General features: G+C 38.5%; 4 protein-coding genes across 4 annotated transcripts; 2 read left to right on the plus strand and 2 right to left on the minus strand.

Annotated features, from left to right (window-relative positions):
• Window positions 1-12,711: 12,711 nt before the first annotated feature.
• On the minus strand, window positions 12,712-23,230 carry cbx5 (chromobox homolog 5 (HP1 alpha homolog, Drosophila)). Its single transcript, XM_036590635.1, has 6 exons — window positions 23,106-23,230; window positions 21,386-21,454; window positions 20,427-20,643; window positions 18,132-18,357; window positions 17,666-17,766; window positions 12,712-14,756 (listed from the first exon to the last, which is right to left on the minus strand). The coding sequence occupies exons 3-6, from the start codon at window positions 20,564-20,566 to the stop codon at window positions 14,615-14,617; spliced, it is 609 nt and encodes a 202-aa protein (XP_036446528.1). The 5' UTR covers window positions 20,567-20,643; window positions 21,386-21,454; window positions 23,106-23,230; the 3' UTR covers window positions 12,712-14,614.
• Window positions 23,231-23,744: 514 nt separating this feature from the next.
• Window positions 23,745-27,565, plus strand: hnrnpa1b (heterogeneous nuclear ribonucleoprotein A1b). The gene is made up of 11 exons (XM_036590634.1): window positions 23,745-23,832; window positions 25,019-25,138; window positions 25,241-25,387; window positions 25,474-25,684; window positions 25,770-25,865; window positions 25,957-26,046; window positions 26,331-26,393; window positions 26,566-26,730; window positions 26,809-26,937; window positions 27,023-27,096; window positions 27,283-27,565. The coding sequence occupies exons 1-10, from the start codon at window positions 23,821-23,823 to the stop codon at window positions 27,085-27,087; spliced, it is 1,098 nt and encodes a 365-aa protein (XP_036446527.1). The 5' UTR covers window positions 23,745-23,820; the 3' UTR covers window positions 27,088-27,096; window positions 27,283-27,565.
• A 602-nt stretch (window positions 27,566-28,167) lies between these two features.
• nfe2 (nuclear factor, erythroid 2) lies at window positions 28,168-33,334 on the minus strand. Its single transcript, XM_036590633.1, has 4 exons — window positions 33,058-33,334; window positions 30,879-30,957; window positions 30,579-30,731; window positions 28,168-29,917 (listed from the first exon to the last, which is right to left on the minus strand). The coding sequence occupies exons 2-4, from the start codon at window positions 30,924-30,926 to the stop codon at window positions 28,709-28,711; spliced, it is 1,410 nt and encodes a 469-aa protein (XP_036446526.1). The 5' UTR covers window positions 30,927-30,957; window positions 33,058-33,334; the 3' UTR covers window positions 28,168-28,708.
• A 22,904-nt stretch (window positions 33,335-56,238) lies between these two features.
• Window positions 56,239-66,552, plus strand: copz1 (COPI coat complex subunit zeta 1). Its single transcript, XM_036591536.1, has 9 exons — window positions 56,239-56,345; window positions 57,470-57,538; window positions 58,635-58,716; window positions 58,827-58,918; window positions 59,012-59,067; window positions 59,163-59,240; window positions 61,139-61,190; window positions 61,461-61,499; window positions 65,898-66,552. Exons 1-9 carry the CDS (start codon window positions 56,328-56,330, stop codon window positions 65,943-65,945), a joined length of 534 nt encoding a protein of 177 aa, XP_036447429.1. The 5' UTR covers window positions 56,239-56,327; the 3' UTR covers window positions 65,946-66,552.
• The last annotated feature ends 5,537 nt before the right edge of the window (window positions 66,553-72,089 follow it).

The following is a 72,089-nucleotide window of genomic DNA, read 5'->3' on the forward strand; positions in this document are numbered from 1 at the left end:
AAAGTATGCAGACAAAAAGAAGGACTATAGAAGGACAGACTGTAATTGTAGAACTACAAAGTGCACATATGTAGTGAGTGAATCTGATAAAGCGGACAATGAGTGTTGAAGGAAGGATGATATGGCTGATCAGTGTATAGCATGCATATATATAAAATTCTCTTCCTGGGCAACCACGCCACACTATACCAATAAGAGTCAAGATCCCTAGCGCTACACTCACCTACCTCTGTAACATCACTCTGGATACAAAATGCATACATGTAAATGTAACTAAGATAAAGTTAAGGGTTAAAAATTAGCAGCTGTTTGGTAATTAGGTGCATGTGCAATATAATATTGGAGTCCCCAGTGCAGGACCCAGAAATGACAATGATCATGACAGTACACTGCATAACTGATTCCACTAGCATGTGAACATTACTACGGTGTGCCAGAATGCTGTCAAACCAGTTTGATAAATAAGAGAATCTGCCAGGGGAAAGAAACTACTGGCAACTAATAATCTAACTCTCACCTAAAAATGTGAACTATTTCTTTCTTTGCAGCATCCTGGACCTATCAGATTTATGGGCTTATGTTATATTGCATTGCAATGAATTCTCAGTGACAAGAAGGCGTGTGGTCATAAGCCTGACTCCATAGATGGAGTCACATGCTCCAGTCTGTCTCAGTTGCATCTCAATACATTTAGAGCATAGCTGCCTAACTCTGCTCCTGGACCTCTGCTGCCCTGCAGAGTTTAACAGCAGCTCTAACACACCAGATCCAGTTTAGCAAGGCCTTCTGGCGCATCTGAACCTTAGAGACAGTACTAAACTCTGCAGGGTGGAAGATATCTAGGAATAGGGTTTAGCCCCCCCTGGTTTAGAGATTTTAGCTTTGTCTGGGGCAACAGTGTCCTCTAAAATGAAATTTTGTCAAAAAAAAAAAAAGATTATCTGACACCGGTAGCAAAAAATGATAAAATTATCTGTAAAAATGGTCAAAATTACTTTGCAAAACTAAAAACAGCAGCAGCAACGACCACCTTAAAGTCATTTTTTAAGTTTAGTTTAGTTTATTATTTTTATGTTGTTAGGGATCATGCACAAAATACAGTAATCTGAAAAGAGACGAGATGCACTAGTGTTAGCTAATAAGCCAATTTCCATCTGCAAATTCTGGGCAGGTAGCCATATGACTAATGCTGAAACACAAAGTGCAGAACAAAAAATAAGAAAACAAAATACAATAAAACCCACAATATCAATTATATATAGATATATAGCCTCACACACCCAACTTTGTCTCCCTCAACCAACCCAGGGGGATACAAGACCCTCTTAGTGTTTTAATGGGAAATTATTGTAGAGAAACTTGCTGACGTGGATTTCATTTACAGTGGTAGAGATGAAGTTTTCTTGGGGGAAATGACTGCTGGGATTTATCCTGCATTATAACTCACATACATTAAAACTCTTAATACACTATATAGGTGTATGTCTGTTGCCACCGAAACCTTATGCTTACTGTAAAGCTCACATCATTACAATATACAGTTGTATACAAATGTTTGGGCACCCCTGGTCAAATTACATCGAATTTGAAAATAAGTTAACGCGTCCTCTACAGAGAACGCTCTTCTGCATATTTAATGCATAGTTACAGTGGCAGAATTTAACATTTTAGGGAAAAAATAAAACATAAAATGTGCCTGTTCGAAAGTAATAGCATATTTTATATTTTTTGGGTGAAGAATGTCATATATACGTTTCTTCCCTGTACATGATGTATGTTAAATCAACAATACATGTAATTTGCAAACTTGCAGATGACTGTAGATCTTTTTTGGGCTGAAGGAACTGAGCAATGTTTGAATGAAGGTTGTAAATTATGTATAGCGATTATTTACAGTTATAGTATAAATGTTATAGTAAAAGAAACCCACTGATCTATGTATATGTATTTCACGATTTCAGTTGCCAGGCTGAATATAATGGTTTTAATCTCATCCTCACACACACATACTCCCTCACACGCACCTCTCAGCCGCAAATGAATTTATGGTTTAATTATTGTATAGGCCCAGAGTTATGAACGAGCACAAATCAGCCATCATTAACTGATGGTGCAGAATCGCCATACGCTAATTGAACTATAGATCGGAATCGATGTTTAGAATCCCAGCAGGTTACAGAGTGAGTGGCCACTTCATCCTCAACTACTGCATTTCTTTCACAGAAAGTGCACAAAACAAAAGAATACAGTGCCTGAACTGAGAGATGTAGGAACATCTCTGTATTACTTTGGACCTCTTTGAACCGGACACATTAATTACATCAATGTGTTAATGCAGGAAAATGCAGAGCAGACCAGTCTGATGAAAAAACCATGAAGGTGTCTTTGCTAAGGAAAAATTATGGTGTGGATAAATTCATATATTTGGAAATGTAACCTTCTTAACATACCATTATTTTATGTAAATCTCATCTAAACCCTCGGCATGAAGAATTACAATTTATCGCTCAACATTTTGATAATTACATTGACCTGGAGGCAAACACTATTAATATTTCTCCATTGAAACCCCTCATGCAGTATGCTGTAAATAATACATATGAAGTAGTACAATGATTTGCTCTGAGCTCATTTAAAAGATCCCATGAATCAGCGAGCGGGGCATTTACGCCCTGACATTTATTCACACATCATTCCGTTGTCTGTCTGCAGAGGCCGCAACAGAGTGGCCGAAGGATCCTAGGCAGGGCTGCTACTAAAGCAGTGCTGATTTAGTTCCAGTATGTCAGAATTTCCTACCAAACAAACCTCATGGTATCTGCTCCCGGGCCATGCAAGGGCCTCTTCTGCCAGCATTTACCTCCGGCCTGCTCGCTACGCTATCAGCCCACGTTAGCATTTGCATTTTATTGGAGGCATGGAGATTTAGAGTGCTGGATACATCAGCTCCAAGCAGACAGAATTAGTTAACAATGCATTATCTGCCTTTTATGGCCGCCATAACTCTCCCGCTCCCTCGGCCCGAGGAGGAGATGGGGTGGGGGGGTGCTGGGGAGGGGCCGCTGGGAGCCAAGTTGGGGGGGTGCTTTTGTCTCTTGATGCGTAGCCAAGCTTTAAAGAGATAGTTTGGGAAAAAATGTACACAAATTTCTCCAATTATTTACCTCAAAAGTAGTCAGCCAGACATGTTTGGTGTCTCTTACTTATTTAGTTTTGCACTGGAGTTCGAAGCTAATGTAGCTAACAAGTAAAGGAAGCGTAGCATCTTGCAGTCATTGAGATGTAAACATAAAGTCATATATAGTGGTTTGAAGTGAAGTGGCTCATTGTACAGAAACTCACCAGGTCAGATTTCTTTACAGTGGTGGTGATAGGAACCAGGGGTCGCCATGTTTACAGTACAATATAGCCATTTTATTTACTATACAAAACCACCAATGAACCTGTGTTCATGTGAACCTGTGTGGCTAATCAATCAGTGTACTTTCTGTGATGGAGCTTCTAGAGGCGTTACATTTTTCAGATGTCTGGTTCCTGTCACCAAAACTGTAAACGATTCTGACTCCAGAATGTGACATTTCACATCAAACCACTTTGAATGACTTTTACATCTTAACCATTTAATCATGAAGACATTTTGGAATTCCCTCAAATATAATTCATATAATAATTCAGGCTTCAAAATGTACTTTTGTCCATTAAAGAGTCTATTTTGTTGCAGTTTGAGGCCAGTGTGTGATGGTTTAGGCATACATGGTGGCTATAAGCTTCCATTACTTATAATGGAATATATAAGTAGCCTCATAGCACCAGTGCAAAACTAAAGAAGCAAACTCCAGACACCAAACATGTCTCTGTTGATTGACTACATTTGCCATTTGCAGTAAAGAGATAACTATGTAAATACGACTTTTCGCAGAACTATTGCTCTAAATGCAGTTGGCACCTAAATTGCAGTAGCTCTGCCTTTTTACCCTCCTGTAGATCAGCAGATAAGGGGGACTGTTTCACAGAGTCAATTCCTCATTCCCTGGGGGCGTCCTGGGACACTGCGGGAAGAGCAGACGCACGGCAGGACGCCAGGATGCAGGTTGTGTGTGCTGGAGCGCAGCCCTCAGTCCGGTAACACAACAGGACATGCAAACTCTCTTCATGCACAACCCGCATTCACAGTCCAGTTTAATAAACGGTTGAAGAAGCAGGTAATGGTATGCAGCTTCCAAATGAGGCTCAGGGGCCACGGGAGGACACAGAGCTGCTCTACTCTGCTGCACCAGGAAGGGAATGACTTTGTAAGTGGGGGGGATTGGGGGTGGATATCATACATTTGCAGGACAAAAACGAAATGCCTGGAAAACAGGACTAACCTCGAGTGTCAGGACTAACAACACGGTCTGGAACTTTGTTATTTAAAGAGCAGCATGTTTCATTTTTAAAAACTGACAGGACAAAAGCATTTGTTTTTGGTTACTAAGGGTTTAGGTTCAGGTTTAGGCTTAGAAATTTCTTATTACATACAGGCAGTACCATACAGTGTACCCTTCAAAGGTCATAGGCCACCTTTTCATTTCTGTCATTTCCACTCAAAACAGCAATTCAGTAGTTCATTTTTCAACATCTGGAAAAAAGCTGAAAACATATATTTATATATTTAAAGGTCTCTTGACAGCTGCACATCCTTTCAGACTCATAGTGTTGAGTTGTCTTCTCACATTGGAAGGATGGACAGAAACACCTTTTTTCAGATCTGAACTAAGAGTGGTGCTTAATTTCCTCCTCTCTCAAAGATAAAAGCTTAACATGCTGTTTATCTGATGGGGATGGTTTTGGTGGTCTACCAGGTCCTACTCGGTTGTTAGGGGTCCCATTTTTTCTACATCTTTTAATCATTTAATTACCAGTTTTGGATTATCTTAAATTGATCATGGTGTAACTTATCTTCTCCTTCTCCTTATATATATATATATATATATATATATATATATATAATATATGGACACATTTTACTAGTACATAAAGGTACTTACATTTATATATATGGCACATATGAATTACCCCATGCCCTGACATTGTGTAAAAAGGAAACGTGTGTGTGTGTGGAGAAAAAGCTGCAGTGACTATGCAGCCCACTGCAGCAGCCCTTCCCCTGACTCGCGCCCCACTCCACAGCTGCTCGGGGCCCCCTCGACACTCATCCATTTGGGCTAATGTGCAGTAGTGCCGAAACCCCACCACCAGGAAAGCCCACCGGAGCTCATTTGTCCGAAAGGTTACAGAGACAAACTATCTCTTCTCTGACTCCCCAACAAACACGGGCTATGTCCGAAACTGTGCGCTATTCACTATATAGTGCACTTTTTCAGGAGTCTGTCATTTTGTAGCGCCATTAAAAATGGGCCCCTAATCACTGTTCCACACTGGAAGATCACCATGTAGATCACTATTATACGGAACAGAGTTCATAATTAAAGTGAACAACTTCATACACTAACATTGCACAGGTTTGCATACAATCCAGTGCATTTTGGGTATTCCATGTCCTCTAGAGTACTTACTGCAAGAGTGCACTAAATGTTTCCACTAGACACCCCTACAAAATAGTGAACTGTATAGTGAATAGGGCTTAGGTTCAGATACAGCCTCTAGTTCAAAAGAACGATGTTGCACACTAATGTTAAACAAGTTTGCTCATTGATCTGCAACAGTAGTCATATACCATTGCATAAACATGCAAAACATCATGCAGGAAGCTTTAAACCAAGCAACCCAGTGCATTATGAGTATTCCATATTCACTAGAGAAGGGGCAAACAACTCCAGTCTGGAGGGCCAGTGTCCAACACAGTTTGGTGATTAACCTAATCAAACACACTTGATTACCTGTATCACATACATCTGTTATGTAGTGCACTATACATTCTAAGAAGTGTTAGTATGTTAAAGTGAAGTTATAATCAATTAAATTTGTTTCTATTGTTTAACTAAAAAATTGGTATTAAAGAACTTAATTTCTACTTTTGTGCTTAACGTCAGAAATATCTTCATTTTTTTTTAGTTCTGTTCTGATTTAGGCCACGGAATTCAGTTGACTTAACCAAAGGAAACTGGGCTCAAACAGGCCACCATCTTGTGGATCCTTCACATTTTGTTGGGGTTGGTTGGAGGAAGTTATTTTTTACTTCAAAACCACAGCAAGTTCTGGCCTATCCACACCAAGTGCAAGTTTTAACACAGTGGAACCTTCACATCAAGTCTAACATGCTTTTTAAAGTTTGTGGACTAGAATGTACCTAATAAAACAGCTGTAAACACTCTCTGTGTCACTCTCAGCTGATGGTCCGGAATATATTTTCTTTAACTTAACTTTAACTTTCTTTAACCACATTTTTCTATTCACCGTGTTGCTTGGTATATAAGCTTTTGTTCTCTGCCACAAGCAAAATGAGCTTTTCTTGCCTTCATGCTGATGCACATTTGCTTAGACTGCACACATAACAAAAGAGCTCTGATTACTTGGGCTGATTTTCAATGCATCTGTACAACACAGAAAGTCAAGCTGGCTTCGATTTAAAAAGTGTACTCAGCATTGCCGTCCCACAGTTTCAGATTCGGTGTGAAAAACTGCATTAATAATAATGTTCATAATGTTCAATGTGTTTGAGTTCATTTTCAAAACTTGACGTGCGTTTTTTCATCCGTAACATTCAGATTCAGTGTGTATAAGCCTTTATAAGAGCACAAAGAAATCCATGCAAACCATTGCTGTAAATTTTTAAGTAGGATAAATTTCACTGGCCCTCTAGAAAATTGGCCTAAAAATAAAACATAAAATAGAAAATGTGCCATAACCTTTGCACAGGCCACATTTTATGTTTTATTTTCTCCCCATTATATTAAATTCAATAAATAAAAAGTAATTGTGCATTAAAATGTGCAAAAGTGTGTTCTCTGTAGAGAATGAGTTAACCAATTTTCACTTAGAAAATCAACAACACATCATTTTACCAGGGATGCCTAAATACGAATGTAAGTTTGTGCACCCCTGGCCAAATTACATAAATTAAAAAATAGCATTTTTCTGCTAAATGGCACTGCACAGTTATTTCATATTTGATAAACTTAATATGTAAAAAAATACTAACTGCAGCGTGTGCCAAAGTTTGGATACCATATTAAGTCTGTACCTAGTAGCACCACCTTTGGCAGATGTCTTGCAAATGCTTTTTATAACAAGTTAGGAGTCTTTTTATTCTTGTTTTAGGAATTTTCTCCACTTTCTTGCAGTTCTGTGATGTTCTTAAGTCATCTTGCATGCACAGTATGTCTAAGATGTTCCCACAGATTTTTACCGATTTTATGTTGGCCATTCCAAAAGCTTCAGTTGTGGATTCTGAGGTATGTTTTGGATCATTGTCCTGGCATACAAGCCAGCATCTTTTCAGCTTTAGTTTTTCGCTTCCAAAATGCTTTACAGTCAGCACAGTGTTCTTTTCATCAAATACGGCTCCTTTTTTTCCCCAAACATTCCTTTGGTGATTGTGGCCAAAGAGTTCCATTTTTATGTCACTGGTCCACAACAATTTTTCCCAAATGCCTGACTTATCTTATGTTGTTTTGAACACTTCAAATGTTGTTTTTTGTGAAGAGGTCACAGGTAAGGTTGCATTCTGTTGACTCTTCCAAGCAGATCATGTTTATGCAGACAATATTGCACAGTAGAAAGGTGCACCACCACTTCTGTGTCAGCTAAACAAGTTTTTCTCAACCCTGGTCCTGAGGCCCACTGCCCTGCACTTTTTTTGTGTTTTCCCTGCCACTTTAACTTATTAATGGGCTGCTAATGGGTTGATTAGTTGGATCAGGTTTGTTGCAAGCAGAGAAAACTATAAAAAGTGCACAGCAGTGGGCCTCCAGGGCCAGGACTGAGAAACACTGGGCTAAACCTTCCTGGAGAGCTGTCATATGGGGGTTTTGCTTTGTCTTTTCAGGTCAGCACAGGTCAGCAGAGTTTTTTTTGGTCTTGCAGACCAAATTCTACAATTCTCCTTAACTGTCATTTTTAATGACATTTTGGACAGTGAAAAAAGTGAGCTGAAAGTGCTTTAAAATCTTTTTATAGTCTTCCCTTGTTTTGTCGACATCAAGTAGCTTCCTTTTTAGATTTTCTGCCTGCTGCTTGGAGGAGCCTATAGTTGTTGAGGCAGAGACAGGGTGAAGAATGTCTTTGCAGTGAATTTAAAGATAAGCAGTCTGCTTCTTGTGCGAGGAAGCCATTGTGGTATTTAAAACAATACTGCATTTGTCAACATTATGAAAGCACACATGCATCAACATTTTCCATGTATACTGACAGCATGCAAGAACATATTGCTAGCTGTTTAAAAAATCAAATCTTGACATCAGGATCAAATATTGTATTGAAGCTGAAAATATGTGTATCATCACACCCCTAGCAGCCACAACAAAAAGCTTGTGGTTTTAGTTTTTCAAGCGAAATGGGACATATGCATAATATCACTACAGAAGTTTTCTACGGATCTACTCTAGAACACCTTTTAAACCTGGTAACTAGCTGATGAGTTAAATCAAGTTTGTTTGGGCACCAAACTGTGCAAGAATCCAAAGCTCCCAACCCCTGAGCTAAATATTGCGACGTCTAAGCATGCGCCTAATCCAAATGGAATTTCAGTAATACACAAAATGCTTTAAAAAGCTGAAACAACAGTTTATTCATTCACTTCATTCTTTCTGCTGGAGACTTATGTATCCTCTGTCAGAGTTCCTTGGTTTCCTACCAATGTGGGGTCCCTATAGAGCAGAGGTGCCCAAACTTTTTGCTTTGGAATGGCCAAAGGGCACTGTTTATGGTCTTTAAAGTGTTTTTTTATAACATTACATTTTATTTTGTTGGTGTTACTGTGCCTTTTTTTCTTCAATAATGTTGATGGAATATGTTTGTAAGATGGAAATGTATGCTTTACAAAAGCAAAAACTAACTGGATTTTATTACAACTGTTCCTATAAAAATCTTATCCTATACTAGGATTTTACCCTTAGGTACAATCCTCAGCCCCCAAACAAAATTTCTAAAAAAAATTATGTGGCAAATCAATTTTCCCTGAATTTCAAGGCCATTATGGGTTAATTAACATAGTAACGCTAGAGACTCTATTGTCCAGCTGCAAACTTCAAGCAACATATCATCTAACATCGATGTCTGTGGTTTTGTTCTTGGTTTAATGTCTTTCAGTAACATCAGAATGAGTGGAGCGCCGTGGCTCTGATCATGCTGGGAGTCTGAGAGCAGTTTTCTATTTATTATCCTATGTCAGTTTCTGCATCTTTATGGTTCATCTGTGTTTCATATTCTCTTGTGTTTACCTGATAGTCAGTCAAATGTGTCAACCCACCCTAAAAGGTGCCCTGCTTTTTGAAAAGGCTAGGTAGTTAGCCTACACAAGCTAATAAATAAATCGCCGCTGCCCAAAGAAAAACAAGTATCTCCGAAATGGTATCACTGCTACACTTTGCCAGTCATTCAGATTTAGTGGGGTATGGAAAGCTTAATGCCATTGCTCATATAATGGCTTGTTATTTGGCTAACACCAAAATAACAAACAAAACCTCTAGCCAACCCCCATTACTACCTTCCCTAATTCAAAAGAAAAATACAAAACAAAATACAAAATCTTCAATACAGTTCAAAACCATGAAATTGCAGAATAAGATGGAGAATTCAAAGGATAGTTTGCTGGTTGTTTACTGCAGAAAAATGGATCTGACATGACAAACAAGGGGACTGTAGCCCTCTAAATAGGGTCTAGAATCACCCCTCGCAGATGTACATGATTTTCGATATAAAGAAAGCTGCAATTTTGCTGTCTGTCTTATTTGGCACAGTAGTCTTTGTAGAAAGATGTGACTTTTTTTCCTTCACTGAAGGGAGTTCTCACCCCTCGTTGCTCGCTAGCAGCTTAACACAGAGTCACATTTCACACTCAAAGAGTCAGCAGTGTTATCTAGTTCATTTGCTAACAGAGTTATGAGGAAAATATTTTATTACATTAATTTAAAATAGTTTAGTCTATTTCCATTCCACTAAGAGGCCTGTAGAAAGAGGTTAATAAATTGCCAACAGTATAAAATATGTTTGTTCTTTCATTGAGTGTGGGGTGGAGTTAAGGTAACTTTCTAGTATGCCTGAATGGCTGTGTTACTTTTTCTAACCCTTAATTGGTATTCTCTCTTTCTCTCTCTCTCTTTCTCTCTTTGTTTCTCTGCAGATCCAGCCTTCATGCTGAGCTTTTCTCCTCCAGGTGGAGATGGCAGTGCAGCCGGTAGAGGCCCAGCGCTCCATAAAGCACACCACCTTGCACTCCCTCTGCTCCCCACGGCTGCAAATTTACTGGTGACCTTTGCATTCCATTTGGAGCTTGCAGCTTCCCTCTCTCTCTCTCTCTCTCTCTCTCTCTTTCTCTCTCTCTTTCTCTTTCTCTCTCTCTCTCTCTCTCTCTCTCTCTCCTCCCCCCTTCACTTTGGAAAATTCCACTGCCACTGAGGTAGTCAGGAAAGCAGCCATGTATGAGTAAGAGATGGAGGTGGGGGTGAAAGATTGCTTCTGTCTTTAATGCTGAGCTCCACAGAGGTGAGAGGCTGCTGAGGAGCAACAGGGCTAAAGCTTTAAGACTCCGCCGCCACAATTCACCTCATAGACTTACTCTGCATTTTTTAGTAAAGTTATTAATATATGTTGATGAGAAGAATACAGTTAGAAGAACACAGGTTTGGTTCCTCACTTCTCAGTGAACGTCAGTCATTGTATAGATTTGTTCATTTTCATCATGATTTTCCATCATTGGATGGTTACTGTAAAACAGGGCTTCCTCAAGCAGAACTTTGGAAATGGTTAAGCTAATCGATATGCATATTTTATGTGTGTCTTATATGTGTTTATATATCTCCATTTTTGGCGTTTTTGTAGTTTTTGACAGTATTTGAATGGCCAAAAATGACTTGTAAAAAAGTATGGTTCCATTGACTTAGCAAAGAAAGTAAAGAAGGTTTTTTTCCTTCTCCTGTAAAGTTACCATTTTGGAGATTTTTGTTTTATATATATATATATATATATATATATATATATATATATATATATAATGTGTGTGTGTGTGTGTGTAAAATCTATGTGTATACTTTATGTTATGGCACATTTGCACAGTACTGCACATATATATATATATTTCATCATTTCATTTTTTTCACTATTTAGTGTGTCCACCCTTTCCCTTTATTACAGATTCCATTCTTTTCAGGAGACAGGATATTTCTTTTCAAAGAAATCTGCAGGGCTATTTTTCCATAGCTCCAAAGTTCAGTCTTAGAAGTTGGTTATATTTTCTGCTTCTTACAATCCAAGTAATCTCAAACATATGCAGTGATGCTGAGGTCTGGACTCTGGTGTGTCCATTGTTCTCAGTACACCAGCAGTTTGTTTATTTTTTTTATCTGTAAAATGTATTCTTTTTTGTCAATTTCCTTTTCCTAATAATATCCTATCATAGCACCGAATTGTCTTCTGACAGTGGAAGATATACCGGAGTATATATATATATATATATATATATATATATATATATATATATATATATATATATATATATATATACACACACACAAACACACATTTGCTGCCACAAAATAATAATGATCTCATAAACTAACTTACTGTATGAAAGTAACATGTAATGCATGTAATGATGGTGCACAGTGAACAGGGGCTCTAAATAAATAAATATATGTGAATAGACCAAAAATCCATGGTTGTTTTATCAGAGCTAAATAAAGAGGTTGAAAGTCTAGCTTTTTTATTGAATGATCTAAAATTAGACTCTCATTGGGCTTCCATTAGTCATGAGTGCTAAAATTGGAAATGCAATTGTTTAGCCATTGTTTTCTTCTTTCTCCATCTCTGATATCTGGGATAAAAGCAGCAGCAGCCTGCCATGCAGCAGTTCACTCAAACAGTACTCACCTACCGTTCTTCTTTACAGCATTATTCAGTCTTTCTGAGGCTCAAATCCGCTGCCATAAGAATCATACATTTTATTTATTGATTTATTTTGGTGACTTGACAGTTTTGACTACATGTCTGCATGTACAAACCAAGAGAACAAAGATAGTTCACAGATGATATTTCACAAATGAGCAGGATGTGGGTTACTTCATGTACTTGAAATGCTCTATGTGAAGATCAATAGAACAAATGTTACTTTTTTCTTTACTACTAGTAGGCAGTGCAGAACTAGTCAAAATCAAAGATAAACAGCATTCATGGAATTACTGATACAAGACAAAGCCAGTGAACTGTAGTCTTTTTTGGTCCGTATATGTACATAATCCAGAGGCATTTTGTTTCACTCACTGCTTGAGATTAAAATTTACAGTTTACACCAACACAAAGAATCAATTCAACAAATCTTATCAAAAACAGGACTATCCTTTGTGATATTGTGGGCTACGCTAAAATGTCATGTCTATAAATAATAGAGCATAGTAGAATAGCACCATCTGCTGGAAAAGTGAAGCACTGCCTTTGTGTATCTGGGAAAAGAAAAATGCACAATGACCCAAAATTCACCCACTTAGACTTTAGCTGTCTATCCTTAAGAACAGTCCAATCACAATGTCAGCTTATTTGAATGAAACTACAATCAAATGTGTTGAAAACTAGGTTTACTACAATTTGATACAAGACATTTTTTTTAAAAAATGAATCAACTGGTAAAAGACATCAAAAGCATGTTTTTGAAAACACTTGATTGAATGGACATCTTTTTATAAAATGATCAGCCATGGGACGGGTACTTTCGTAACATGATGAAAGTAACAGAACACGAAGAAATATAAAACAAAGGACAAAATGAAGAGTGGAGCAATACAGTTGCAAGAGAGATATATGCACAACCCTGTTACAGTGTCGTTTAGACAGAAAGCCGAAGAATATCTGATCTTTGCCTTGAAATTCTTCTCTCTTTCTGATTTTAACTATGCATATACAGACTCAGTCATTACAATCAGTGGTGCGTAAAATGGTCACAAAACCGTGCGAGTCCGTTTCACTCCACTGTCTAAAAGTAGCCTTTTAGCAAGTTTAAAAGGGCAGACCCCCTTCTAAAAGGTACCACCACTGTGGAGACAGAGAACACAAGAACAGCTAAGAAAATGTTCCAAGAAGCCAGCACAGAGTGGGTGGTAATTAATCTAATACAAACATCATCTGACTACATTTTAATTGAATCAGAATCAGTAGCTCTGTCGTGTCAACGAAAATCAGGGTTTTTCCTTTCTTTTTTTTTCCTTTTTTTTTAATTGGGTATCATTTGTCCAGTGGCTCTACAAACACAGAATTGCACACCTGAGTTCATAACCCCGTTAAAAGACCATTTAATTGGACTATTTAAAACAGAACTAAAATGAGAATCTGACAAATCTGCTAAACCCTTTTAAATATGGCCAGAGAAAGGGTAAACAGTGATATGGTCACAGTCTACATCATCATGAAGTTAAATGCTCGACATTATCAGCAAGTTGACCACAAGGTGGAGCATCTGGGTCTGACCATGATGGACAATAACTCCTGAATGACAAAAGGAACGTCCCTGCATAAACACGAAATTATACTCGTCTGATCTCCTAAGTTGGTCTAGGCACAAGCAGGCCCATTAATAACTATGAAGACAGGCAATCAGACATATGAAGTTCAAATACGATCAGATTTCGCAAGCCAAACATGTTGAAATGCTTATGAAATTAAATAAGAGCTGACATTTTAAAACACCAAGAGGTTGGAAAGAATTGACATTCATGTTTTAAAAAGCCCAAAAAAAAATACAGATATGGCTAAAATACGACATGTGTGAAGGGCCTTAAGGAGAAATTTAAAGTTTAAAAAGCTTCCCCAGGGTCCTACATATTCCAAACATTCCTCAAGATGGAGAGCGATTCTGCAAGAGGAATGCATACAAAAGGGCAACCGTCATTTGGCGTGCTCACCAAAATAAAAAAAGGAAGAAAACCGGTCCTCTAACTAATCCAGCACTGCAGATGGAGAACGACCATCTCGATCCGAAAACTTGCTGTATCGATAAGGACAACGAAAATGGCATCTGTGTAGAAATGTTGCCATTTGCTTTGTTGTATTCAATATCTATGCTATCACACTGTCACACATCGTAAGAACATGAACCATAGGGGGGGCACAAATACTTAAAACATGGAAAAACAGGGTGACGCTCTGCAAGAATTAAGAGAGAAACGCATGATTCCACCAGTCTAACATATCCAGTCCCCAAAAGGCTCTTGCCACAGTCCTCAATCACTTGCCAGTCCCTCAATTCTTGATGGTGAGAGTTGGTAAGAGTTGCTTTTTTACATGAGGGATGAAAGGAGACCGTAACAAAGTGGGTAGCGACCTCCCATTGCTAGGAGGCTGGTGGTGTTTTTAAAATGGTCCATAACAAAGGGCGGATTGTGAGTGCACTCGTGTCTGTCTCCAGGGGGGAGGAGAGGGGGTGTTGGGAGGTCTGGGTGGGATACCCTCACGCCCCCCTCTGGCCCTCTTACACCGCTGCAGCACCCTTCTCTTTCTTCTCTCCATCTTCGTGCCAAGTGAGACGCTCCTCGTAGAAGGCAATGACGATCTGTGGGCACTTGTGATTGGCCTCCTTCGCTAGCACAAGATCCGCCTCGTCAGAGTCCTTCCTGTGGAGACGGAACAGTTTCCAAATCAAATTTGAGTCTTTTTAGCACAGAATATTTTGCTTAAGAATGTATTTCTTACACTGAGGAATAATAGTTCTTGTGTCTCTGTGAGGCTTTTTATGTTCCCTGAGAAACATAAGAAACAAAGACATTTATGTCCATCTCCAATCTGTCCTACCAGACAAGGCGGCAGCCTGTGGTACAGGAGTTTGAACTGGGTATTTACATCATTGTGTAACTGGGTGAAAGGAGACTATTCGGGAACCTCCAAGACCTTGAGTCTGACTGAGAGCGACTCCTGCTGACGTTACTGAGAGGGACGCTATCTTTGTTGACTGAATCTCAGCAATAACGCTGTTCAATTTTATTTCTGAACCAATTCAAGCAAGCATTAAAAACGTTCTGATTTGGAATAATGAATCAGCAGTTGTATATGTAGACTGTCTGATTTACATATAATTTGCATAAAGCTATAACTGCTTTGACAAAGTCTGTGTTAGAGGGGAAACCGGCGGGTGCTCTCACCCCCACCACTTTCAATTTTTTGTTTAAGCTTTTTAAGCTTTTCTCACGTCTTTTCATGTGAGGTTATGTGTGAACGTGACAAACTGTTAAGATTATTTTTCTTTATTTTTATCCATTCTTTTATTTATGTTTTCTTCTTTGTGTCCCTATAATCTTGAATATTTTTTGAAATATATACTTTTGAATCTGACTTTTGAAATTCAATGTGTGGTTCTCATTTCCAGTTTTGGGATATACTGCATCACAGGAGTTAAGAATGAATGTTTTCATACATTTCTGAATTTCAGTCTTAGTTATGCTGTAATAGGTTATTCAATGGTACACAAGAGGATGTGCAATATTGCAGTAAGGGAAGTGACAATAACCACAGTTAAGGACACCCAAGTGTTTTAATAAGTGTTTTCATAAAATAGAGCTACATGTGAATTCCACATAAAGGAATTTGTTCATATTCAAAGTCTCTGACAGCACAACAAACTTCATACAGTTCATTATAAAACAATTCAATATATCATATCAGACATTTCACCACGAATTTGATTTCATTTAATTATTTTGGTAAGAATCCTTATTTTTTTTTCAATTAATAAGTACATACTTTATTAAATACTACTATAATCAAACACTCCAAAATCAATGTAATTCTATTGCCTTCCAAATATAAAAGAGTTTTAGGATTAAGTAAGGCCAACATTTTAATACATCAGCACTGCACAGCATCAGAGCAGCGCAGTATGGAACATTTGAGATGTTGTTCAAAAGCATTATGTGCATTATTACTACACAGGAACCAGAGCTATCCTGTGAGTTTTAATTCTGCAATTTAATTTCTGACTCAAGACTTGGTGTGGTTCAAGTCAGGTGTGGGGTTCAGACAGAATTTTGTCGAGCTCAGGTCAGGTTGAGGCTCAAATCACAATGTTGTGTGTTGGGTCAGGCTTGGACAAAATTGTTGGGCTGTAATCGGGTTTGGACCAAAATCTCAGGCATGATTAAAGCTCTATTCTGCATTATGTTTTCTGTACCTTTAGTTGTTCATATTTATATCTTCATTTATATCTTCATATTCCCCTTCAGGCTTTTGATTTTTTTTTACTTATTTATGCACATTATGAAAAGAAATATGCACATTACCCGTGGAAAAATGAATGCAGTATTCAAATAAACCTCACATATGTGTACAATTGGACCTTAAAGGGCAATGCCACTGACTTTTCAAAATTTCCACATAATTAAAAGGCTAAGATGTAAACAAAGTCATTCAGAGTGGTTTGGTGTGAAATGTTTATTACACAAAATGGTTATGAATGTGGTGTGTGCTGCCTGATTGTTTTATGATAGTTTTGTCATAAAGTCTTAGCCTACAATGTCTTGTTAGTACATTTATTTTATTCCTGTCATGGCTGAGGGGCACATGCAGGGTGTTATAAGGCAAAATAGTCCAAAAAGAAAATGTATTAAGAAAATGTATTGTTTCAGACTTTCCACTATTTTACCATTATCAAGATTACATATAAAAGCACAGAAACACACGTAGGTTCACTGATTGTTTTGAATAGTAAATTAAATGGCTATACTAGTGTTGTAGACATTGTGACACCTGGTTCCTATCAGCGCCACTGTAAAGAAATCACTACAATGAACCGTTTCACATCAAATCACTCTGAATGACTTTGTTAACATCACAACGACCGAATTATGCAAAATATTTGAAAAATTGTTGGAATTCCCCTTTAAGTATCATGTTGTACCTCTGAGGGTTCGTTTACATTGTAAATATACTCAGACAGTAGCCTCTTCTGACACTGTATGCTATAGTTTAAATCCAAGTAAAAGCTGAATTCAGCCATAAACACAAGTAAACTGTTCACTTCAACTAGATTAAAATGAGAATCTTTCCAATCCTTATACTAAAGAAATACATCTGTGATTTATACACGATAACTAGGTTACTATCGGTCAAAACACAAAGACAAGAAAAAGCATTGTTCAGGATCTTAGATGTATAGAAGCTTGTTTTCCTACAAGGTAAGCAGACCAATGGAAACAACAGGCAGGAACTGCCTACTTCATCATTTTATAATAGACAATACACTACATTGCAGTAATAATGTATCCTTCACACTTCCACCAAAGAGTAATTCTCACCCACAGATTACTCTTGCCAAAGGTGGAAAGACTAAACAGTAAAAGCTTCTCCTAAAGTCTTTAAAAACAAGCAGAACTGGAATGAAAACTACACTAAATGCATCACAATAGAAAGTCCATTGGCAATCAAATGATCTCAGCAAAAGCTGACAATGGTCTGACCAACTCTATTGTCTTGTAATGGTTCTGAAGGTGTAAAGTGGACTTTTCAAGGAACTGCCACATCTAGCACTTACCACTTCATTAAAAACATGAGGTCCCCACAAGAGTCTGTCGCACCAATGATCTTCTCTGGCTCCAGGCCTCTTTCAAAGCCTCTTGCAACAAGGATCTCTTCCTGAACAAACCAATAAGGCAAAAATATGTCAATAATAATAATAATAATAATAATAACATAATGATGCATTTTGAGAAATTGGTCTAAATGATGCATTGCACCACCAATGTTCTGTGAAGGTTGTTTATTTCCTGTCCATTCTTTAGACATTTTTCTAGTTACACTTTGAAACAAATTAGCTGATAATGCCACAGAACCCACATATACAATTGCTCTACTCAAATTAACCCAAAATGTTTGAGTTAACACTGACCTCCACATAAATCATTAGGATTCATAGGGATACTCGCTCTGCCACCTCACTGTGACCTCTGAGCAGTGTTGTTTTTTTAAGGGAAATGGGGCAAGACTAGAAGCATCCTCACCTCTTTTTTCCGCTTTGGCTTGCTGCCACCCTCCTCTTCTTCGTCCGAGTTTCTCCTCTTACTGCTGCTGTCTTTGGAGCGGGCCCCAGACGGGCCTGTGCTGGACGTTTTGGCCCCGCTGCTGGGAGTGCTGGTAGCACTGCTGCCCTTTTTATACGTCTTCATGAAATCTGCGATGAGATCCGGGCAGTCCAGGTTCTTCTCTGGCTCCCAAGTGTTGTGTTTACTAGAAAAAACCCATCAATAAACATGGTTATTAGTTGATGATGTAACATCATACATAGGCAAAAGGGCTTCCCAATATTTAGTTGATAATCTTCATCTCAACGTTGGCCTTTCCACTACTGATAGAATTACTGAGCAGAGGCCTGCAACACGCAAAAGAGCCTCTAAACATTCTGTTAATGCTGAAAATGCACTTTAAATAGATTTACAAAACATCAATCAATCTAATAGCCCATGTGCTTTGTGTTTATAGAATTAAGGAACAATAACAGGTGTTAATGTTTTACACAGCAGTTGTTAAAACATTGAAATAACACATTTTGGGTTCTGTAACTAATCCTTTACTTTGTCTGAATTTCAGTTGCTGTGCATGGAGCAAACTATGCTAAACAATATTAATGTTCCTTGGTTACAGTTATTTTAGATGAAAAGGCTTTACAGCCTACTGTTGGTGTCACTCCAAAATCAATAAATCCTGACACTTTCTTAAAGTATAGTTATCAAAATCTCACATTTCTTAACCTAGGTGGCCAGACAATCAAGCTTATGTAATAATATATAGTAAAAACCAAGATTATGGCTCAATTTTCCAAATTTGCTCAGGTCATAAGCAGGGCATAGAAACCAGAATAGGAGCAGAGTGATAACAGACTAAAGTTTAGACGAGGAACAGAAATTTCTGAGCAGAAACATTTTGGCAATGATCATCTTGACCAATCACAGTTCCAGATAAGTGTTGCAATGGATCAGAGTATTCATCCAATCAAGCACAACTAAATTATATTGCTCAAAATAACCATGTCACATTATTGATTCACCAGTGTGTTTTAATGTATTCCAAGACATACTGCAACAACAACATAACAATATAATCACAACCCTAATGTTTTGTTATTACTGTGCATCCCTAATATGCACGTAAGACTAAAGTGTCACAAAAGTGCACCAAAGGCGTTTTTCCACTGGAGAGCACAGTACAGCACGGTATAGCTGTTAATTCAAGTCCAGAACATTTCCAACCCTTCCCATCACACAACTGAAAGGTAAAAGTGGGCAGTGTTCTCTGGTGGTTGTGTGTTGGAGACACCCAAAATGTCAACAGTAAACACAAACGGCAGCAACAATGGAGGAGCTACAAGCGCTGATTTACCCCTTACTCTGCATTTGGCTCCGAGTGTCACAGAGAGCCATTCTATCTAGCTAATTTTTTAATTATTTTCAAGAAGTTGTGGCAGACAAAAATACATACTACAACAAAAACATCTGACCAATCATTGGTCTGTACTATTTCTTACTCAATCTATACAGAAACACCGTTTCAGTACACATTATATACTAATTACTACTCACCAAAGTAGGTAACTAAGCTCAGCACTTACTTAAGTACAGTTCTCTTGGCGGTAAAAATGATGACAAAATGCATGATTATGAATGTGGAAAAGGTTTATGACTTAGATCTGTTTCACACATTCTACTTCTGTGAGACATGAGTAATGCGGCAGCATGACAGCTGCTACACCATACAGTGTTTGTGCTGCGGAGCCATGGAGCACACAAGTCCTACAGACATCCTTTTTCCAAGTGGATGAACAATCAAATCAGTTTTTCCCCATATTAAGATATAATTCATAAAAGAGTACAATATACGTATTGGCCTTTGCAGTTTCTGACTTGTGATTTCATTTCAAGCTTGTAGACCTACTGCAAAATGTGTATGCAAAGGTTTTTTTTTGGGGGGGATTTTTTTTTCTTGTTTCACGTTCATTGGTTTTCATTGCTTGTTTCAGTGTATTTTAATGCATGGTGTGTGCTGCATGCATAAAAAAATGGGCTTAATGGGCCTATTTTCTAAATGCCGCACCACTTCTACGCTGCTTCTGGGATGCAGTGCCTCAGTGAACAATCTAACCTCTTAACATGAGCAGCAAATTGAAAAGCGGTAGTATGTGTGAAACAGAGCTTGCTCCCATTGTGTCTACTGTTAAAGGTGTTTACATACATGAGGTATAAACTGTATATTAATAATTAAAGTCAACTTGGAACAAAAACAAAGCACCTCCAACAACTTACTCTGAAAAACCCTTCCACTTAAGAAAATATTCCACACGGCCTTTCACAACCCTCCTGTCCAAGACTTTCTCTACCACATATTCCTCTTCATCCGAGGACGCAGACTCCTCCTCTTCACGGTTCTGGTTCTTCTTTCCCATGGCTGCTTCGAACCCTTTTTTTCACCCACTAGTAAGAGAGGGATTCTCTCTGGCTAAATGAGGGAAAAATTCTCCCTCTACGAGGAAAGACATGAAAGACAAAGATCATTAAGAAAGGCTGTCTGGTCCAAGCGCCTGTAAACAAGCAAAGAAACGGCAAGCACTTACGCACATGCCCGTCGACATGATTACCGTTTTGTACCAAATGAAATAAGCGACTGACAGGAATTCTGAATATCTACACAACACAGACTACACTGACTCTTGGCATTAGATTGTTCACTATACTTTTTTCTTTTTTATCCGATCTAAATTTCAGGGCCAGGGCATATATTTACGGTTACTTAAAAGACGTAAGGTGGTCCCAGATCAACTCTCTTCTTCTGAGAAGTTTCACAAATATGGGTCCATTTGCCATATTAATCAAACTTTTCAGAGCAGGAGTGCAGATCTAGGATGAGATTCCTCTCTTATTTATAACAACCTCACTGACAGGAGCAGATCCTAGATTACCATGGGAAGCTTTAGGAATAAGACCCAGGTCTTACTCTTAACAGCATTTAATTGGGCCATCTGCATCCACACAACCACTGATACCACCATGTTAAGTGCCACTATTATTTAGAAACTCTTAAATATTCTGACAAGGCAGCCTAATCCATTCCAGCTGTATTCCTTTCTCCATATCACTTCTTCCTAATGAGATAATGATGTTATGCCCGCTCAATCAAATGGAAAATATCTGAAAACTTTGTTTGCATTATGACCATAGTTGCTACTATGCTTTTTGTCATATCCCGACCTACTTCTAGTGCTTACCTATCTTAGGGAACGGAGACCACGCTCAAGTACAGATGTTTAAGTTCAAGTCAGGCAGACTGCCTCCCCCTGAAAATCAAATGGTAAAAGAGCAAGTGAATTAAGCAAAAGCACAAATACACTGCATATATCTGACTGTAGTCTTAAAACTAAATGCACTCTTAGAAATGTAAACCAAATTAATATTTCAGAAATATGCGTGCCCTCTTGAGCTCTTGGCCCTCAAGAGCGGTTGTGACAGGAAAAAAACATACATTGCCCCACAAAAAGCGTAAATCTAGAATTCACTCAATTATTTTTAACCTTAACGTTTACATAGATACTGAGCCCCTATTTAATAGAGTAAAGGTAACGTTAGGAGAGCTAACGTTGGTTGTTTGCTTTAAATATAGCAACAAAACCGCGATTCAAGGGTATATGAGAGAGTCAACGTGTAAATACACGCAAATAATAGCCTCGCTATAGCTAAAAACATGCAATGTACAGTATACGAATTCTCTCCAAAACCAAACCAAAGTCTGTAACTAGGAGCTAGCGTTAACTGGCTAGCACAGCATCACGACTGCTGGCTTTTACTGCACACTGCCGCTGGCTTAATTCAGCCATAACGCTGAGACACTGGAAACGCACCTGTCTAGCACAGAAGATACTTGTAAAACTGCCTTTTATAATGCGTATAACGTTAGCAAAATTAGGTAACGCACCAAACCTGCTAGTTATTTCTCTGAACAGCGCCGGTGTAACGTTACCTGGGCTCACATTCCAGTTGCATTGTTAGCTAACTTAGCTAGCGGTTAGCTAGCCAGCTAGCTTAATTAACACTTACAAATATGAGAAAGCTCTGACTAATGAAATAACAATTGTTATTCAAAGGGCACGGGAAATATGGTGTAATATTGCTTGCACGGTTACCACAATGTACATAATGAGATTTATTTAGAGAAAACCACACTTCGGCTTAGTAAGCTAGCTAGCGTTAGCTAACGTTAGTTCAGCACGAAATGGCTAATTAGGTTAGCTAACTTCCGCACCAAAAACATGGACAGCATCATTAGACTAAACGTAAGAAAGACAGGTTTTGGCCGAAACTAACGATGCAACATAGTTTTTGATTTTGTCAACGGGACAACTCGGGTAACTGTGAGGTTAAGCTACCATTGTGAGGTTGTTGCAGCGCGGCAAGCTTGGCCCGGAGGCTTAACGAGAACGAAGCTAAAACCAGCTTCTAATTCAAATTTTCCCGTTCCACCTTAAATAGTGCAGCAGTTACATGTTACCATTTAAGGTGGAACGGGAAAATTCGAAAAAGAAAGCTGCTGAATAGGAAGCCAACTTCAGTCTCGTATAACGACAGGAGACATGGCGATTTAGGTTAGCTGGCTAGGGTTAGCTAGCAAGCCTGTAGCTACGTTATAAACACATTAACTGTCATTTCAGGTCTCCGGCGAGGAAACAGATACGAGAAATCGTGCGCAATGTAATTCACTACCGAGGATATGTACTGTTAGCTACACAGACACGCAGACCCACTCGCATTCCTGACTCTGGCCATGGCTACCAGCCTAGCTAACCGCTCAGTCGGCTACATTTATAGACTACGAGAAATTAATGATCCTACTTGGTGATTTAACATCCAGCCTACTAAACCGAACACGACGCACGTCTGGCAAAACCAACCACACACACGCTAGTGATTTAAAACTAAAGCAATTAAACTCACAGAGGTCTTCTTCGATGCTTGCTGTTTAGGGCAGCGAACCTCTTCGCAGATTTGAGCGATTCAAGTGAGTCTGAGTGTGAGTGTGAGCTGCAGCGCGCCAAAAACACACAATGGCGCACACACACACAAACACACACATCACATGCACACACCAGACGATGCCTGCTCTGCATTTTCACCTGCAAACCAATACCGATGTTTACTAGATTATGCCCTTATCCGTTCATCTATAAGCATTTATTCACTTGGTTGGTTTTTGAGCAGGGCGCGTCTAATCACACTCAGATTATCATCTTCGTGTATTGTAGCAACATGATTTCAAATAGTACATTTAGACTGTAATGTTTTATATTATTCGCGTGCCAAAGGCATATTGGTGCGGTTTCAAATACGTTCAACATTTAGTAACGTACAAAAACTGCTTTTAATGCTGCCTGCAAACGTATCTCAGTTCGGACATGAGCAAAACGTTTGGTTGCGGAGGATCTGAGCGCTTCGTCTTCAGATTGACATTAATCGTAACCAATCAGATACTAAAATAAGGTTACGTAGCACCGTGGCGGGAATTCCTAACCAATCATGTTCCGCGGTGGGCGGGTCAAGCGTGTGAGGGGTATAAATAGTTGCTGACCGTTTTTTTTTAATCCTCGTCCTCGGCGTTTTCGGTGACCGGTCTGTGTGGCGCAGTTCAGTGAGAGCAGCTGTGCAAAAAAAAATGTCGAAGGAGGTTGGTTGATTTTAAATGAGCGAATGCTTTTCAGAGTGTGTGGCTACACAAAGGTTTGACCTGAATGTTCGTGGAGATCGTTTTTAATGTCTAAAGTTGTGAATGAAGCTGCCCGTTTAACACGAGACTGACGTTGGGCTTCCTATTCGCTGGCTTCTTGTTCGAAGTTTCCCGTTCCACCTTAAGTGGAGCAGAATGTAACGTTAACGGCAGTACCAATTAAGGTGGAACAGGGAAACTCGAACAAGAAACTGACTGCAGCTTATTCTGTCTACTTGAATGCTTTAGTGCCGCCATTTTGATTGTGTTAGGCCGCATGGCGGAGTGTAGCTTAACCGGCCTGAAGCCGGGCGGAGTTCCTGTTTGAGTAGGATTTTTTTTTGAAGCTCACATGGCTGTATTGTTTCCCACAAAACGTCTTGGGCACGAAGTGTGGCGATGTTGTTAGAAAGTAGGCTGTTGCAGGCATATTCCATTGTGTGGTTAGCAGTGTAGCCTGGTGGCCGGTGTTAACATGGCGGATGCGATGCTTCACCTCGCCCTGTTTAGCCTACACTCTTAAAGAGGGGTTTTCGAGGGGTCTTTTTAGAGTGGTTATACATAGAACTCTGAACACTCAAAGAACCATTTGTATGCTTAAATGTTCCTTCAGGTTAGGGAGTGCATTGTACATGGTTTTGTGTATGACCTTTTATAAAATGGTTCTGTATAGCACCAAAGGGGGTTCTTCTATTGTTACAAGCTTGACGGCATAACAACCATTTCCTAAAGGGTGCTGAAGAAAACCGTATACAATACGGTTTCCACCAGTCTTAAGAACTGTTTCACCATGCAAAGAACCATCTTTAAGACTGCACAACCTGCGAAATTTGGCAAAGTACAAAATCAACATTTTGTGGCAAAATGTATGAATGCATGCTTTGAATGACTCAGTGCTGCTTACCATCCTACCCAAGGTCTTACTTTTTGTTTGACCATTATTCAACTGCATAGTTGGAGTTTTTTTAAGGTTAAATTAATACTGAATATTGTCATGTTGCTGTTATTTTTGAACTATCTTTGAGGTACCACATGCTGAATTGTCATAACTTAAGTGCAAACTGTCCAGACATGATTAATGGTTCATGTTTGAGGATTTTGGTGCCAGCTGTTGTAGCTAGATATTCAGAGTTGCCTTGTTTTCCAGAGCCAGCCACGCGGGCCGGAGCAGCTCAGGAAGCTGTTTATTGGAGGCCTCAGCTTTGAGACCACGGACGAGAGCTTGAGGTCATATTATGAACAATGGGGCACACTAACTGACTGTGTGGTGGGTTTGTACTTTAGTTGTATTTATTTTTAAATGTACAATCTACAGGGCAGTTGTCTGTCAGATCTGAATTTGCTTGCTTACAATCCATTTCTTTTGCAGGTTATGAAGGATCCAAACTCCAAGCGGTCTAGGGGCTTTGGATTTGTCACATACTCCAGTGTGGAGGAAGTAGATGCTGCTATGAGTGCACGCCCCCACAAAGTCGATGGTAGGCTTGTGGAGCCTAAACGTGCTGTTTCTAGAGAGGTGAGTTCCAGCTGACAGAACAGCCTATTCTTTAGATGCATGGCTTGAACTGTATGAATATATAATGTGTGGGTGCTCTATTCCAGGACTCCAACAAACCATTTGCACACACAACTGTGAAAAAGATTTTTGTGGGTGGCATCAAAGAAGATACAGAGGAGTCCCATCTCCGTGACTACTTTGATCAGTTTGGGAAGATCGAGGCTATTGAAATAATGGTTGATCACAAGACTGGAAACAAAAGGGGCTTTGCTTTTGTTACATTTGAAGACCATGACTCAGTGGATCGCATAGTTAGTAAGTATCTTGAGTTCCAGCTGGCCTGCTGGAAGACTAAGCTTTTGGCTTAGTGCTTGGAATTAATGTTATGTTTTATTCCTAGTTCAAAAGTACCACACAATAAATGGCCACAACTGTGAAGTAAGAAAGGCTGTCTCCAAGCAAGAGATGCAGAACTTCTCAGGGAACGTGAGAGGTGGTAAGAGATGGCTCCCTGATTTTTATGTGAAATGTGAATTTTTTCCCCCTCCCTCGTGATCAAGTTGGCTAATTTCTATTCCATTGTGCAGGACGTGGGGGTGGAAACTTTGGCCGACATGGCAACGGAGGTTACAGCAATGACTTTGGAGGTAGCAGAGATGGTTACTTTGGTGGCCGAGGTATGCATTTAAAGCTAGATAACTTCTTTTAATATAGATGTTTGTGCTGCAGTCTAGGAAGTTGTGCTTTGTCTGCATATATGGGCTTTGTAATTATACAGAACTCAAATGTAATACTTATTGTCATGGTAGGTTAGCATTTATCCTGCACAGCAAATTTATGGAACAGATTGTTCTTTGATGTTGGTCTGAGTTCATCCCTGACTTGCTTTTAATAAAATGGTCAAGGATGTCTTGTCCCCAGATTTGCTTGTTTAATGGTGCTTTTGTATCCTGTCTTTCAGGGGACAGAGGTGGTGGAGGGTATGGAGGTGGAGATGCCTACAATAATGGATTTGGAGGAGATGGTATGTTTCAGTTTTCAAGTCAAGCTTTATTGGTAGTTTTATGTATGACATGTTATATTCATGGAATAGACTATTGAGTTGCTTTAATGGCTGTTCTCCTGAAAGGGGCAATATTAAGGCTCATTGTAAGATGGGAAGTGTTGCTTTAATTTTATTTTCGTTGTCCTCATAGGTGGTTATGGAGGTGGCCCTGGTTATGGAGGCAACCGTGGCTATGGTGGCGGTGGAGGTGGACCAGGCTATGGCAATCAGGGAGGCGGAGGGTATGGTGGTGGTGGTGGCGGCGGTAATGGCTATGACAACTACAACAACGGTGGCAATGGAAACTTTGGCGGTGGTGAGTCAGCCACTGTGTAAAGGCTGTTTTGCATGTGTGTTCATGTTTGTGAATACATAATGTGGTTCTTATGTATAGGTAGCTTTGGAGGCGGTGGCAGCAGTGGCAGCAATTACAATGATTTTGGCAACTACAACAGCCAACAGTCAAATTATGGCCCCATGAAAGGAAACTTTGGAGGAGGCAGAAACAGTGGCCCATATGGTGGTGAGTTAATAGTAAACTATTCTTGTAAGTAACAAACTAAATTTGTTAGATTGAATTTATGACTTAAAATTTCCATCTTTATCAGGTGGATATGGTGGTGGTTCAGGAGGTGGAGGATATGGTGGCTCTGGGGGAGGCAGACGGTTTTAATCCTTAAAGGTTCGTATGTAGAATCGTGTAAAGCTTTAAGTTTAGGTGCTGTTGTAGATGAGTATTAGGAAATGGTCTGTCAACAAATGTAGTTTTCTTCTGGATCCCCCATGTCAAGTTTAAATTTTAACATGATCTATGGAAGCCTCAATAGGCAGTGTGCAGCTTAACATTGTTGTTCATATTGTTCAACAGGACTCAGTACTTAGGAGAGGAGACAGGAGAGCGAGAGGGCTGACAGGGCAGCTGCAGGTTTACTCCCTAGATCTTCTCAGCCAATCAGAAGAGCTGTACAGTAGCGATATCATGAGTGGAACTTCCTGCATTCAGTTTTGTTGCCATACAGGCTTTTTATATCTTTATTTTCTTTATGGAATGCATTCCAAATGAAATGAGGTTATGTAGATTTTCAGTCAGTACTAATCATGTCATTTCAACCGTCTTGTTGAAATAAAGAATCTTACTGTTTTTTAAAAGAGCTGTGCTGTTTAAGTCACTGGGGGCTGGGGTTTTGAGTTATGTAGACAGGCCTAGCAATGGAGAAGACTTGCTGGCTATACACCTAAAGTGAATATCCATGGAAGGGCTTTGACCTAGTCACCTGATTGGAATTCAGGTCCACAGTTGGCTGCGTTTCTCACTGTTTACTTAATGGGAAGTTTTAGTCTGCTTTTATAAGTTATACGTTATAAGTGCCCAGCCCAACCTACATTGCATGTAGGTTGCCTTAAAGTAGATTAGTTGACAGTATTGCCAAGGCTAGCCATGGAAGCAAGCTGAGGGATGAGTAGCAAGATCGTCGCCATGGGAGGAAACAGGGAGCATTTGAGTACAGGTCGCCTCTGAAAGACTAGCAGGCAGCAACAAAAATGGCTTTATTGCCTTCTGTAGGTAAGAACAGACTTCACTACTGTTGAACTTGACTCATTTTATTTATTGTAGACAAGTACAGTATTCACAACTTTGAATTCAGTGTCATAATTACAGGGAAGTAACTGCAGAGTGACGTGAACTGGCACAACAGCTTAACAAGAATACACGTTTGTGTGCCTTCAGATTAATGCATGCAATCGTAGTATGTGTATACTTTATGGGTTGTATGAAGCTTAACTGCCTAAATAATTTGGTTCTTTTTTTTTCTAGGAATTTGATGCAAAGCGTCTTCAATCCAGAATGGATTTTTGCTTGTTTCTACAGGCACTGAAGGTAAACCTTTTCTTTTTGTCCTTCTCTCCCACCTCAACTAAATTATTTTTAAAGTTCTTATCTCTCGTAGGACCAAGAAGCTGGTGGAAATGTTTTTACTTTTTTACTTGTTTTTACCTGTTTTTACTTATTAAAAGCTTTATTGAAACAATATGATTGTCTTGTTTCTCTCTGGTGTACAGCTTATGAATAATGCTTCAGGTTGCGTTTGATATTACGACCAAGGTATTAGACCACTCTTATTTGAAGTCTTCTATAGTATTTGGCTGTTAACCCTGAGGAGGGGTGTTAAAGGCGCAAAATCACTGGCCCAGCCCCAAAATGCATTTTTGCACTTGAAATCAAAGGGCTTATTTGGGGCCCGTGTTTTAACATGTAAAGTGTCCTATACATAATGAGAAAATGGAGAAATACTTTATTCCCCCTCAAGTGCTGCATTTCGTGGCACTAGGTAAATGTTACCATCATTAGTCTGTTGAAGTGAATAGTCATCTAATGAATATGGATGTCCTTCCTCATCCCTTAACTGAGAAAACACTTTGGTGTATAGATCTGAGAGACGGCATTTAATGATGGTGAGGTTCTGCTGAAATTCCAGTCTCTGCCTGGCTAGGTGCTCTCTCTGTGCCCTCAGTTGCCCCAACTCATTCTCCAAGTGCACGATGTTTTCCAACTTCCTTTTACGGCAGTTCTGCGCTGCCACTTTATTTTTCCCCCGGCGCCGAATGTCCCTAACCAATGTCAGCTGGGCATCACTCAGTGTGTACTGGCTGAGTAGTTCATTGAATTCATCCACAGGCAGGTTCACAATCTTGTCCAACGGGAAGGGGATTTTGAGAGCAAGTGCCTTCCGCTCATCCCTGCTGAGTGGTCCTGAGGACCCACTTCCTCTAGCTTTGGGGTAAGATCCTTGAAAGGCACTTCCTCTTGAGGCATTTACTTGAAAATCATTCAGGGTAGTGGGCAACAGCTGTTTGATAGTTATCTGCTGTTGGGACTGGGGTGTCTGCAGTGGAACATGTTGCAAGTTGGGTCCTACAGAGAAGTAGGAGTGTCCAGAGTAAGAGCTGGAGTTGTGCTGGTAATCCACAGAGCTGGGTATACTTGTCCTCATGCGACACTGGTCTCCGATGCACTGTGCTTCACCCTCGGCATAACTGAGACTATCATGGGGTTGGTACGTGGGTAACCCATGTGCAGCATTCTCTGGTGAAGCAAGTGGAGGGCTTGAGCCCAGTGACAGACCAGAGTCTGATTCTATGTCGTCTGCCGGGTGTCCAGAGACATCTTTTCCGAGTCCCTGGCTAGTGCTCGTCATGCCCATGTGATCCAGGAGGCTCATGAGGGGGGGCTGAAAGGACTGTGCATTTGGCAGTAGCCTGGATGTCATCTGACCCCCACTGTGTCCATAGTGCATTTCCATGTGTGGGTTCAAACGCTGGTAGGGGGGCATCACATCAATGTACCCACTTTCAAAAGCAGCAGAAGCGGGGCTTGCTTCACAGACAGGTGGACTGGGTTCGGTCAGTGAATGACTCACTCCAAAACTCCCATATGGCACCATGGGCTCCATAGAGAGATATGGCACAGCCTCAAAAGGATTCTCATTGGGTACCTCAAATTCCTGCAATACAAATAAAGTGTGAAATCAGTCATCATTAAAGTTACACCTGTTTCTTTATCTTGGGGCAAGGAATAGTTGAAACTGGTAGCAAGTATAGTTCAACAAAATTAAATAAATGATTTTGTGATTCTTGTTATGGAAGAAAGGGCACAGGGAAGAGCAAGAAAACCTTTTTTAGAAGTTATCTGCAGGTTGCAGACTGTGAGACCAGCCCACCTGCTACGAGTGTGCCACCCGTAGCTTATGCAGGGCTCGCTTAGGTCTGCTCAGGTTTCAGATAGAAACAGATGGCCATTGTGCTGCGCAGGGGGCTGCTGGCAACCTACGGCACTCACCCCCTTTCTCTGTCTCCGTTTATCCTTGCATCACTCAATTGGCCTATTGTTGCAGATCTTAACAGAATCAGTGTGTTTAGGGGGAATTCAGCATTAGCTAAATGTTATAGGCCTTGATTTTTCATTAAGGTAGATCCCCACAAGCTCTCCAAAAATAAGGGATTAAGGAACGTGTCTTTTCGGGAAATGATACAGAATGCATTATGGGTTAGGGTTAAAAACGTTTGACACACATGGACAGTCCCTGAAATCTGTTGTTTTCTGACCTTTCGGGTTGGGGAAAACAAGGAATGTGTGAGTCACAACCTTTAATGCCATGGACTGACCTGCAGTTCTGTGATGGCCATTAGTTCTTGCCAGGCCAGGTCCATCTCTGACTGCTGAGGGGTGGGATTAGGTCGGAGTCCGCCACTTGCATTGAATCTTTGAGTTGTAGACATTGACAGTCCCCCATGAAGTCTGTTACAGTTTGCCAGTCCCTAAGGACACAAGAACAGGAAAAGACATTATATCAAATCGTTGAAATGCAATATTCCATGTGTCTAAATTAAGCAACAAAATAAAATTTCTTTTTTGTTGTTTGTGAATGAGAATATATTGTCTTTTATCTATTTGTACCAACTCACCTCACGATTGAAACTAAAGGGATGAGGACTATTTACGGTTGAACACATTCAGGAAAGGCCCCAGCTGCAGTGCTCCAATCTGGAACATACAGTGAACATTTCACCACAAACAAACTAAGCCTTTAGTCATCAAACTAGTGGTTTCTAGAAAATGCTTAACTTGAAACACACTAAAAGACGTGAGGACAGGCATTACTGCACTGCTTAGGCTACTAGATTTAAGGTACTAATGATTCTTAAAGGTGTCGCAAAGTTCCTTTCATTCCCTTGGTTTTGTGAGAATTTCATTTCATTCAGCTTCAGTAAGAAGAGAATTCTGCTGCCAGCTGTCAGTTTCGGGAGGGCTGTTGGTCTGCGCTCCGATTCTCTGTACATTTTCTTGCACTTTTTCCATGTTGGGTAACGCATAACATGTTTCGCTTATGTAAGTTCGGCTAATTAGAATGTGACATCTGAAAATAGACCACTTCCAAACATGAGATGGTGCCAGAGACCAAATGGACATTAATAAAGAACAAGATCACTGCTAGTCCTTCAGAGCCTCCGAGAAATGTATGAAGGAATTCCAAAAAAGTGCAAAGAAACATTCGATTTTAAGACATTTTTCAGAAGAAAATAGAATCATATCATCATGTTATCAAGCACTGGTACTTCTGAAGAAGATGCATATCCGGTGTAGGCAAGTGTGTCCATGTCGTCAATAAAGAGACATCTGAAACTCTTGTATCAATTTAAGTGACTTTCCCGCGCTCTCTGAATGTTATGGTGTGTCATGGCATGCAGAGTTCCGTTGGGTCGGATTCGTCCTATCAGCTGAGCTTTTGAGCAGTAATGTCAAGTCCTGATAAGACAATCTTTTGGGAGCCAGCCTGCTGTCCAGAAAACGTAGGCTGGGGCCTAACCACAGACACCAGTGTCACAGGAAAACTTTTTAAAGGCATGTTGACAGTGGAATTGAATATGCTTCCCACCTGCCGTTTAAGTATTTAATTATCTGAGTTCACTGTAGTTGGAAATATTGAAAACTTCATACACTTCATCATGATTACACTTCATCATTAAATGGCAAGCCTAACTATTTTATTGCTAATGATGGAAATGTTGTAAGTGGCTTCGACCTTTTTTAGTCCACCATTGAATTGCTAAGCAAATATGTAACGTTAAAGTAAGAAACCACTGAAAAAGAGTACAGTGTCGTAAAGTAATAGTGAAACTTCTCTGGACCACGTCCGCGACTGTTACAACTACTTAATTTGTTGACGATCTTTTGCCCCTTTTCTGCACTCAGTAAAAACGAAAGTCTTATATCCTGCTTTTAGCACCATGTCTGGTGGGTTTCCTCAGACTGGTTTCCCAAACTCTGAGGGCACAGCTCTCACACGCCAGCCCTGTTTCAACATCAGGTGTGGCATACTGACCAGTTCACACTGAAATACCAGATGCTATTGTGACTGGTAAACCGCCACTGAAAGTTTGCCTCCAAAAGTCTGTCTTCATGCGTGACAATCCATATTAAAGCCCATTTTCAACAGTCAGTAATGTATTCTGAGGGTCATGTCAATTGTACATTCTTAAAAACAAGGTGCCTACAAGGGTTCTTTAGAGCAACAATATAGAAGAGCCTCTTTTGGTTCTGAAAAAAAATCAATAGATAGATATTTTGTCTTGTGATGAACTTTTTAAAGTTTAAGCAAAGATTTGGAGTACATCATTGTCATTGTCATGGTACTTTCAATTCAAAGTGTTATTTAGAATTGTATCAGGCTTAGTTTTTGTATAGAAATCATGGCCTTATTATGAATAAATATGTAAATAAATATATAAATAGGTCATGTAAAATATGACATTGTGGTGTCATCCGGCAACAAGGAATAAACTTTAACAATACTGATGTTAATATTTTAATAGATTATTATTTAAAAGATTTCTCTAGTGTAAGAACAGTTCAAGAATTTTGTATCTCCATTAATCCATCTGGTGCAATAAAACAATAATAATGTAACAACTTGAATCATGAACATAGATCAAACCTAGCTTTAGATTAAAAGGGTGTTTCCACCTGAAACCTGCCATACACGTTAAAGGTTCTGCATGAACCAATTAAAGAAAAAAGTTTCACTGTAGAATGAGGACCTTGAAGCATGCATAGCATTGAGACCAAAGCATAGTTCTGACATACCTTAGTAGCATTTCCTTGGACCTGTCTGCTCAGGTAGAATATCTTCAAATATCGTATTATCCCACAAGCCAACGGTGCTGTGACCCAGAAGTTCAGAAGGAGAGCTTCACAAATCAGTCTTAATCTTTGTTCTTCGTTTTGAACCAATAGCTCTGAACTTCAAGAGTGCATGTGAGCGACCTCTCTCTCTCTCTCTCTCTCTCTCTCACTCTCACTCTCTCACTCTCTCTCTCTCTTCTGCTTTGGCTATCACTTCACTTGCATAAATGGGATGGGTCTATGGGCGATGTAAGCAACTTTCCTGTAAAGCTCCCACACTTTTTTTTTTTGTGGCCCTCCCGTGTCCTTAGTGCAACTCTCACACTCCTGACCTCCTAAATTTATGCTCTCCACAAAACGACCACAAGAAAGTTATATTATGAATTGTAGTGAGCAAGAGTCACAACCCACCCAGCTTACCTCCCCACCACCTCCACCAATTCCCTCTCCACATTGCAGACTCCAGAGACGGGTGGTTAATTGCACAAAAAAATGGACTTGATATAAATCTGTGCAAAATTTTCACATGATAACTTGTACTACGTCACCACAAATTTGTCCTTTGATTGACCAACTTTTGGCAATAGCTCTGTTGATATGATATATTTTATCCATGTGGAAATGATGCGCATATTTGAATCCAGTAAATTCAAATCATAATCGTCCTCAGTGTGGCGAGTGATTCATGCCATGACCAATCCTGTGTTTCTGCTGAATAATTATATCAGATACTTACAGATCGATCTCCTGTGCTTTGACAGGAAAAAACATGAAAAACTAGGCCTACCTACAGTACTAATGTAGGGGCGATGTGGTAAGTGAATTTTTGGAATGATGATGCAAATATATTGCATATTTATTTTAGTTATGCAGAAATATATTCACATGCTCTGAATATATATTTTGGATATAAAGAAATGCATTGACATAAACTGAATATATATGTCACAGATGTGAGAAAATATATTGACACACATTGAACATATATTTTGTACATCAGGAAATAGACTAACATTAAACGTTTATTTTGTATATCATAAAATATATTGACATGTTGAACATACAGATGTGAGAAAATATATTGACATACAGTGAACACATATTTTGTATTTCAGGAAATACATTAACATACATTGCACACACATTTTCAAAATTAGAAAACACTGCCATGAATTGAGCAAATATTTTATAGATTAGGAAATATGCCGACACACCTTAAACGTATATTTAGGAATATAAGCAATTATATTGATATATGTTGATATATATTGCATATAGATTTTAGATATGAGGAAACATTGACAATTATTGAACATGTAACTTAGCTATGGGGAAATATATTGACACACATTGAACATATATTTGACATATGGTGAACATATTTTGAATTTCAAGAAACATACTGTCTTATATTGAACATATATTTTAGATATGAGGAGATACATTGACATTAAATGTATATGTTAGATGTGGACATATATTGACAAACTTTGAACAAATTTTGAACATAATTTAGCTATGGGGAAATATATTGACACACATTGAACATATATTTGACATATGTTAAACATATTTTGGATATCAGGAAACATTGACATGTTGAATAGATATTTTGGATATGCAGAAATACATTGACATATATTGCATATATATATTTTGGACATGAGGAAACATGTACATACATTGTACACATGTTCTGGATATTCAGAAATACATTGGCACACATTGCACAAATGTTTGGGTTATGATGAAATATTTTAACATACATTGCAGATATATTTTGGATGTGTAGCACTAGATGGACATACATTGCACATATATTTTTCTTCTGAATAGGGCGAGCACATGCCAAGACACCTGGAGGTAAATCTGGTGGGGCTGTGAGGGCTTGTGTAGAAGGGGTAAATTGGTGGGGGCTGCTTTCTGACTTGGTTTAGTAGGGATGGAATGTACACCTCCGACAGGTAAGAAAGGCCACATTGTTCCTATATCTGGCAGCCATGGAGGGGAGAGAAAGTTGGAGGGGTGAGGGGTGGGTGGGAGAGAGCGTGTCTAACATAGCTAGTGACCGTCTAGAGTCCTTAGCCTCTTCTCTGGCGTCCGAGACGCAAAGACAAAATTAACGTTTAACACACTCGGAAAATCACTGTTAGGTGGTGAAGTAGGCCGGGGTGCGTTTTTTCCTTCGTTTGAACAGCTTAATTTCATCTCACCAGTGCTATTGAGCGGCTCGCCTTATCACGTTACAGACCTCTCAATAACACTGTGGACAGAGACAGCTGTATTACACCACTTAAGAGCATTCAGGTGCGCTGCCATCCACAATCATTAGCTACACACAAAGTGTCTGTTTATGCCAAAGACTGCTCATGTATCTGAAGTGGAACCTAAATAGGATAAGAGAGTCAGCAGCCAATTCATTTGTTGCTTCATCTTAAATTGCACTGCCATTAGACACTGCTAATCTCTGAACGGCCCACTCTGTCCATGTTGGCAGTGGGTCCGTGATCGATACTCTGAGTTCTTATATATCATCACTGTCATAGCTCCTAACTCTAATTGTTTTTCATTTTTATATTTTCACACCATTTCAAAAGACGTGAATATAGAAATGGCCAGGAATAGAAGTACATTAATTTACAGTAAAGATATTTATCTTGCTTTTATAAGGTTTCCATTTGGAAGTACACATTTTTTCACAACAGCAGCTATAAGTATGACTTTGAATTGTTCTGGAATGTTAATATATTTGGTGGGTAACCTTTTAAAAAACAGGCTTATTTTTATTCAGTTATTAATCTGATGATCTATTATCGCATAACTATTACAACGTATTTAGCAATTACTATGAACCTACTGTGAACCTTATATGTAACTACAGTATAAAAGTTTATAGTCACTTGCCACATTAAATACTTTTTGTTGTATTACATACAGTGTGGATTTATATGTACCAAACTATTCACCAAAAGGTATTTTATTCTGTTTCAGTCAATGTCTTAAGAATTCTGTGAATAAGAATTGAACAAAATGACAAATAAAGTACTGTAATTATCTATTTCCTTTTTTGTCAAACTATTTGCTTTGAATCATTTCCACTTTTGAAATACGATAAATTCTGGATATACATTTGATTATAGGTTAATTCACAATATAATACAGTTTATTAGCTCCATTCATTATTCTGGACATATCTAAAATGTTATTTTTTCTCAGTGAAAATAAGTTAATAAATCCTCTACAGAGAACATACTTTTGCACGTTAATGCACAATTACTGTTTATTTGCCAAACCTAGCATATTAGGGAAATGTGCCCTGTGCAAAAGTTATGGCACATTTTATATTTTATATTTTTCCCCCAATGTGTTAAACATACCAAATAAAAATATGCACTAAAATTGGCAGTTTTAATGCCATATTTATGCATGTTTTGGTAAGACTGTACATGACTGAAAATAGCAGTTCCAAATTTTTGAACAGCAGTTTTCTGTGGACATTGCAGTTTAAGGGGCTAAACTCACAATAAAGGGGCAACGAACTGGAACCATCCTTAAACCTCAAGTTCATAGGCCAAGCTCTATAACTTTTCTGTGCCCAGTTTCCCAAAAGCATCTTAGTATTAAGATCATCTTAACTGAGAGAGAGTGTCATGCTTGCTCTACCATTTAAGAATCATCTTTGTGCTAAGATGCCTTTAGGAAACCCAGCTCAGATAATCTGCAATATTAGTAGATTTTAGGCTGAAGATTTGAATTAGAATTAGGTTAAGGATTAGATTCAATAGAATCTATTACATTTAACTTCAGTATTTGATTGCTATTTATTTGAATGTTAGTTTATCTACAAGATCTACAGGGAACTCTCAAAATAAAGTGCTACTAAACCAACAATCAAAGAAGAAATAATAAAAGGATAAATAGAGGCTATAAATGGTCTGTTTATGTTTTCACTGTTTGAAAAAACCTCCACTGTTGTGGAAAATGAGGCTTCTATAATGTGTAACCTTGTAGAATCAATGGGACTATATAAAAATTTGCTGGCATAAATTTAAAACCAAAACAGCTTTACAAATCTCTGATTTGTGGCTTTAGCGGACCATAATGGTGGACGTAGGTGGCTGACATGGTTCGCAGAGGTGGGCGCCTGCCAGTAATCAGAGAGATGGGACTTCCCAAGCCTTGATTCCGCGCACCCACCCACCCTACTCACCCACCTACAAACACACACACACACACACACACACAGACACATAAACCAGCTTGCTATTACAGAGACCACAGTGGTTTGGGATACAGCTCATTCCAAGCTAAACACCCACTCTGGCTTACTTTCCCCGTACATAGTTTAGGTCACTGGGTCTTCTGCACGTTTCTGAAGGCCTGCTTATGTGTGTGTTCTGCTCGGCCTCTGCTTTTGTTCAAGTTATAATTACATATTGTGCTGTAATTATGCATGTTTTTTTTTTCCCATATACAGATCACTCGTCCCCTCTTGTACCGTCGTGGCCTGGTCCATCTCTTTCTCGTCCTTCACTTTGCATGACCCAATGCTAACCACAGGAAGTCACACACCCCCAGAGTGACCCACAAAATTATTCCTCATCCGTCCATGTAAATCACGCTGGGTATCCCACGTCATTTTATATATTGTACACTGATGTTGTAAGCCATGTTCCGAGGCCAGAGAGAGATTCCAATCATCTTACAGCACACTGCATTAAGCACTGAGCAAAATCGTCAACATGCGAACAAACACGCTGATTTCCAATCCGTGGAAAAAACCGTCTGAGCTAATTACAATGAGGGCATTTTGTTTCCTTGGTTTGTGGTTGTGTTGGGAAAATTCGTCCGGGCCTTCTGCTGGGAAAAATGGAAAATATGTGCATGTGTGTTCAAGTTCATATTATTTATTTCCTAACCACAATATAGTTTACTATGTAAAATAATACACGCCACACAAAGGCACACTTATGTCCATCTAGTCTGCCATTTTGGAAGTCCAGTGACCATTGTGAAAGTCCATTTATGAAGATTTTCACTGAGAGGACACATCACTTCTGCTACCTGAGCCTACATGACTATTCAAAAGGACTGTTTTCAATGTAAACACAGTTTCAATACCATTCACCACCCACTTCATACAGTCCATGGAAACCAAGCTGCAAAAACAGCCTGTATTAAATTCATTGTTTCTGTGATGTCACAAGAAACTATTCATCTACATATATTCATCTATGCGGGCTACAGCAGTTTGGCCCCGTCCATTCACACTGAAGTTCTAAGGTGAGTTTCAGGTTCTGAGTGTTTTTTGAATAAGGCACAATACAGGACAGCCAATCAGAACAGAGTTCATTTACATATATCAGTCTTAAAATTACATAAATTTATGTAAATTTATGTAAAAAAAAAAACAACAAATTTTATAAGGACCTCAAAGGAAAAAAAAACTGAAAGACATGGGTCCTTTACTATGCTAGTGCTATGCAAATTGTAGGTTTCCAAACATTAATAGGAAACTAGAAAGCTGTAAAAAGAAAGACATAAGAATTTTTGGATGCATCTGGAATGATTTAACAGAGCTGTAGATGATGCTAAAATGGCTCAGAAAGCTGTATAACATCAGCAATGTTCTTATAAAATGAATATCTAGAATACCCCACATCTCAGGAGTGTTGATCATATCTTGAGGCAGATAACTTGACAAAAAATGACCCTACTATTTTGAGCATCTTTAATAACTGTGTAATTATACATTAACAATACATGCAATGACAGTGCAACTTCTGGTTATGTATTCTCTGTCACTGATGCATTACAGTAGTATAACTTATGCATCAACTTCAGTTTTTACTCATGTAATTGCACAAGTGTATCATGGTAGTTGTAACTGCATACTTTCTGTTATGTTATTATACATGTGGGACTGGGTGAACAGCTGTCTTTCCCATAAGACTTTTCTGATTGTAACAGGAGGCATCACATTACAGAGCAGTTTAAAGCCAAAAATTTGGTTCGGATACCATGTCACAACACAAGAACACTACTACAGCTAACTAAACATTAGGAAAGTAGATATTTACTGTGAAGATGCAGTGTAAATACTCTTCTTATGTAGGTAATTACATACCTATTACAGTCAGAAAAGTCTTGTTGGAAAACAGCAGGTCATTCAAATGTAATTATGTATGATGTTAAAAGATACACTTATGTAAGTACATCAGTAAAACTAAAGCTGATACACATGTATATTTACATAAGGTGTACCACTGTAATCCATCTGTGACAGTGAGCATACTACTATAGTTACATTGATACCACAGGTCACTGCACAGTTATTAGAGACACTTAATATAAAGCAGGACTCAAATATTACTGTTCTTGGGTAATTACAGTATATTATTTATCATCTGGTAACTTCTCACTGCTAAAATACTGGAAAGAAAAAATAATATACCTCCTGATGTCTGGTTTATAATATTTATATCATGTAAGTAGACATGAAATAGCAACCACTATTGATATAACATATGGGGAGGATGTTACTTTATGTTGCTTTTCACATACACAACAGTGATTTAATAACCCTAGGATTTTAAAGGGGGGTTTAAAGGGAATTCCACTAAATGTCTGTATAATTAAATCACTAAGAAATGAAAAATGTCATTTAGAGTAATCTGATGCTCCATTCTATTGAATTCAATTGTTCACAGTGCTGATAGGAACCAGACATCTGAAGTGCCTCTAAAAGCTACGTCACATAAAGTTATGGCATGAAATATGTATGAATACGCTGCCTGATGTCTAAGACATTGTATTAGATATAGAGACCTATATTAATAATGGGAAGGTACATGTGGGGCATTGTAAGGCAAAACAGTCCTCAAATAAAACTTATTTTTTAGATTGACCACTTATACCATTATCAATATTACATATAAAATGAAAGACACATGTAGATATATAAAGACATTAGTAGGTTCACTGATTATGTTGGATAGTAAGTCTGTAAGTCTGAGTCGGGAAGTTTGTTTACAGTGAACCTTTTTACATCAAACCCCTGTGAATGACTTTGTTCACATCTTAATGGTTGGATTATCCAAAAATTTTGAAAAATTGGTGGAACTCCACTTGAAGGTATGTTAATGTAATAAAATTTAATATATATACATTTCCACATGAATAAAATGTTACATCAAAAGTGGGTGAAATGAAAGACACAACTGTCTTGAGGTAATATATTTCATCAGTGGGGAAATGATGGACACAGTTTGGTCAGTTAAGCAATAATTGTATTGCTGTAATATGTTTCATTCATTTGGAAAATATAAACACATCTGAATCAAATAAATTCAATGCATTACATTTTATAGTCCATGCTTCAAAGTGTGCATCGTACGGCATGTGTGTGCATCATTGTGCAACAGTTTAGGCCGGGCAGGACGGCGGGGGGCAAGTGATAGCAGTGCCGCTCAGCTCTCCCCCCGCTCAAGCCAAAAAAACCACAGCAGTTAGCATGAGCACCTAGCGAAGGCTTTATCAGCGCCCAGCAGAGCTTCCGCCACCCAACATCCCCCTTCCCTCTGTCTTCTCTCCTTCCACTGCCACACACACACCACAAATGCACTGCTGCGCTCACCACACCCTGACACACACACATGTACCAACATAGCCAAGACGACAGCTCTCACCTTCACAATTCCAGACACGACACTGACAACGGCCTCCATCATTTCTTCAAATACAATTTAGCACAAAGGTTGCCAGCTACCTTCTTTCTAGCTACTCTCATTGGCCACTTTATCAAGCTTCACACACCACAGCACAGGTTCACTCCAGCTCACTGAAGCTTCACTGGTGCAAGTTTTGACGACAAAGACTCAAATCTGATCTGGTAAACCTGTGTTTTTTTCCCGTCGTGCTAATAGCCTAAGCTATCTTCGCTTCAATATCCTCATTAGCACTAGAAGCTAGTGTTAGCTTAGCGAGAAGGCGTACAATTTCTATACAACCATGCAGGTTCATTCTGGCTCATGTCTGCTCTAATGTTGCTAACTTGTTTGAGATGTTTGGACAGGTCAGTAAGCTATTAGATAAATAATGTTTGTATTGAAAATTATGACATTATCAAATTTATACTCCAAATTTATCTACTACACTGTGAAATGTGGTGTGTAGAGCTGTTCTAGTAGGAGGTAACATTCTACTGCAGTAGTGTAGCATGCCACAGCTTCACTACACCAAAGCACAGGTTCATTCCGGCTCATTGAATCTTCAGTGATGAAAGTTTTGAGAACAAGGACACAGATCTGAGCGGGTCAACCTATGTATCTGTGTGTGGAGCTGTTAGCACTAGATGCTGGTATTAGCTTAACGAGAAGGCCTGAGCTTTACACACAACCACACAGGTTGAAGCTTCACTGACACAAGTGTAGAGAATTGTATAGAAATGTATAGTACTGTGCAAAAGTCAGAGACACTTTCATTTGTTGAATTTCCAGTCAGCATTTCTGAAGACATTAAACAATAATTCACTTGTGTAAGGAAAGGGAAAGTCAAAGGGATGCTACTGAAAAATATTAATTTCCAAGACTGGAGTAAAATTATTAAAAGAAAAACAACTGGGCAAGACCAGGTAGATCACCAGAACTGGCATCAGATATACAATACTTAAAGCTTTCATCTTTGAGAAACAGGAGAAAATCAAGCTCCACTCTTGCTTCAGATGTAAAAAGAAAACAAGAGTTTCTGACCTTTCATTCACTGTGAGAAGACAACTCAACGCTATGGCTCTGAAAGGATTGTAGCTGTCAAGAAGCCCTTACTGTGAAAAGGAAACAGACAGAAACATTTTTAATGCAAATCAAACTGGCGGTGTTCTCAGAACAATAGACCGGCCACCCTAGAGTCCACACCTCAACATCACTGAATGTGTTTGGGATTCCTTGGATCGTGAGAAATAGAAAGTGCAACCAACTTCTAAGACTGAACTTTGGAGGTGTGGAGAAACATCCTTGCAGATTTCTTTGAAAGACTGAAAGCAAGTGTCCCAAAAAGAATGGAAGCTATAATAAAGGCAAATGGAAACAGAAGAACCATTTTTGGTGCTATATAGAACTTTCAGAATGGTTCTATATAGAACCACATACAACACATTCTCTATCAACCTGAAGAACGATTTCACCATGCAAAGAACCATTCAGGCATGAAATGGTTCTATAAAGAACCCTTCAAGAACCATCTTTTTTAAGAGTGTAGAACAGTGGGGGTTAACAGTAGTCTTGGAAGGCCAGTGTCCAAACACATTGAAGACAATTTTCCTGCTCTTAACACGCCACCTAAACTTGGCAATTAACTGATGAGTTGAATCAAGTTTGTTTACGTAGGGAAATCAAACTGTGCTGTGCAAAAAGGCCGGTGTTTATAATAAAATGGTAAGTGTACACAGTCTGATGCATTCACTGCTGTGCTGAGAATGATCCACCACCTAAATAATACCTAGTCATTGCTGGGCCATCAGTAAGTGTAGGTACAAGGTATGTGTGTCTGATAAACTGACAGTAAGAAGTCTTACAGTATGCACACATGTGTATGAAAAGATAAAAACAAGCCATTTCGAAAGGTCTCAAATTATCAGTTCACTTTATCTTTGGGTGCTATTGAGACATAGTTACTGTGCGCAATATGACTGTGGGTGCCGGTTCCTCATTTGGAGTCTACCAGGTACAACGTTTGCACAGTGACAAACATTCTTCTGAAATGTGTTCCACTTAACTGCAACTTCTCAGAAGCGAAGTAGAGTCACCAACCGTTTATCACAAAGTTCAGTGAAGGTATTCTTTAGATGTGTGATGCTTCACTTTATACAAGGTTGATGAAAGTTCTATGGTCTCTGAAAGACAACATTACACATGAAATTCAAATGTGTGGCATCATATTCAATATACAGTAGCCCCTCAAAAAAAGTATTTGGACACTTTAATTTCTAGGCATTCAGAGGAGGCCTACTGTTGTGTGAAATATGAATGTCTGTAATTTTTTGTTCATTTTTAATTAATATAATCATAATGCTTGGTGTATTTTAAATCTGAAAGTCTTGTAGTGATGTATATTTCATTGTTAAGTTTAGGTTGGAAACAAAGGGGCTAAATTCTAGAGATGCCCAATGGAAAATTGTTGAATCAGAATTCCTTTTTTTATGGTACCTACGTAGATACAGTCAAGCTATCTATCCCATTGGTTAGGACTTTAGGAGCTAAACTGGAAGCCTAACATAAAAAATAAACCACTAACATAATTAGGAAGTGACAGCTTGATTTACGATGGGTGGTATCAATTTTGAGAGAAAAGGTGCCTCTGTAGGCATGCTGGAAGACCTAGATTCATTACTGGCTGCAAGTATGAGCCTTAACCTAACCAGCTGTCAGCAGACAGGGTTTGGTTTTAGTCTGTTGTTAGAAATTGACAGCAGAGGCAGCAGCTCTACGCCAGTGTTCTTTACTGAAAATGTTACTGTAAAACTGATACAAGGTAAAACATATGTTCATATGTTTGTTACAAGCTTTAAAAAATGCAAAATGTCTTTTACAAACTTCTAAAGTAAGTGTTTCATCTAAAATCATGTGAATCACTGGTAGCGTAGCGCAAACATACTACTAGAATCCTATAAGGGCACTAGCCTAGGCCTAGCTCTAATAGTCTTGGTTCATGACTGCATTTATCCATTGGTAATCTTTAATCATTTTTAGGCTACTTCATAAAATAATAAACAAAATGGTATTTGTTTCAGAGGACAAAACTGTCAAACTGATGGTAGACTCTGTGTGGAAAAGAATTCCAACCAGACTGCACTAAGGCTACTGTAAAGAACAGTTGGTAGAGATGGAGACATCAAAGTCTGGGGCTGTTTTTCTTTATGTGGAGCCACCAACTGAAAGAATACTTTGCCAAAAAGAAAAATACAGTTCTGGAATGGTCTGTTTAAGATATTGTTATTTTCTTTCATATCACAATGGACATAGTACATTTTTAAGTATAGCACAAATGTCCAAATACTTTTTTTGTAGTATTTAATATTATGATCAACACATTCTTATTGAACTGTTTACATTGCACAAGCACCAAAAACATCCATCTAGTGCAACTGGAGGATTCACCAAGTATACAAAGTTTTAGACCCAAAATGATTTCAAAATTACACCAAAAATTGAGTCAGGAGAATTCACGGTAGGCCAGTAGCATTTTAGGCTGGTTAATGTGAGCCGGTGACTGTGTTTGCTGATTGTAACTAAGTCATGTACAACAGATTATATGAAGCTTCTTTTTCTCATTTCCCGTTCCACCTGAAACGATGTAGCAGTTACATTCAGACGCCTGTATGGGCTCTAGCATGTAATTGCTGCACTATTTAAGGTGCAACAGAAATTCGAATAAGAAGCTAACATCAGCCTTGAGAGACTAGCGTATCAAATTCAGCGCTGGGCCTGGCTAACACAACAGGCAGTGCTCAACAGAGTTCAACACTATTTTTGCATTACTGATGTAGCAGTTTTCATTTGTGAATCATGTAATGATTCACAGCAGAAGCAAGAACTGCAAAAAACAAGGTGGCACCTAGAAGACAAGAATGAAAAAGGTACTTAAGTAGAATGAGGACATATATGGAAGCCTGTCATAATCATGAAATAGTGATTCATATTTATGGGAAATTTTATCATCATTATGACTTTTTTGAGTTTTTTTCTGGAGATGGAAACGGGCATCCATACATATCCAGGAACATGGATAGTGAGAAATGCTGACCTTAACTTACTTAGCTAGCATTGGTTTGTAGCATATTGACTCATAATTATGTCACAATTATGTCACTTTTAAGATAAAAGCATTTGCCAGTTATTATCACTAGCCACTTTAGTTATCTCAGTGTAGTATATAAATAAAAAATAAGAGTAAGAAATGATTTTGCACAAAGCCAATGCTGTGTCAGTGTGTGTGCATGCGCGTTAGGTTTTTTGTGACTGGTAAATGAATTAGTCATCATAGTTGTCTCGGTTCTATATTCTGCTCACATTTTTGTCTTTGTTTTAGTCACTGGAAATTGTGTCATTGACAAAAATGCTAGTCATCATCAGTTAATTGTTATATGTTACCCCTTCAAATTCACAGACAACCTTTAACCAACAACTCAAGGTAAGATATTTTGACACTCTAATTAGATTGGTACATGAATTAAGGGAAAAGATGGGTATTATAGATTAACCCCATACTCAAGTGAAAGTGTTGTCGCTTCTGTGAAACGTAAACGTAAAAGTACCTTTCCAAAAAAAACTAGAGTACATAAGTCGCAGGACAGGAAACTACATAAAAGGGAATTCACCAATTTTTCAAAATATCTGCTCAATACAATAGATGTCGCCCAGAGAGGTGTGATGGTTCACTGTAGAGGAATTTACCGTCTTCCCATCTTCACAGTGGTGATGGGAACCAAGAGTCACAATGTCTATAACCCAAATATAGCCATTTTAATTTCTATCCTAAAAGACTAGTGAACTTCCATGTGTCTTCTGAGTTTTTATATGTAATACTGATGATGGTAAAACAGCAGTAAATCTGAAAAAAATGCATTTTCTTTGTGGACTAATTTGTCCCAATGCATTTACCTCTTTGCTATGAATTGATTTAAAAAAGTCAATTTTAGCCCAAAAGCTTAGGTCAACACTATCGTAAAACAATGTCTTAAGCATGAGGCATCAGGCATCAGATTCGTAAACAGTTAATGTAATAACTTTATGTGTGGGAGCTTTTAGAGACGTATGGTTCCTATCACCACCACTGTGAACAATTCTTTCACAGCATTTCAGAAACAAAGGACCATCCAGATTGTTACCAGCATAAAGTTCAAAAGCCAGGGTCTTTCATGGTATGTATCTTGGATATCTTGCACATCTGTGAATGCATCATTAATGCCTAACATGTTTTGGAGCAACATGTGCTGCCTTTTATATACCATCTTTTTCAGGTACACCCGTGTTTTGTTCAACATGACAACACCAAGCCACATTCTGCACGTGTTACAACAGCGTAGCTGCGTAATCACAGAGTGTGGGTGCTGAACTGGTCTGTCTGTCTCCCACTGAAACGTGTGGTGAATTATTAAGCTCAAAATAAGAGCAAAGAGGCCCTGTACAGTTGCGTAGCTGAATATTTGTTTAATAGAACAAGTATGCCATCAAATCATCAATAAAGACAAGTGAGCCAGTTCCAATGGCAGCCATATATGCCCATGCCATCAGCCATGGTTGAAAGTGCTTTGATCTTCAGCATTTTCTGTCCTTATTCACGCTTTCATCTTCTAACACTCTGGCTCTGGTCTATCTTCATCTCATCTGGTCATAAGACCTTATAAGACCTTATCTTAGAACTCTACTCTTGTTTTTTATGTGCTTTTTAGCAAACAGCAACCTGGCCCTTCTCTTCTGAAGGCCTCTCAGAGGTTTGCCTGTTGCAGTAAACCCTCTGCAGTGTAGCCCTCTAAACTCTCTGAACCCAAAGAAATGAACAGTCCTTCAGTAGAGACACATCTCCATTGGGGCTTGATCTGTTCAACAGTTTTTCTTCGTGATTGAAAGTATTCCTTGGTGTTCCCTCACTGTGGTCCTCTGCGGTCTGCTAGGTCTTTTGTTATTGCTAAGTTCACCAATGCATTCTTGCATCTTAACAGTGTACCAAACAGTTGATTGTGACACACCTAATGTTTTGGCTGTGTCTCTGATTGATTTACTCCGAGCCTGTTTTCCTGGCATTGACACGTCTTTGATCCTTATGTTGAGAAACAACAGCAACAGACTCCAGATGGAAATGTCACATCTACAACAAACTCCAGACCTTTACTTTTTTCACTTTTTTAGATTTCTTGTGCATGTACCAAAGACACAGTGAGAAATAGTTGGTCAAAATGTTACTGTCAGCTCCCAAAATTGGGAAATTATGTATAAAAATGGCTGTAATTCTTTCATGGTTCACTCAGTATGAACGCACATTGGGTTCAGACTGAGGGTGGCCTGGGAAGGGTCCCGGACCTCCCATAAGAGTAAAGGGCTCCCCCATCTGAGACAGCTGGTCACTCAGTATGGTCCTACTAGTTGAGCAACATACCAGCATCCAAACACAACGTATGCTGGTTTTGCTGGTGATCAGCATATTCCATTGCTGCTGACCAGCATACCAGCATCCAAACCACAACATATGCTGCCGTTGCTGGTGGCCAGCTGTGCTGGTCTATGCTGGCTTTTCTAGCAGGACTCACACTCACTTAAGGCCACCATCTTGTTTTTCACTGTTGACCAAGTTTTCATTGTGTTCAATATTAGATTCCTCCCAGCGGATAAACTGTAACTGGCCGAATTTGTTACTGTTCAACCTAGTGCACCAAGCTGCATCTTTATGGCTCATTATATTATGTAGAATGATATTTATATTAAATGTGTTACCATTGTGCAGAGTTCACATTTCTCCATTGAAAACATAGGCTTTCTCAGTACATCTGAAAAAAGCAATTCAAGGGGTGCTATGTAGCAGCTTAGATTTGTACGCCATAAACGAGCTTGAACCTATTATATTCCAATACACTAAAATTTGCTAATAGGTGTAAGGTGTAAAGGTAGTCTTCTACTGCAGTAGCTTAGCATTCTACAGCTTCAATACGCCATAGCAGTTCACTGAAGCTTCACTGATGCATGTTTTGAGTACAAAGACTCACGTCTGAACAGCTAAACCTATGTATTTGTGTGTGGAGCTGTTAGCTTTAGCTGCTTTTGCCTCAATATTCTTGTTGATACTAGAAGATAGTGTTAGCTTAGCAAGAAGGCCTAGGTTTTACTACACAGGTTCATTCTGTGCTCATTGAAGCCCCACTGACACAAGTTTAGAGAACAAAGAAATGTGCAGTACTTTGCAATAATCAGACAACACCCTTAATTAATTTAATTTCCAATCCGCATTTCTTACGGCATTAGATGATAATCCACTTGCATAAGGAAAGGGAAAATATTATAAATATATCAAAAAACTGCCATGAGTTTCCAAAACTAGGGTTTAAAAAATTATTAAAAGAAAACAACCATGCAAGACCTGGTAGAGTACCAGAACTGGCATCAGATAAACAGTTCTTTCATCTTTGAGAGGTAGGAGGACATCACACTCCACTTTTGGTTCAGATCTCCAGATCCACAGCAAGAACTGAAAGAAGACACATTATTGTCTTGCTGTAGGATGAAGCACTGTCCAATGAGTCTGGTGGTATTTTTCTGAACTTGAGCTGATAAGATGTTTCTATACACCTCAGAATTCATTTTGCTACTGCTATCAGCACTTACATCATTAGGGAAGATGAGTGAGCCCGTACCTGTGGCAGACATGCTCAGGTCATAGCACTCCCACCACCATGTTTTACAGATGGTGGTATGCCGTGGATCTTGGGCAGTTCCTTTTCACCTCCACTCTTTGCTCTTGCTATCATTCTGTTCCAAGTTAACCTTGCCCACATCTGTCCACAAGACTTTCTTCCAGAACTCTGCAGGCTATTTAACTACTTTTTTTGCAGACTGTAATCTGGCCATTCTGTTTTTGTGTTATGCATCTTTCAGTGTAGCCTCTGCAAGACAGTAGTCATGGACAAATCCACACCTGTCTCCTGAAGAGTGTTTCTGAGCTGCCGGACAGGTGTATGGGGATTCTTCTTCATTATGGTCATCATCAGCTGTGGAGGTCTTACTAGGCCTACTAGTCCCTTCAAAGTTTCTAAGCTCACCAGTTCTCTCTTTCTTCTTAAAAATGTTCCAAACAGTCGATTTTGTTAGGCCTAAGGTTTGGCCAGAGTCTTTTACTGTTTTATTCAGTTATTATTGTTTCTCAGTCTTATACGACTTTCCTTGACTTTCATTGGCACCACTCTGGTCCTCATGTTGCCAAACAGTGAAAGCAGACTCCAAACACCTAGAATCAAGGCTAGATGCTGAAAGCTCTCTTATACCTGCACTAATGAAGGAATTAAACATACCTAAGAAATCACAAACACCTGTGAAGCCCTATGTCCCAAACATTATGATGCCTTGAAATAGAGTAGGGTGCTATGTATAAAAAAGTTCTGTAATTTCTACATGGTAAAAAAAAAAAAGTTCAAATTTAAAACTGTGCAATACAGAGATAAACAAAAAAATTCCCCAACATTATGGAGGGAACTGCGTTTTTCCGGAGGTGTTTTTAATGTTCATTTTGACTGGAAATTAAATACATGAAAGTGTGGTGTCTGACTTTTGCACACTATTATAGGTCCAGGTTTAGCATTAGTTTGCTGAGGCCGATTTAAAATCTCTAAGAATGCAATAAACTGAATATGCAAATTGGAACTGTTGTTAACAAATGTATATTTTAACAGGAAAGCAGATATGTTTAGGAAATATAATTTTACTATGCTATGAAACTACAGATTTGAGACCACACACATATGACAACAACAGAAATACAAAAAAAATTGGCCTTGCCACTATGATCTGTACTGAGAGATAATTTATCTTTTCATCTGACATGTCTAGGGAACTCATATTGTGTCCTCTACAGCACAAAAGGATCATTTCGAAATGCGCTTCGTGGTAACCTTGTGAAAACCAAGCGCTGTATTGCGAAACATTCTGGTGAGCCACTCCACTGCTGCCAGGAGATTTAGACAAATGTCCATACAAAGATGTATTTAACACAAAGTTAAAGAGGGCATATAGAACAGAAATAGTTGCAGTCCCATGCTCTGCATTTGTGTTATCATGAAAAACACAAGGGTAATATACAGTATGGTTTGCTTAATATGGCAAATAACCCACTCTAGGTCTCTGAGCAGACCTTGAAAGTAGTGTTTGTAACCAAAAGGGCTGAGCATGGAGCGATAGGCCTCTGATGTCAGTTTAGCTGGAGTAGTAAATAGATGTGAACACCATGCAGGGAAAATCCCCTCGGAGATTGGTTTTCACAGTGGTGCTTCCCAGAAGAGGTGACCAGCACAATTATGATGGCTGCCTGTAGGAGGATCTGTTAAATTAAAACGGAGGGAAAAAAACAAAAAACATATGGGATCATATGCTGTTTTGGAGAAGACTCTTGTCATTGAGGCCTATGTATCATTGTAAAAACCACAAATCGCTGAATTATGACGCAAATTAAAACAAAATTAGATCAGCCTTTCATGGTGGTGCTCACGAGAGACTGGTTTAGTTAGTGAAAGAGCTATTTACAGAGCTTGGCCCATAATGTACTCAGAATTACTTTAAGCTACTGGAGTTATTGTCTGTGTTAACAACTAAAAGCTGGTTGAAAAATGTAAAAGAAAAATCAAGTGGGGTTTTTAAATTAAGTGAAGTCTTCTTAATGTCAACTTGAAAACAAATTGACCCTTTTTTACCTTGTTAGTCCATGTACCCGCTGAAAATAAGCATGATTCATCATATTTAAAAGACAAAATTCTTGTTTTCCCATAATTTGTGATCAAAACATAATGGCTTTTGTCCCCTTTAAAATGTCTTTTGAGTTTTTATTACATCATCGTGCACCTGCAAGTGGGCAAAATAGTATTACCAATAATATCATGTTTCACCTCCCATCTCCCCGACCTATCACTGAGCGCCAGTTCCCTTTATAGTATGTTTCACTCGGAAATACCCTGTTTTACTTAGAAATTCATTATGGCTTCCTGATCATGTTGACCTTAACTTAGTTGGTTGTATGATAATATTCAAAACACATTCGAGAGTCTTAAATACCATACAAACCTATTAAATATGGAAAATTAGATTAATTTTTGACATGAAAAGAAATCTAATTAAGGCTATATCATGTATATTTTGGATTTGGTTTAAGATTTGGAGTTGTAATGTGCTTCAGACCTCTTCCCTGAGCAGATAAATCTAACGTTGATTGTGAGAGCACTGAAAGAGTTCAAAGAGAACTGAGTCAAAACTTGGTGAAAGACATGTCTTCCAAGGACGTGAGTGAATTATCTACTATTGTCATCATATCTTCTTAAGTATAATGTTGATTTTGCATTTGCGAATAAAAAAACATTGAGCCAGATCATCTTTTTAAACGTGTGTGGCATTTCTTTGGGGTAATTTATCGCAGCATAATTAAAATAAAAATTTTGAAATGCATCAAAAACACCTATTCAGACAACCCATTTCCAGAACAGTTGGGAAGCTGTGCAAAATGTAAATAAAAACAAAATGCAATGATGTGTCAATCATTTAAACCCTACATTTAATTGAAAATAGTATACAGACAACTTGTCAAATGTTGAAACCCGGAAATTGTATTTTTTTTTTTCCCCATTTTGAATTCGATGCTGTTTCAGAAAAGTTAGGGCAGGGCATTACAACTGTGTTGCATCACCTCATCTTTTAACAAACTCTGTAAGCGTTTGGGAACTGAGGAGACCGATTGCTGTAGTTTTGAAAGTGAAATGTTTTCCCATTCTTACTTTATATAGGATTTCAGCTGCTCAACATTTCTGGGTCTCCTTTGTTGTATTTTTTGTTTCATAATGTGCCAGAGTTTTTGATGCATGACAGGTCTGGACTGCAGGCAGGCCAGTTAAGCACCCAGTCTCTTTTACTACAGAACCATGTTGTTGTAGTGCAGAATGCAATTTGGCTTTGTCTTGCTGAAATAAACAAGGCCTTTTCTGAAAAAGACATCATCTGGATGGCAGCATATGTTGCTCCAAAACGCTCAGCATTAATGGTGCCTTCACAGATTTGCAAGCCATCCATGCCATGTGCACTAAAGCACTCCAATACCACACTTGCTGGCATTTAAACTAAAAATTCCCAGATGGCCCCTCCCCTCTTTAGCCTAGAGGACATGGCATCCATGATTTCCAAAAAGAATTTCAAATTTTGATTCGTCGGACCACAGGACACTTTTCCACTTAGCCTCAGTGAGCTCAGACCCAGAGAAGGCGGCGGCGTTTTTGGGTCCTGTTTATGTATGTTTTTTTTCTTTGGATGGTAGAGTTTTGACTTGCATTTGTGGATGCAGTGACGAACTGGGCCCAAAGATCACAGCCATCCAGTACTGGTTTTTGGCCTTGTCCTTTGCAAACAGAGATTTCTCCAACTTCTCTGAAACTTTCAATGATATTATGTACTGTAGATGATGAAATCCCCAAGTCCTTTGTTATTTTATGTTGAAAAACATTATTCTTGAATTGTTGCACTATTTTCCCACACAGTCTTTCACAGTGTGGTGAACCCCTCCCAACCTTTACTCCTGAAAGCCTCTCTGGGATGGCTGGGATTTTATATTCAATCATGTTACTGATCTGTTGCCAATTAAGCTAATTAGTTATGAGATGTTCCACCAGGTGTTTTTTAAGCATTAAATGACTTTGCCAGTCTATTGTCGCCCCTGTCCCACAACTCTTTTGAGATGTGTTGCTGGCATCTAATACAAAATAGGCAAAATATTTTCAAAAAACAATAAATGTTCAACATTTGATATGTGGTCTTTGTACTATTTTTAATTAAATATAGTGTTAAAATCATTTGCACATCTTTGCATTCTGTTTTTATTTACATTTTGCACAGCGCCCGACTTTTTTGGAGAGAGGGTTGTAATTTCCGTGGTGCAGTATACCCCAAAAACTAAGAAAAGACCACACACTGAATTTCAAAAGTCAAATAGAATTAATAAGTACAATGTTTATCAGGATTACAGGAACATGAAAAAGGAAACACTTTCACACAAACACACATAAGCTCACACACAAAGGCATGACTAAGTCAAAAGTTCAAAGAAAGAAATCAGCAGGCTAAAACCCTAAAAGTAGAGAGAGAGAGAGAGAGAGAGAGAGCGAGAGAGGGAGAGAGAGAGAGAGAGAGAGAGAGAGAGAGAGAGAGAGAGAGAGAGCGAGAGAGGGAGAGAGAGAGAGAGAGAGAGAGAGAGAGAGAGAGAGAAAGTGCTGGGGAGTGAGAGCACCCGCAGGTGTCTTCCCCCTCTAACACAGTCTAGGTCAAAATAGTTATAGCTTTATGCAAATAATATGTAAATTAGATAGTCTACATATGCAATTGCTGCTTCATTACAAATCAAAACTACCACAATGCAGACTTGAATGAGCTCAGAAACAAAACTGAACCCAGTGTCTTTGGTGAGATTCAGTCAGCAAGAGTCACTCTCAGTCAGGCTCAAGGTCCCTGACCTTGGAGGTCCCTGAATGGTCACTTTTCACCCAGTTATACAATGACGTAAATACCCAGTTCAAAATACTGCACCACAGGCTGCTGCCATATCTGGTAGGATAGACTGAAGATGGGCATAAACAAGTCTTTAGCTCATGCCACAGCGTCCTTCTCAAGAAACATGCAATAGGCCTCACAGAGGCAAAAGGCAAAGGCCACAGAACTATAGTCCTAGGTGGAAGAAATGTGTTCTTAAGAAAAACACTCTGTATTGACTGTATTCACTGCATTGAATTGATTAAAAATTGATTATGTGTAATAATGTGTGTGTGTGTGTGTGTGTGTGTGTGTGTGTGTGTGTGCGTGTGTGTATGTGTGTGTGTGTGTGTGTGTGTGTGTGTGTGTGTGTGTGTGCATTTATTATGTGTGTATGATGTAGGCTCAGATCTTTGCTTAAAAGGACTTTAGATGTTTAAACCTTAAGGACATTAACAGTAAGGACATTAGGTGTCTAACTTTGTTTTAATGACCATACAACTTGTTGATCCACTATAGTGATGAAGAGAATTAGATGAAATTGACAAGGGAGAGTCAAATACACTTTGGCTACACAACAGACCTCAATGCATGACAACGCCTGTGCAAAAACATCCTGGTAAATAGTAAGTGGTTCTGTAGGCAAGGAAGTGGGCTTATTTTTGTGATAGAATTCTCTATTGGTTTTGCATTCAGCATGACAGAATGGAAAGTTTCAATAAAGGCAAGACAGCTTGGAATTAGCAAACAACTCTGGCTCAGTAATCCACACAGTGGGACAGGAAGGTCATAAGTACAGTGTGCAGGCACGTTACAGTTCACCAAATCCAGAAGAGAGAATGAACAAATGAACTGAAGTTGAGGATTAGCCTATATCAGACTATATTACATTTATCAGTCTTTTAGGTGACGTCAGTCTTTCAAGTTTAGAAAACTAAAGGGAAATTTTCAAAATGCAGTGATGATGCGGCGCTCCAGGACTGCAGGTAGTGCTGTGCGACTGATAAAATAAATATCGTAATATTTTTCAAATTATTCATGGTATGACTGTATGAGATGACGCTTAAGGTAGCATTAATAAAGTTAATGAAGCCTGTAATGATTGGACTCTTTTGTTCTCATCTTTTAAGATAAGATAAGATAAGATAGATAAGATAATCCTTTATTAATCCCACAACGGGGAAATTTGCGGTGTTACAGCAGCACAGAAGACAGAGCAGCAGGAAATATACAAACAATATTTAAATAGAATAAACAATAGAAGTATAAAGATATATATGTATATGTACAAAGATTATAAGAAAAATATACAAAGTATTAAATTTAAATTTAGAAATGTAGAAATGTATGTATTGTAGTGAGTATTGCACAGTGAATAAAATAGCAAATAAATAAACAGTAAATAAATGGAGAAATATTGCACTTGACATAATTGCATATCAAGTGCAATATTTAAGATATATAAAAAGATATCAAAGGGAATTTTACATAGGATTTTAAACTCTTCTTTCACACAATCTGAAACACCTCAACATTGACGTACATTTTAGTTAACTGTGAAAAGCCAGGAAGCCATGAAAGCACATAAAACAGAATTCAAAAACTGGATACTGTGATTTTCCAGGCATTATAATGGACCTAATCCTAATTATTTATCAAATGTATCACTGAAAACATAACTAAAACTGAAAAGCAAAATTGAACTGGGGGTCCTGTGCTCTTTATTTGAAGAAAATTAGAATTTTCAGACAAAATTATTACCATAATATCAAGTAACTGTCTTCTAAGTTTTTACCGTGTTCAGCATTAGATCTCTCCTATGACCAGGTATGCTCCCACACACTAAGAGGGGCACATCAGACAGCTGAGAGGTGACCAATGTCCAGCTCAGGTCAGTCACTGGCAGCCAGGTCCACCTTGGAGGGGGGGGCAGCTGTCAGTTTTCCTGAGAGGCCTGAGCCGAGTACACAAGTTCTCATATGAGATGCCATACTTGGCTTAGATTTCCTAGTGGCGGCTGGTGTCCTACTCGGCCTCAGGAAGGAAATGCTGGGCTTGGAGACGGGACAATTTAAGCTGGTTGCAGCGGCTTTCGGAAGGCGGCAAAGAGTGGGAAGCAGGCACTTTGCAGCAATTGTGCTGGCCGGGACTCTGTTTGGACTGTGTAGGTCGCCGGGACGGCTGACCTTGGGGAAGGGAGGGATGGTGCTATGTGGCTTCCACCACATGCCCCACATTTCAAGAGGAGCTCAGGGGGCATGGTATATAAAGCTGTGGCATGCACGCCGCCCCTCCATTAGAAAAGAGAGTTGCTTTTGCTTTGTTGCTATTTATGTTGTTTGTTATTGGTTTGAAATGTATGTGTGTGTTGTTAGTGTGTCTACCACAAAATGAAACCAAAATTATCTGCCTGCTATCCCCCATATTTTCATGTGCCTTTTCTGCTGGTGTGAATAAAATGTAGATGTATGTGTATGTGTGTGTGTGTATATATATAAAATAATAAAATAAAATAACTCAATATTTCTATTTCTGCTTTATGATTTTTTGGGGGCATACTGCTTCCAGAGACAGAGAACATAAAAAAACCACAGTGATTTTTCCCTCTACCTGGAGACAATGGGATTCATTACCAATGTTTGGATTGTGTGAGAAGTACTTAAATGTATGCCAAATTTGTTGTCAGACCCTCCACCAGGTGACCACCCAAGACTTCTGCCATAGTTCAAACCCTGATTTAATTGGACCTTTTAGGTACGACTAGGAGAGGGTAGTGTAGATTAGATAAGTTAGGTAATTACTGTCTGAGAATATTCTAAAAAAAAATATTTAAAGCGTTATTATGGTGACTTGTGTTTTGACGACGTGCTAGAAGCAGCTTCCGCTCCCAGGTCGCCCTCTCACCCCCTCACAGGAGGAAGTGGATACAGCTCTGTGAAACATCATCGGCTAGCAGCTGCGCTAACTGCCCTGAAGATGGACACGCTAATATTGGTAAACGTTTATAAATGTGTCGTATTGGCAGTCAGCTAATGTGGCCTGTGTTTGGTCTGAAACTCCATAAGACGGCAGCTGTAAGGATACAGTGCCCTGTTATTGGAGCTCAAAGTGCGCTAGCCTTTTCTAGCGTTAGCAGCGAAGCTCACTGAGAGGCTAGAAAACAGCTGAAAACTAACGAAGCCTGACTCCGATAACGGCACGTTTGCAGTACAGAAGTTCTTAGTTTTATACTTTAGAGCTTTATCAGACAGCTGTTTTGGGGCAACCAGGCTCAGTAGATACAAACTCAGTCCTCGTCTGCTGAGAAGTTTTCCTTTTAAACATATGGGTGGGTGAAAGCTAGGTTAGCTAGCTAAGTTAACCTATAGAAATCATACCGGACTGTGATGTAACGTTACTGTAGGTTAAACTACATTAAAGTAAATACAAGCATAGTCACATTACTGTAAACATAGACGATATTACAGCCTTATGCCCCTGACACATGAAGACAGCAACATTTGTGTCATGGTCTGGTTCAGAACATATTTATCAGAGCTGGGCAATATGGCAAAAATGTCATATCATGATACTTAAAGAAATTGTCGCGATACTCGATATGTCACAATGTTTTTTTTTTTTTTCAGACAAAGTAGTGTCCATCTAAAAATACTTTCAAAATCCGACCCAGTTATTTGTATTTAACATTTCACATACTCAGCTATACTTCATCCAGTTAAACAGGAATATTTATGCACATTTTGTAATCAGACATGCAGTCGGAATTTCCACAGTATGCTCAGAAAAGCTTATCGTGACATACTGTAATATTGGCCAGACATAATATTTGTTATAATATCTATAAGATCTGTTAAATGACAAGTTTTATCCCTTATCAGTACATTGATATATCTTCAGCTTTATTAATGTATTGATACGTTTATTTTCAAATATAATTATATGTTTTAGTTTCAGCATTATTTTGGTCGGGACGTATCCTAGTCCTCAAAGCTTGAGAGAATCAGACGCTGCCTAATCATTGGTCCAACCTTTGCCTTCTGATATGCTGATCTATGCAAGAGTAGATTAAACCATAAATGTGCTTACTGATTAACTTCTCTGCTTGTGTGCTGTTCTAGGAGCCCTCGCTGTACACTGTGAAAGCAGTCTTAATTATGGACAATGATGGAGAACGACTCTATGCCAAGGTGAGACACATAACCTGCCAACGTATTCTATTCCAGTTCTGTCAGGCTCCACTCCCAGGAGGTCACCTGACAGAGCTTGAAATCAGAATTTCTCAAATTTCTGCCCTGTTTTTTTTTATTATTTTTTTTTAACCATTTTATTTTTTCTCCATTCTTTTGTTACATTATAAAGTTTCAGGCAGTTTTCAAGCATGACAGAGTAATTTATGTTTTTGGCAAGGAAGTCCACCAAGGTGCACTAGGCCAGTATAGAAACAACGTACAAAATAAAATGTTTTGGGATGTAAGAAGGGATTTATTGCTCAATAAGTTTGTTGTTATGGGGAGTTTAAACTTTGGACAGCTGATAGGCAGTTCATTTTTCACATTTTGTTTATCAGTTATCTGATGACAACTGCCTTTGCCAGAAAATAAATAAAACAAAAAGTTAACAGGCACCATCATTAGTATTGTGGAGTTTTACTCAGCCTCCATTGGTGGTTGAGTTCATACAGGTCTTTGTTGGGTTCCAGTCTGGTTCAGGTTCAAAACTTGGTGCTGTAGATCGAGTTTAGACAGACTGTATTTGGGTTGAACCAAAATTTTAGGCCCAATTAAAGCTCTACCCCCTGCACTTTCTAGCCTTATGTGATATCTAAGTAAAAGCTTCTGATTCTAGGAATCGAGTAGTTATAAAGACTTTCACAGGTTGGTTTCGGTGGGGTAGAGTATTAAAAATACTGAAGTGGCCCGGCTCTTCAGTGTCCTCAAACCAGTCTTTGTAGCAGAACTTCACATGAAACTGCTTTTGGGTAATGTTTGTGAACTTCTACTGCTATTACTCTCTTATTAATTGGTAAGGCCTAAAGAGCACAAAACACTTCACTAGCAACACATTTCTATTAGAAAAAAAACATTTCGTTGGTAATGTGTACTTCTTGAGACATTTAATGTTGATACTGTGAAATTGGTCAGACTCCAGTAGTTACCAGTGTAATGTAAGAGGGTCATGATGGTTGTTTGTCCCAGTTACTACATACATCTCACCAAGTTCTAAAAAACAAGTTTATATTTGTAGATTGTGTTGTAATGTCTGTCTGATTCATATCTGTTTCAGTATTATGATGACACTTACCCTACAGTTAAAGAGCAAAAGGCCTTTGAGAAGAACATCTTCAACAAGACACATAGAACAGACAGTAAGGCAATTATTTCGTATGTGTGTGTGTATTTATGTATGTATGAATGTTGATGTATGACTTGCCTTTTACATGCAGTCCTAAAATATCATTATTTTTTGTTTTTAAAGGTGAAATTGCTTTGCTGGAAGGCCTTACAGTTGTGTACAAGAGCAACATAGATCTGTATTTCTATGTAATTGGCAGTTCACATGAAAATGAGGTATTTATAGAAACAAGATTCTACAAACTATAACTCATTAACTTTCTATGCATGAGTCATATGAACTTATCTGTTTAATTCATTTTCCCGCAGCTGATGCTTATGTCAGTGTTGAATTGTCTGTTTGACTCCTTGAGTCAAATGCTGAGGTAAGAAAGAATTCTCTGACCTGATCTTTCACATACTCTGTGACAGTACCCATGTCAGTTTGCCATCAGTAGTAATAATATTTCTTTTCTTTTAGGAAAAATGTGGAAAAGAGAGCCTTACTTGAGAATATGGAGGGCCTTTTCTTAGCTGTCGATGAGATTGTAGATGGAGGGTATGTATTTGACTGACTTCACTTTAAAGAAAAAATATTCATGCTCAGAGTCTACAAGTGGTTTTCAGGTTTTCAGGGGGTCTCTTTGCATTTAAGTCAATCATTTTAACATAACTCAACAATAGGTTAGGGCTACTGGGCTGTAAAAATGTGTGCTGCTAGGCCAAGGTCTGAAATGTTAGTTGTAGGGCTGTCAAAAGATGAAAATAATATAGACGTGCTAATATTCAGTAATAACAATAATAAGTCTACTGCAATATTCAGGATACATGCTGTGGTGGACACTTTGAAATACAAAATCAGTATAGGAAAGTCTGTTCATTCAGTGGCCATCTTGGCAACACCACGGGGCAGTTATTTCCACTCATACAAGACCAGGCTCCTCTCTCTTTGAATACGGATTCCCGTTCATATTTCAACCAGTAACCTGTCTCCTGCTTTATGGTGGTTATGTGTTCCAACCAATATTATCATTAGTTTCCATCAAAAGGATTTTTTTGTGGAAAATGTTGTTATTCTTCAAAAAGTTTGTCAGCAAAAACAATGGAAACAGAAATTGTCTGTAATATTTTATGAATGTCACCCTTTTTTAGCATTTAAAATTTACACATTTAGTATGCATTTAGTGATGTGACGGATTTCCCCTAAAGTGCCTCTTACATTAAACAAAAGCTTTATATACGTAGCTATATATACAGTCAATGGTTCCAGCTCCTGCATGATTGTAGCCTCTTATTCTCACGCTTTGTATGTTTGTATGTCTTGTGTGTGCTTGTCACAGTGGAGGCTCTCGAGGGGAAACTACGATAGTTTTCCACTTTGCTGTTGTTTTTGTTAGTTTGCTGCTCATTGATTAATTCATAGGTCTTCCCCAAGCACTGTCCAGCGTAGTCTGCCGAAAAGTGCTAAAGGGATCAATTTAAAAGCCATTTTAATGCTGCATTTGAACGAGAGGGTTACAGTCACAGACTCTTGCAACATTCAGTCTGCACTACTATGGATGGTTTGACAGGTCAAACTATGAAAATTTGTTAACAGCCTAAAAGAAATTAGCTTGTTAATAATTTCACATTAACATGTCATTAATGTGTTAACTTTGACGGCTAGTTAGTTGCAGTTACTTTAATTTTTAAAGTGCAAAAACAGTTGCTGCACATCCAATAGGTGACACTAGTCTAGGTAGTGATGACATGGTTAACAGTCTCGCAGTAAAAAAAATATTTGGTAAGTATTACTGTTTCAGATTTTAATTATCATTAAAACCATGGTTGATTGTTGCAAAAGGAGGCAACACTTAAAATCGTATGATTCATCTGCTGCACCATTTTAAGGCGGAACTGGAAAATTTGAACAAGAACCTATAGAAACTCGAGTATAGAAACTCGACTTTGGCCTCGTATTAAACCTGCAGATAGGTTAGTTTGATAGTCTAAATGTCCTTCAGAAAATGTTACCAGCATTAAAAGAATAAAGATATTTGGAGGGGTAAGTAGTAATGTTAAACTTACTGCCAAGGTACTGAATTAACATTAAAAACTCAATAAAACATTTGAACACTCATGTTTGAACTGTGAACGGTGAAATAATTTCAGTTTGTATGTCAGCAGTTTGTCTCTTATAAGCTGCTATAATCAAAATTTATTGCATCTCCATTCCAACATCCAACTTTATCATACATACATACATACATACATCCTTTTTTGTCAACATCTTTCTATATCCTAGTATGCACTGAGCATTTCCCAGAAGAGTGACTGTCTGTCCAAAGTTAAAGAGAAGCTGTGTTATCAATAGCACTGGGACAACATTGCAAAATAATGAATTTATTCAAAAGATTCTTGAAGAACTGCAGTTTTACGTAAATTATGTTTCTTGTCTTTACTTAATTTTTCTGGCAGTGTCATCCTGGAGAGTGACCCGCAGCAGGTGGTCCACAGAGTGGCTCTGAGGGTAACTATCATATTTCTTTCTGTCTTAAACATTCCATAATGTTCCCTTACACACTTTGCTCTGGATTTGGTTTTTATATGTATATTTGTGTTTGTGCTCTGATGCTCGTGACTGGTGGGGAAATAGAAGTATGAAGTAGTACAGCTGGTGACTGTTAGATTTGATTTTAAGTATTCAGTAGATAGCCAGCATGATCAAAACGAAAAATGAATAAGAAGCCCTATTAGAAGCTGATGAATTCCATCACTCATCTCCTTTCACCTCCTACAGGGCGACGACGTGCCTCTGACAGAACAGACCGTCACTCAGGTGAGAGAAGACTCTCTAGCCTCTATGCAGTGTATCTCTCTCTCTCTCTCTGTCTTTCTCTTTCTTCTGGGTAAATCCAAATTATTAAAGAAAAAAGATTAAAGAAAAAAGTTTTCACCTGACCATGTCAGAGTCGCAGGAAACAATGTCAGTGTGGCTGGTGTGCAAATTTTTTGTTTATTTCTTCATTAGTTTCGGAGACATAGTTGTATGCAAAAGTCTGAACATAGGAAAATTACATGTTTTGTTAATTTTCTAAGTGAAAACAAGTCAACTTATTATGGCATTTTCCTACAGATTTTAATGCACAGTTTCTATTTATTTCCTGAGTTTATGACGTTGGGAGAAAATAAAACATAAAACGTATGTGTCATAACTTTTGCACAGGCCACGTTGGGGGGGATAAAGTATACACTGTTAAACTCAGCCAATAAACAGTAATTGTGCAGTAAAAAATGCAAAAGTGTGTTCACTGTGGAGTATGTATACTTATTTTGTGTACTGAGGCTGTAAAAGTAGGAGTGGCTTAAATGTTTGCCTTAAAATGAGTGCTGTGAAAAAAAGTAAATACTTTGGTAAGTCAGTATTCACTGTCATTATTTATTAACTAATCACTCAACCTTTATTTCAACTCGGTCAATCTAGCCAAACAAGTTAAACACAGATTAAAAAAGTTCAAATTAAATTTAATCCATTACAAATCAAGACTAACAAGACTAAATTGTAAAAAATGGCTTGTCAGTCAACCTAAAAAAATTACTTCATATGGTAACAAGTAAATTAACTAGGGTTATTCAACCTAAATAAATATTTTGAATGAACGATTCTTTCAATCAGGGTAATTTTTGAGTTGAATAAAACTAGTTCAATTGTGAAGTGATTAATTTTTTAGGTTGGACTAACAAGCCATTTTTTACAGTGTAAATGAACAGTGAAGATAAATAAAAGCTCATACAAGACATAGAGATAAAACAGCAAAAAAAAAATATTAAACAAATAAAAAGTAAATAAAAACTAAGTTAATGGACAATAAAAGCATTTACAAATAAAATTATTCAGTAAAATTAAATTACACTGATTACACTGAACGAATTGTTAATTCAAAATATTTATTTAGATTGAATAATATTAGTAATTTACTTGTTACCACATGAAAATTTTCTAGGTTTAATTGACAAACCATTTTGGTGTAAAATAGAACAAAGTAAAAGAACAGACATCAAATGAATACAGTTGCAGGCTGAGTGAAGGTGGTTAGAAATGAGAGCTTTAATGAGGCTGGATGCAATGAATTTTGAGGATTATTTTCTATTTTAAAGTGTAAACGAAAGCAGAAAATACCAAGATGCAAATTTAACGTTATACTGTTGGCTGAAAATCGCTGTGCGGTGTATCAGCTGAGGTCAGACCTTCAGGAGGCCTTCTGTGATTTCAAATGGAATGACTCAAGTGGCCTAACTACTGGCAGTGCAGGCAAAGCAGTTGTTCTGGGTTCTATAATATGTAGTAAAATAACAAGTTAACTACTAGTGATACACCGTGATATCAGAATCATATTGGTATCGACAGACGATTGTTTTTTAAAAATGATCGGCGTCAGACAGATGATTAAATTTGACATATTTTTTGATTTTTGATTATTTATTGTACTCTGGGCTTAGTGGTATGTAATGGCTGGGCTGCTGTGCTAAAATTCTGCATTATATTCATTTTACTGCATCTGTGACCCGATTTGCACATTTTATAACTGTGTATGTATCAGCAGTGGCAGATAGACTAGCATTCAAAAGTTTGGAATCTCTTGTCAAAGTAATAATCACTGTTATTTTATGTGAACTTATTCAGTGTAGATTGAAATACTGTAAGCTACACATCAGAAGGTATTTCAGAATTCAAACTTTCAAAAGCGTGGGTACATGAAAAATGCCTGATATTGACTTGCTTTATCTTTTTTTTTTTTTTCTTCCCCAATGAAGGTCATTTTGCATAGGAACTCTGCACTGTGGCCCATACAATCCTAGTAATGCCACTGATTAACCCTTCTCTCTCTTGCTATCCTGTTGTCTAACCCCGCTAACAGTTGTTTACTGGTGGCACTGAGCGTCTCTGCGCATCTCATTTGTAAAAATCAGTCTGTGGTGGTCCGTTCAGCACGTGTTCGGTGGTGCCGCTGGGAGTCAGCCTCAGCGCCCCCCCCTCGCGCCTGCCACATGTAAAGCATGATGGCTAATTATTGGCGGCTGTCTGGCAGCGGCGGCTCCCTGTGGCCGCGGGAGACGCGAGTGCAGCCTGATTGATGGGCTCATTTAAGAGGCCTGCGACAGACTGCCTGCATCCCTCCCGTGCCGCTGATTAATGCCGCTCCTTGTCCTCCTGCTTTATGGTTATACTTTACCTCGCCTTTTCACAAATTAAGATGATTAATTAATTCCTGGATATTTTCCCCGCGCCTGCATTACTCAAGCAGAAACTTTTTTTTTTTTGGTATGCTTTTTGACAGTCTCCGCTTTCCGCATTTCAGAGTGCGTGTTGGTTTGTAATGGGTTTGTGTTTAGTAAGCGCTCTCTGCTTAACTGCTTACCTTGATAGTTTCCGGTCAGAGGTGACCTGAAAGGGAGGTGTTGATGGTGTGTGGTGGTTCTTTCAGCTTTGAAAGCTCGACGTCACCGGCGTGATGAACGACTGCGTAACGATGCTGTAAATAAAAACGAATGCGTTAATGGCACAACATGGCTTCGCTGTGTTAAGATTCAATTAGCACTTTTAGCCTTGCGCCCACAGAAAAATTATTTTTGAGGGATCTCTATCTGTAGGTACCTGTGTTTATTGATGAGAGTCCAGGGCACAGCACACTTATCAAATAAACTGCCTGATTCTGGCGATTTACACTAATTAAATGTAACTGCTTTAACCGTTTGGCTTATGGAAATTTGAAAAGTGAGTGCGTAATAATTTCCTTTTACTGTCTCTCATATATTCAGCATCCAGAAAGTGTTTGGGGTTGAATATATTACATTTATGTAACTGTTTTAAACCTCTGGAGGAGGGCTGAATAGATCTTTGTTTTTGTATCAATATCACAGTTTAGAAGTGCACAGTTTTTGAATTTGAAGAACTGTAGTTTTAATTATAGCCTGCTACTCTTTAAGTGGGAAAATTTAACCTGATAACATGGAGCTTTTGAACTGCTTGTAGAGAAGTTAGATCAGTCAGAAGCAACTAATCACACACATGAATGCATACATGACAACTCAGCATTCAGCATTCAAGCCTGAAGCCAGAAAAAGGGGATGTGCTAGTCTTCCCAGCCAAAAAAATGACAGACATGGACCTTAAGATGTAGAAAATAATTCCAGTTTAAATCGCAGTTACAATATTGGTCAGAAAAATCGTACACTTTTAAAAAGGGCTCATCAATTCAACCTAAAAAATTACTTAATGTGCTAACAAGTAAATCAGCTAGTTTTATTTAACCTAAATATATGCTTTGAATGAACAATTCTTTCAATCAATGTAATTTTTGAGTTGAATAAAACAGTCGCTTGTTACTAGGTTGAACTGACGAGCCATTTTTTATTTTTTTTTTACAGTGTAATAAGAGATTTTCCCAAATTTGAAAAATTGGTCCTGCTCCGGAGTGTTCAAAATGCCATATCTCGGAAAACTTCTTTGAATAAAAAAGTTTGTTGTTGTACGTAAACATTGTGCAAATTTTAAGATGGTATTCACTCCTCAGTCCTCAGAGTCCAGATATAGAAACTAAGTTGCTAAAACATCCAGTTTTCAATTCATTGTCAAAAGCAACACATTTACAGCCATTTATCTGCCTTTTTAGCTTACAGTAGTTTAGCTCCGCCCATTCATGTTGAATGGTTGTTTTAAAGTAGAGCAGAAATCATATATATATATATATATATATATATATATATACACACATGATGACGTGACACACAAGATTCAGGTGCCTCTGGTCAAATTATATGCTTTGTTAATTTTTGTAAACAGATCCTCTACAGAGAACACACTTCTGCACATGTTAATGCACAATTACTGTTTATTTGCTGAGTTTAACATTACAACCTGTGCAAAAGTTACGGCACATTTTATCGTTTGTTTTTTCTTCCCAATGTCTTAAATTAACTAAAATCAGCAGAAAAATGCCATATATCAGTTTGTTACCCATACAGCATGTTAAAAATGTAATTTGACCAGGTTGTTTATTCCGTACAACTGTGAATCAGTCTTGAAGGCACAGTAACAAAAACAGCTTGATTAATTCTAAAGGATAAAGAGAGTTTGGAAATAAAATGTAAATAAATTTAGAAAATGGGCCCTTTAAAGTGCTGTTTCATGATTTCTGTGCTCTCTCTCTCTCCCTTTCTCTCTCTCTCTATGCAGGTGCTGCAGTCTGCAAAAGAGCAGATCAAATGGTCTTTACTACGATAAGACGCTACTGCCCTCAAGAAGAACATTGTAGCGCATGTATCACCACCTCTCCTGTCACTCATGCCTCTTAACGCATCTTCTTTTCACACTTTTGAGTATTCTCTGTACTGTGAAATTGAAAGTCCCTTGGAAAAAAAAATTTCTAACATTTCTCTTACTTCAAGACGAGACAGGCACTGAACACATGGAGCCCTAAGGCAATTACGCTGTTCTGTTTATGACAGTTTGCTGAGTGGACTCTCTCTCTTTTTCTATTCGTTCTGGAAAGTAAGTCAAGCCCATACTGCATGTATGTCAACAGTGGATATAGCAAGGACCCATTGTCATGAGCCAGTTCTTTTTTCTGTAATACAGGAAAAGAGAGAGACAGAGAAAAACTGGGGTGTTTTGTTTGGGAGGACTTGCCCTTTAAGGAAAAGTACCAGGGACTTTCTGATTATTCCATTCCGGTTGACCTTGAATGTGTGTTTGTGTGAGATATTCGTGCTGTACGCAAAACGCTGTGCGAATAGAGAATGTGATTCATGTACATTCCAGTGGTCGAGTCTCCCCTCTCCCCTCCCAAATCCATGTTATGATTGAAATAAAACCGACTGTTTCCTCTTTGCCCTCCTTTTTTCATTTCGGACAGTCATTTCAGGTTGACTTGCGTTTGTCCTTCTGGTGCTGTTATTTTTCTGTTATTTCCATGTTGCTGGAATTATTTTATTTGAATCTAAATGAAGACAATTACTTCCCACACTTTTCTCATCAACAGATGCCTTCAACATGGAAAATAGACAGGGACTCACCAGCAAGATTAGAGCGCCATCTTCTGGCACAAAGTCAAAAGCACAGTGTTAAAGTTGAGGTACATTGTCAGTCTTTGCAACGTGTTTTCATTCTGATTAGGCACAACCCTGCATATGTACCTCATTATCATATTAAGAGTGATATTAAGAGGTTTACAAAAAAATGTTTTTCTGGCACTCAGCATGTATTCAGTGGTGACCAGTAAAAGAAGTAGGCTACTTCATTACTTTATTACTTTACTTTTTTGAGACTTTTACTTTCACTCTACTATATTTCATAGAAAGATATACTTTTTGCTCCACTGCTTTCTGCAGCATGTGTTGTTGAGTCGAAGAGTTTTGGATTTTTCATTATATGAAAACAGTCAATTCCAGAATTACTGGCATCCTTTAAGAAACAGGCCGAGAACAATTATATAAAATAAACAATATGCTTGACATGTTCTTCAAATATAATTTAAAGAAATTGCTTGCCATTTATCTAATAAGATAGTTTCTAAAAATATGTAGTTTTATTCTGAGAATAGTGTGAATAAAACAACATGTATTGGAAATTTGGAAATTTACACAAATTTATAAAAAAAACTTCCAAAGTGTTGTAAACTCAGATGAGACAGAAGTTCGTGAACCTGCATAGAACAAGTTGAAAATTGCAAGGAACTGTTAAAAAGGATGCGTGAGCTTACTGCCCCTACATACGAAGAAGAACCCAAAGAACACAGTTTCAGAACTACACAGTTTAATTCAATACTCCTCCCATTTGCATTTTGGGGAAAACACTGTTAGCTTATTTGTTCCCTGTCTCGAAAGCTCTAGGGCTTATATTCTGAGTGTGCTTGTCATAAAAAAATGGAACAGGGAAGGTTGAAAGCCACATGTTTTTCCCCCTCCTCCCTCCCGTTTTCATGCAAATGAGCCTGTGCCCCAAGAGAAATGAGAAGGAAGACAGGCAGTGCGTTATGGATGTGCTAGAATGATGTATTCTGGGGGAAGTAGAGGTGACATAAGCGCACTCTCGCTGATGTACTCATGCGGTGGGCTTGACCCCATTAATGGCCTGGCCTCGACCGTCTTCATGCAAAGAATGAAACAATGGCACATGGTCCCTCAGATCAGCATTTGTTGCAACTCTTTTGTCTCCTGATATGCAATAAAAGCATTTCCCAGATTTCCCAGAATAGCACCAGAGGGCTGGGTGTCAAGATTCAATGCAATTGCTCTGGACAATGTTCTGTTAAGAATCCCTGAGCCTGGGCACTCGTGGACGTCAGTCTCAAGGATCTACTGCTAGCGTCTTAGTGCTAGATACCACAGAGCACCTTCAGAGGTTTTGTAGAGTCCATGCCACGGTTGGTTGGAGCTGTTTTGGTGGCAGGTGGAGGACCAACAGCATATTAGGCAGGTGATCATAATGTTTTGACTCATGGGTGTATATATATTCTAACAGCAAGGTGGTATACATATATATAAAATTCTGTAAGAAAAAAGAAAAACAATACAAATGGAGATAAAAAGGTTTTTAAAACACTTTAATAATAATATTTTAAAGCAATGTGACTTTTAACTTTTTTTCTTTCTTTCTGCATTTCAAAGAAGACATCAAAAAAGTATCCAGGAATTGGTATCAGTATCAGGGAGCTCACTGAGAAGCTGCTTTAGTTCAAAGCGGTGGTTGTGAGTCAGTACATGCTGAGTGTGCTGATTAGTTTGTGATTGGGTCAGGTGTGCTTGGTGAGGAAAAGCACAAAATGTACACAGTGTGAGGTCACCAGGTCCAGGATTGGGAACCCCTAGTTTAGAGCTTGTTCAGGCAGGACTGCTGTGCATTCTTACCCACAGTGCACTCCTCCGCCGCCTTTCAGTGTGCCACTTTTATATTCATTCCTCCACAGCTCAGTCTTTAATAATGACTTGGCGTCCATATGAAAGAAGTACAGATAGTTGCCTTTATCTTGGCTGCTGCTTTCCTGAGGCATGTAGTGGTTTTTAAAGAGCTGAAGTGGAGACTTTTGCTGAAGCATAGATGCAGCCAGCCTTTATCTTAAAGCCTTCAGCTGTTAATTCTTTCCTCAATTCAGTGAAGTGGCTCCATTATTAGCTGGTGATTCTTTGCTGGACAGCTGTGAGCTGGCAGACTCCCACTTTAAGGCCCTGCCTTACAGTGTATTTGATTCACATCAGCTCTAGTATTGATAGGGCTGTCATAAATATTTATTTAGTATCTAGTCAAAATGGCCATTAAGTGCAAGTTATTCATTTTTCAGGATATATTTCTGAGGAGAACTAATCATTAGCAAATCATTGAGAAGGTACAATAATGTTCAAAAGTCAGAAACCAACTTCATTTATTTCATCAGTCTTGGTTACATTTTTGCTTCTCGTAATCCAGGGAATCCCAAACACGTTCAGTGATGTTGAAGTCTGGACTCTGGGGTGGTCAGTCCATTGTTCTGAAAACACCAGCAGATCTTTGTTTGATCTTATTTTTTGTCTGTTTCCTTTTATCAGTAAGGTCTTCTTCACAGCTACACATCCTTTCAGACTCATAGCATTGAGTTGTCTTCTCACAGTGAAAGGATGGAAAGAAAAGATTTTTTTTCAGAGCTAAAGCAAGAGTGGACTGTCTTTTACAAATTTTTTGAACTCCAGTTTTGGAAATTTCAGTTTTTTTCACTTATTTCACTTATTTTGACCTTCTCCTTACTCATGAAAGTGGATTATCTTATATATAAATGAAATCTGTCCTGATAATTTTATAACGTAATGGCTGTTTTGACTGGTAAATTAGTAATGAAGTGTCCTCTCTGACATAAAAGAGGACAAAAGAAATGTGTAGTCTCGCTGGTCATTTTGAGTAGCAAATAAAATGGCTATATTTGTGTTGCACATGTCACAAACTTATGTTTCCTGTCACCACTGCTGTAAAGAAATCTGACTTGACAAGTTTCTCCACAGTTAATAATTTCACATCGAACTACAATATGTGACTCTTTGCTGTTATTAAAGTTTCAGAGATCAGTTGAATTCCCTGTTAAAGGTGCACTCCACTCATTTTTCCAGAGGAAAGGTGCATTTTAAGAAGAAACAAAATAAAATTTAAAGCCTCAAGTCAGGATATATGGTGTCAGTGTAACTAACCCTTGTACAGTTTAGTACCTTTTTCTAAGAGTGGACTGTAGCCCCAGCGAGAAGGTCAGATTATACCTCATCCTGTCCCCCATCTCTCCACCCCAACATACCTGCCATTCCCTCTGGCTTTTCATCTGCATATTCCAGCGGCACCTGCGGGCGTTCAGCAACTCGCTTTCATCTGCTAATTACAGTGGCACCACCATAAAAAAGGCAAAAAGGTAATTTATATTAATTATACAGGAATGAGCATAATAGTCTGAAACGCCACGGCTTGATGCGCTGTACATAACATGCCATAAAATTGTCAAAGGCGTGTGGGCTGAAGGCCTGTAATTGATAGACGCATAGAGCATGTGTGTGCGTGTGTGCGGGCCGGTGGCTGCGTGTGTGAGTAATGGTCAATAAATTACGGTCATTCGCAAGCTCACGGAGTGTTTACGTCCACAGCGATGAGCGTGAGCGTCTGCTCTTCTCAGGATGAAACCCACCCTGAGAGCAACTGAAAGACTGCACAGGACAGTGATCCGACTAAAGCGCAGTCGATATCTCTGTAGGGCCATATAAAGGTTCCACAGATTGATCGGTGAAAATCCTACTGAATAAGCACCAGTAATGACCATTTTAATGTTATAAAAGAAAATCACATTCAGGAATGTAATGCTACAAGGTTATTTGTAAGCGGCTTGCTTAGCTGTCTTATGAAAGACTGTGAGTTTCTTCTGTTGCTTTTAAGAAATGTAAAAGTTGAGAACTAACAATCATCACACTAAAGCAATAAGCCACAAAAGGTCATGAGTTACATTGATTCTGTTTAATAACCAGGGATATTATTTAATATAGGTGGGAATGTAGACTTGGGAACAAACTGAGCGTGAAATTTGAAAATCAATCCAGCCCTTTAGGAAGATGGAGCTCATGGTGCCATCGTCAACACTGTCTGACAGGTAACATACCTGTTGTTAGCTCACGGGTGGATTGTAAGTTAGCAGGGGGAAAAATAATTCTGTAAGCTATAGCGATGTACTAGCTAGTTTGTTTTGCTTAATGATTGTGCTCTGGGCATTAATAGAGTACGGACTAGAGGAATTTGGTGGTGGGTTTAGAGATGGCATACACTTGTTAGCGGGAGAGTTTGATGCAATCCAGCACCAAAAATATAAGTTGTCCCTGGATGTGCCTTCTCATTACATGGGCCTGTGAGACTAAAAGCAAGCTAATTAACTCATCATAAACAGTAAAAACACTAAAGCAAACATAATAATACCAAATAGTTATATATTTGCAACAGCACATAGCACTAGCAGTTACCATAAATAGTAAAGAAGAAAGCGGTCCATTGTATAATATTAGATTTTGTAATTTTTTTGTATTATTTTGAATATTTTAATTTAATGAATGTTTAAAAGATTACAAATTTATAAAAAATGTATAGTAATAGTGCAACCTTGCATTGAAACTTTTGACAGCAAATGATGGTGAGGTTATTCTGTCCCTTTTTCTCTAAACTTTATTCAGAATCACCACCTAAAATCATCTGAAATTAAGCCACACAATATTAGAACCAGTGAACTTTAACATACAGATAATACCCAGTTAGGCACTGTGGAAAGATCATTTAGGTCCTCAACTGGCAGTAAACAGTTTTAATTTGAACATGTACAGAAAGCACTGTTTTATTCTGTTTGAAGGTTTTGTTGATATTCAGTAATGGTAGACAAAAAATCAAATAATCAGTTTCCAGTTACCTCAGATAGCATTGCACTTGGCTGGTCTCGAGAACAATTTCCGAGTCAACTTTACCATTAAACCTAGACAAATCCGAGTCAGAATGATGTCAAGACCAAAACAATTAATTCACCAGTCTGGACTCGTGTACTATAACACTGAGTAGTGCTAGTGAACCGAGGATGCAAATTTGTGTGTAAAAGTTCATGCTAGTATGACTGGGCCTTTACGGTGTTGTTAGATATGATGCAAAGTGATAGAATACACCATTATTCAGTACATCATTTATTATTAGTGGATATTGGTACCAAGATTAAAGATCATTCCAAAAACAGTACAGTGTTTTTTGGCACATGAATATACAATTCAATGTGTGATACATGTATATTGAGTATGCTACAACAGCTTCAGCCAATCAGAGTCTGGAACCAGAACCGTTCCATTTATAAATGACAACTCAGTGTGCACTGTAGGCACTGTTTAACTAAAACTACTG

The sequence above is a fragment of the Colossoma macropomum genome, unplaced genomic scaffold (assembly GCF_904425465.1).
Source record: "Colossoma macropomum unplaced genomic scaffold, Colossoma_macropomum, whole genome shotgun sequence".
Classification (NCBI taxonomy): domain Eukaryota; kingdom Metazoa; phylum Chordata; class Actinopteri; order Characiformes; family Serrasalmidae; genus Colossoma; species Colossoma macropomum.

Coding starts and splice junctions, on each gene's coding strand:
- cbx5 (XM_036590635.1), bottom strand. CDS start 20,566: ATGGGAAAGAAGAACCAGAACCGTGAAGAGGAGGAGTCTGCGTCCTCG. Junction 18,358..20,426: donor AAGTGGAAGGGTTTTTCAGA/GTAAGTTGTTGG, acceptor GGTTTTTTCTAG/TAAACACAACACTTGGGAGC. Junction 14,757..17,665: donor CTCATGTTTTTAATGAAGTG/GTAAGTGCTAGA, acceptor CCGTCTCCACAG/GAAGGACTCTGACGAGGCGG.
- hnrnpa1b (XM_036590634.1), top strand. Junction 25,139..25,240: donor GCACACTAACTGACTGTGTG/GTGGGTTTGTAC, acceptor TTTCTTTTGCAG/GTTATGAAGGATCCAAACTC. Junction 25,685..25,769: donor CTCAGTGGATCGCATAGTTA/GTAAGTATCTTG, acceptor TTTTATTCCTAG/TTCAAAAGTACCACACAATA.
- nfe2 (XM_036590633.1), bottom strand. CDS start 30,926: ATGTGTTCAACCGTAAATAGTCCTCATCCCTTTAGTTTCAATCGTGAG. Junction 30,732..30,878: donor CCTTTAGTTTCAATCGTGAG/GTGAGTTGGTAC, acceptor TTGTGTCCTTAG/GGACTGGCAAACTGTAACAG. Junction 29,918..30,578: donor TGGCCATCACAGAACTGCAG/GTCAGTCCATGG, acceptor TTTGTATTGCAG/GAATTTGAGGTACCCAATGA.
- copz1 (XM_036591536.1), top strand. Junction 58,919..59,011: donor GCAGTTCACATGAAAATGAG/GTATTTATAGAA, acceptor ATTTTCCCGCAG/CTGATGCTTATGTCAGTGTT. Junction 61,191..61,460: donor TCCACAGAGTGGCTCTGAGG/GTAACTATCATA, acceptor CACCTCCTACAG/GGCGACGACGTGCCTCTGAC.